Source organism: Schistocerca piceifrons, chromosome 3 (genome assembly GCF_021461385.2).
Source record: "Schistocerca piceifrons isolate TAMUIC-IGC-003096 chromosome 3, iqSchPice1.1, whole genome shotgun sequence".
NCBI classification, from domain to species: domain Eukaryota; kingdom Metazoa; phylum Arthropoda; class Insecta; order Orthoptera; family Acrididae; genus Schistocerca; species Schistocerca piceifrons.
In genome coordinates this window covers 558,890,820-558,962,908 of record NC_060140.1, presented here as the reverse complement: position 1 = coordinate 558,962,908, position 72,089 = coordinate 558,890,820, and the positions used below count along the sequence as shown (strand labels likewise).

Below are 72,089 nucleotides of genomic sequence, written 5' to 3'. Positions count from 1 at the left end.
GAATTCCTTAACTTCATCTACTTCGTGACCATCAATCCTGATGTTAAGTTTCTGGCTGTTCTCATTTCTCCTATTTCTCATTACCTTCGTCTTTCTTAGATTTACTCAAAACCCACACTCTGGACTCATTAGACTGTTCATTCTGTTCAGCATATCATGTAATTCTTCTTCACATTCACTCAAGATAGCAATCTCATCAGCGAATCGCACCATTGATATCATTTCACCTTTAATTTCCATCATTGCCTCCTCGATGTACAGATTAAACAATTGGGGCGAAAGGCTACATCCTTGTCTTACACCCATTTTAATACGAGCACTTCGTTCTTGATCGTCCACTATTATTATTCCCTCTTGGCTGTTGCACAATTTGTATATGACCCCTCTCTCCGTACAGCTTACCCCTACCTTTTTCTAGTATTTCGGACATCTTGCACCATTTTACATTGTCGAGCGCTTTTTCCAGGTCGACAAACACAATGAACGTGTCTTGATTTTTCTTTAGTCTTGCTTTCATTATTAACCGCGTCAGAACTGCCTCTCTCGTGCCTTTACCTTTCCTAAAGCCAAACTAATCGTCATTTAGCGAATCCTCATTTTTTTCCATTCTTCCGTATATTATTCTTACAAGAAACTTGGATGCATGAGCTGTTCAGTTGATTGTGCGATAATTCTCGCGCTTGTCAGCTCTTGCCGTCTTCGGAATTGTGTGGATGATGCTTTTCCGAAAGTCAGTTTGTATATCGCAAGACATATATTCTACACATAAACATTAATACTCGTTTTGTCGCCAGTCCTCCAATGATTTTTAGAAATTCTGATGGAATGTATATCTATCCCTTCTCCCTTATTGCATCTTAAGTCGTCCAAAGTGCTTATAAATACTGGATCCCCTACCTCTTCTAAATCGACTCCTGTTTTTTCTTGCATGACATCAGCCAAATTTTACCCCCTCATAGAAACTTTCAATGTATTCTTTCCACCTATCCGCTCTCTCTTCTGCATTTAACAGTGGAATTCCCGTTGCACTCTTGCTTTTAACGTTACCGAAGGTCGTTTTGAATTTTCCTGTATGCTGAGTCTGTCCTTCCGATAGTCATTTCTTTTCCGATGTTTTCACATTTTTCCTGCAGCCATTTCGACTTAGCTTCTTTGCACTTCCTATTTATTTCATTCCTCAGCGACGTTTATTTCTGTATCCCTGAGTTTCCCGGAACATTTTTGTTCTTCCTCCTTTCATCGATCAATTGAAATATTTCTTCGTTTATTCGTGGTTTCTTCGCAGTCACCTTCTTTGTACCTATGTTTTTCTTCCCATCTTCTGTGATGACCCTTTTTAGAGATGTCCAGTCCTCTTCAACTGAACTGCTTACTGAGCTATTCCTTATAGCTGTATGTATAGCCTTAGAGAACTTCAACTGTAGCTCGTCATTCCTTAGAACTTCCTTATCCCACTTCTTTGCGTATTGATTCTTCCTAACTAATGTCTTGAACTTCAGCCTACTCTTCATCACTACTGTATTGCGATCTGAGCCTATATCTGCTCCTGGGTACAACTTACACACCAGTTTCGGATTTCGTAATCTCTGTCTGACCCTGATGTAATCAACTGAAATCTTCTCTTATCACCCGGCCTTTTCCAAGTATACCTCCTCGTCTTGTGACTCTTGAATAGGGTATTCGTTATTACTAGCTGAAACTTGTTACAGAACTCAATTAGTCTTTCTCCTCTCTCATTCCTTTCGCCAAGCCCATATTCTCCTGTAACCTTTTCTTCTGCTCCTTCCCCTACAACTGCTTTCCAGTCCCCCATGACTGTTAGATTTTCATCCCCTTTAAGTTCTGTATTACCCTTTAAATATCCTCATATACTTCCTCTATCTTCAGCTTGCGACGTCGGCATGCGTACCTGAACTATCGTTATCGGTGTTAGTTTTCTGTCGATTCTGATAAGAGCGACCATGTCACTGAACTGTACACAGTAACACACCCTCTGCCCTACCTTCCTATTCATAATGAATCCTGCTCCTGTAATACCAGTTTCTGCTGCTGTTGATATTACCCTATACTCATCTGACCAGAAATCCTTGTCTTTTTTCCACTTCACTGAGTTCGACTATATCTAGTTTGATCCTTTGCATTTTCCTTTTCAGGTTTTCTAGTTTCCCTTCCAGGTTTAAACTTCTGACATTCCACTCCCCGGCTCGTAGAACGTTATCCTTCAGTTGATTATTCAATATTTTTGTCATGGTAACCTCTCCCTTGGCCGGCCGGCCGCAGTGGCCGAGCGGTTCTAGGCGCTTCAGTCCGGAACCGCGCTGCTGATACGATCGCAGGTTCGAATCCTGCCTCGGGCATGGATGTGTGTGACGCTCTTAGGTTAGTTAGGTATAAGTACTTCTAAGTCTAGGGGACTGATGACCTCAAATGTTAAGTCCAATAGTGCTTAGAGCCATTTGAACCAGTCTCCCTTGGCAGTCCCCTCCTTGAGATGTATTCCGGAATGTTACGGGCCACATGTCCTGTGGATACACATTACGTGTTTTTAATGCAGTGGTTTCCATTGCCTTCTGCACCCTCATGCCGTTGATGATTGCTGATTCTTCCGCCTTTAGGGGCAGTTTCCCACACTAGGACAAGACAGTGCCTTGAACCTCTGTCCAATCTTCCGCCCTCTTTGATAAGGCCGTTGGCAGAATGAGGGTGACTTCTTATGCCGGAAGTCTTTTGCCACCAATGCTGATTTTTAACAAAAATTTAAGCAGCGGCGGAATCCGAACACAGGATCGAAGGCGATTTGAATCAAAGACGCTACCCTTCTTTTAAATGCTAACCATTATTTTTTATATAATTTTTTACCACTACATCACTTTTTTTCGATCCACGGACCTCTGGGTTATTTTTTAACTGTTTTCTACCATTTGTTTCAAACTCTAACCACCGCACCAGTTTTTTTAATTTAATTTTGTAACGAATGGGTCATCTTTGTTCTTTTCCTTTGACCTCTTCTACTTCAGGCGTTGGCCGCTATCACCCATTCCACCCTCAAAATTTTATCTTACCTAAAAATAAAAACAAATCTAGTGCCACCGTCACTTTCACGCTAAGCAACATTTTTTTTTTTTTTTTCAAATTCGAGCCGGGATCTCTTATTTACCGGGAAAGTGCAGGTAACCATTGCGCCATCGTTTTTTATTTTTTATTTTTTATTTTATTTTATTTATTTTTTGTGACTGAAACTAAGCAAATTTTCTTTTCTTAACAAACTGTCCAATATCCGTAAAACAGTATAAAACGAAATCCAACACTTCTGATTTTTTTACGACTTCTGGCTAAATTAGTTTTCCTGAGGCACCTTGAATTAGCTAACTAAAAAAAATTCCAACTTAATTAAAATGATGCAATCTTAGTAGGGGCTCGGTGTAGTGGCGCCGGCAGTGGTGGCCGAGCGGTTCTAGGCGCTTCAGTCTGGAACCGCGCGACCACTAAGGTCGCAGGTTCGAATCCTGCCTCGGGCATGGATGTGTGTGATGTCCTTAGGTTAGTCAGGTTTAAGTAGTTCTAAGTTCTAGGGGACTGATGACCTCAGATGTTAAGTCCCATAGTGCTCAGAGCAATTTCGCTGTAGTGTTGTGCACCAACCAAAAACTACCCCTTCATAATGACAAAGTGTGAAGTAGGAAATTTTGAAACAAAGCTTTGTATTTCCAACTCTTTTTTAGATTATAGTGTTCTTCCATTATATACTGTAGGTTCTTGTCTATATTCGCACGTGTATTCGTAATTTCAAAATATGTGAATTGGCCGATAATCCAAGTGTAGCTGTTGTTTTTTGTTTCAGGTAAGAAATGTCAGTCTGGTTGAAGTACTTCTTTAATTGTTATAGCAGAGACTGTAGTTCGAGTAATTATTGCGAGTTTTTTTTTCTAGTCAAGTTCCATATGGGGTAATGGTCTTTGCAGATGTGGATGTGTGCCAAGGTATCTACAATATGGCAATGATCGCAGTACAGACTCTGCTTCAATTTGATATTGTGCAGTTTTTCACCTGTGGGGACCTTCTCGTTTAGAATGTCATACCATGTGGACACTACTTTGGAGTGGAGGGTGGGACTGTTAATATTTTTCCAGACGCTTCTCCAGTTGACCTCTGGATATTTCACTTCCATGGGGTTTTGCGTATGGTGTCTTGTGAGATGTTAATAAGTCTTTCTGGTGTTAAGCTGCAGTGGAGTATCTTGAATATAGCTCATTTCCAGGCAATAAGTACGGACTTAGTCGAGTTGAGCACTGATGCGACCAACATCGACTGGAGCCTTTTTGCTCGTTGGGGCTAACCTGTTGAATAAAGTATTTGTAACTGTCGGATGGGGTGTCTGCAGTATTTTGCGGATGCGGCCCATATATATATGGCAGTGCATTGTTTCTGGATGTCTTTGACGGCCAAACCACCAGCAGGGCGAGTTGACCCTATGGTCGGCAAGGTGACTTTAAAGATATTTCCGCTACAGATGAACCAATACGCTGCAGCCAAAAGCTTGTGCGCTACATCCTTGGGTACTGGTAACACTGCTGCGATATGATATATTTTGCTTAGGGCATAGCTGTTAATCAAGAGAGCTCTCTGTATCTGATTTAGCGTTCTAGTTTTGAGTTCACGGAGAGTAGCCCTAAATATATTTAGTTTATGGCCCCAGTTGGCAACTGTCATCTCTCGCGGGTTGGTTCGTCTTCTCTGTCCTTTGTAGCCACGTTATTTGAATGTTCTCCATATGGAGTCCGACAGGTAAAATTTTCGATTTCTATCCATTGAGCTTGGTTCCAGAAGAAGTGGCTTGAGCATGGATCATTTGTTGAACGATTTCAATTTCTGATTGCGTGTTAACTGCTACACTGATGTCATCAGCATATGTTTGAGACACTGCTTTTGTGCCCAACACCTGTAGGAGTTGTAACCTGTGATGCAGGTTTAACAGTAACGGTTCTACGGCGATTGCGCACAGCGTCATAGAAAGGGGGCAGCCTTGTCTCACTGATTGCTTGATGGGGACTGGTGAACCGAGTTGGCCTTTAATTTTGATTCGAGAGGAAGTTCCGACTATAAATTTGCGTATGATCTGAATAAAATGAGCACTGAATCCCATCCGCTGCATTATAGTTAATAGAAAGTGGTGGTTGATGCAGTCAAATGGCTTATCAAAGTCTAAAAACTTGAGAATAACGTTGCATTTACATAGCCACGACAAATATATAATATCTCGATATTCACATAATGTTTTGACATAGATCTCCCTGGGACAGCACTCATTTGATAAGGGCCAAATTCCTTCGGCAACATCGTCTTCATTCTACTATTTATGAGTCGGGTGAAGATTTTATAGTCGGAACTGAGCAGCGTTAGTGGTCGAAAATCCTTCAGCGTAGTGTTACGTGGTTTTTTGGGGATCAGGGCAATTAGTCCTACCGTAAACTGAGATGGCATCGGCTTGCTATATTTCGGTGAACTCCGGTCCTATGACGTGCCAAAAGCAAGCATAAAATTCTATGGGTAGGCCATCTAAACCAGCCGATTTCATTGTAGGCGAATCTTTGATTATGCTAAATACTTCTTCCTCAGTTATGTTGGCTACAAGGTCGGCAGTGTGAGTCGGATGGACCGTGGGTTGAATGTACGAAAAAAGCGGCTCATTTGCCATCGATCATTCGCCGACGCGGCGTAAAAATTTGTATACTGTAGCACCATGTAGTTTTTTACGGTGACTTGTTGATCGTATTCGTTCCCCTGTTCATCATTGAGAGTATGGAGTAACTTTTGTTTACCTCTCATGGCTTCCCGGATCACGTGATATACGGACTTATTCTCCTGCGTCAGTTCAATCGGAGAACGCGCTCGAACTCTTTTCCCCTCTAGAGATTGTCCTACCAACGCTGTTATTCTTGCTTTAGTGCTCTTTATTGCTTTATTATAGAGCTGTTTGCTACTAATGCCATGGGGTCATCATATCGTTCGCGGAGGCAAAGAAAGTGATAATCCAAGATGCGTTTTCGCCAATACGCTTTCATTCTACCATATCGTGCGACTCATGTTTTTATCTGCGATTTTGCAGACTGTAGCCACCACATGATGCGTGTTGGATATATGGATTGCGTCCGAAGGCATCGCTGCCATGTATCATGGATGTCCTGTTTCAGTTCTGCGTCCTCCAAATGTGACACGTTTAACTGCCATACGCCCCTTCCCAGAAATGTTTTTTGTTCAGAGTGCTTCGCGGTTATATGAAATGTGCAGTGATCTGAGAAGTTAAGAGGACTAATTTCGCAGTCAATTACATTATGGATAAAGCCTTTCGTTACATACAGCCTGTCTAGTCTGATTCTCGAATTACTGGATGCGTACGTGTATCCTCGGCTGTGCAGACGAACACGGCATCAACTTTCTATCATATCTAGTCCATTAGTTAACAACAACAGCTCCCAGCAAATGTTGAAGTTCGAGACTTGATCTTCTGGACGCAATCCGCAGTTAAAATCTCCACCCAAAATTATGTGCAAACCAGTATCTGTTTTTAATGGGACAATTTCGTCCCGAAACAGGTTGCTCCTTGCTCGTTTTCCGCTGGATCCAGAGGGAGCATAAACATTAACAAGAAGTAGATCATATATTTTGGCAGTTATGCCTCGTCCAGATTCAAGTACAGCTTGTGCTGTACATGGTATGCCGTGTTTGAACAATATTTCGGTTCCATATTCATTGTCTTTGTTTAAGATTGTCTCATATCCGTAGACATCCGCTATTTTCGTCGTAACTACCTCTTTTATCATCGCTATGTCAATGTCGGCGGCATATAAGTAGTCCATCACAGATTACGTCCGAAACTATTCTGTTTACATAGAGCGTGGCAATTTTATACGCCTGCGTCTTTCGGTAGCCCTACTAATCGCGTTCAGTGTCGTCAGACCATGCAGTCACCTTATCAGGTCCACGGTGGTCAACCGTTTCCATTTGTCCTTCAATTGGCGGGGCGAGGTTCATATATACGTCCTCATTCGTGTTTGGGATGTGTGGTTTTCCGACGTCTACCACGTCATGCTTTCCACTTGGATTTGTTTTGAGAATTTATTTGGTACGTGAGAGTTTTTGCTCCAGTTCTTCAGTGCTCTGTTTTTGTATTTGCCGTTTAGATTTCACCGGCTGTTGTCTGATGTTGTCTTTCTTAGTATTCCTAAAATCTTCTGAGAGAGTGGTGTTTCGAGCCAAAATGTCACCCGTGATCTTAGTGGATGATGGTGTCAATAGAGAATTCGGTTCACTATCAGGTTGCTTAGTCAGGGTCGGTTCTTGCATAATGTCATTCTCAACAGCGGAGGAATCGGATAATTTGCGGTGGTTGCCAAAATCTTTCGTTGTCTGCTGTGTTAAAACCGTTACAGCTGTTCGGGTGGTCTCGCTTCTGTTGTGTCAGTGGTGACAATCTGAGCTTCTTCTCGGGTGGGCTGGTTCTCCATGTTCACATTAGGGCTCTGGGTCAGGACTTGGCCGCGATCAGCCGTAGCTTAAGTCGCTGGCAACGCAGTCATAGCCGGCGGTCTCGGCGATTCGGCAGCCGGCAGCTGCGCCACTCGCCACTGTAACCACTCAGCGCGGACGTGGCCGGAAGAGTTGCACTCATCGCACGTCCTCGGCTGGCCGTCGTATGTAACGATGCCTCGGTATCCAGAGACACTGATGTACGATGGTACATGCTTGTCTAAGTCGACCTTTAATTGTCTCACTCCGTTGAGCACTTGGAATTTGCGTGCGTGATACCACCATTCGGCAACATTACTGAGAACTTTCCCGTAAGGCGCTATCACTGCGTTTATGTGTTCCGCTGGTACTTCGAATGGCAATTCGAATATCCTGATCGTCCATATTCCAAACCCTGCTTGTATTATGATGACTTCGCCTACGTTTCCACCACAATGTTTAAATTTCAAGATTCCTCCACAAGACTCAACTATCTTGTAGCGTAAGTCAGCATTCATCATTTTGACAAATACAACGCTGCTCACTATCGAAAGGAGCGTTCCAATGACATCCTCTGAATAAAGTTTCACTTCGTATTCCGACCAATCTTCGATTTCGTGTATTTTGGGTCGGGCGTACTTACGATCAAACGATAATTTCAAAGTATCTTTTCTGTTAAAGTAGTCCATCACGGTATCATATTTCAAATTTCAATAAGCGTAGAATTTCTGCAACTCTGCAAGAAGCACTGCGACTTACCACCCGAAGCACAGCAGACCGCGGCGCACGAAACTCAGCACACGTCCGCATCGCACGGCTGACGCGGCGAGACTGCCCCTAGACGAAGGGTGCACCAAGGAACAGGTCCATTAAAAAGTACATCAGCCGAGTTTTATATGTCTCAGGAGATAGCTTAAATAGCAAGAACATTGAAAAGTGAAAAAGTTTGCTTGCAACGCCATGGAAAAGGCAAGAATACCCCTTTTTGACGGAGTAAGAGGTCAATAACTTGAATGTCTTTAGAATAATGAGTTCAACAAGTTCTTCCCTGGCATGAAGGACTGTGTTCCTACCGGAAATTGAGAAACTAAAACAACTGTTGCTGAACAGTTTGAAAAAATTGTTTTTCGGCTATCGTAACAAGCATGGCCAAGAAATATTTTGAAGTCAGAACAAATTGGAGTCTCACTATTGGCTCCTCGGTGCAGTGCTGAAGACACCTTTCATTTTGTATCAATGTGAGAACTTACCATGAATAAAAGTACTTCATACACGCTTTGGTAGTCTTCACAATGACACCGGTCCTGAAGAAACTGTGGAGTGCAAATAGTGAATCGACCATATGAAACCAAACAGCAGCCAATATGTAATTTTTTTCTCAGGGATGGTATTAAAACTATTTTATCTGACCATCCATTACAGTGTTTCGAACAGTTAAACACGTTACGAGTATCTCAAAACTCGTGTTTAAAATCTCAATTCAGCAGAAAATTGAACATTTTTTGTCCAAAATGCTGTCCAAGGTTTTCTCCGGGAAAGCAGTACAATTTCTGTGTAGATTATCATTGTCAGTACGGTTGTAAGCAAATACGGTGCAGAAGGTACTCCATAATTTGAGACAGCCTAAGGCATGATCTAATGGCAGTATACACCTTTTTGGAATAACTTGTTCATTTACTGAAACAAAAAGTGAGAAACCCCCAAACTATCAAATATTTTAGTGATGTACTTGCACTCCAATACAACAAAAATGGTTCAAATGGTTCTAAGCACTATGGGACTTGACATCTGAGGTCATCAGTCTCCTAGACTTAGAACTAATTGCACTAACTAACCCAAGGACATCACACACATCCATGCCCGAGGTAGGATTCGAACCTGCGACCATAGCAACAGCGCGGCTCCGGACTGAAGCACCTAGAACCGCTCGGCCACAGCAGCCGGCCCAATACAGCAATTTCAAAAATAGTTTGCAGAGAACAGAGACAAAAATACAGAGGAAGATGAGTTTTGGAATATGTTTTGGTAAAGATTAATTTGATAAATAAAGATTTGAGATAATGTTGTTGCTGTACTGCTTGCTTGCACGTACTTATGATGTGTTTGAATAACAGAAGGTTTTAATGGAATTTTCTTGATTGGTTGCGGTTACTTAGTTTCATTGTTCAAACACTGAACGGTGACTGCTGGACATTTCGGGAAAAACTGGACCATGGGTTTACAGACTTTCATTCATCTTTTTGTTACACAGTTTTATTCACCATTAAATTTAAAAATTTACCCAGCGATTAAATATCTTTGGGAAAATGGTCACCAAACAGTTTTACAATTTTAATAACTACAGACAGAGATTTTGCATGCTGTATGTGAAGAAAAAATCAGTTAACGGGGAAGACATTTAAATCCAAATGAAAAGAACACAATAGTCAACTATAATTATAATGTTAATTTAATCTTCGATAAGCACCTGGAACAGAATTTTATCATAAAAAGCAGACCTTAAGGCCTCTACCCAAGACAGAAAAAAAGCAAGGTCTAAACTTAACATATGCAGCAAGACCGAGCTATTTCCGTTATACAAACACTCAGCAGTATATGAATATTACATTTCCATTAATGAGCAGAGTAACAAGATCACCAATACTGCTCCCACTAAGGGAATTTTAATGCACAGGAAGAACAAGGTAGACAGTGACGCCATTAAAGGTATACAAGCTAATGGCCAAGTTAATAACTGATCTCTAAATAGTTTAGGACCAGCGTACCCTTCGGATGTTTGGACTCTAGTGGCTGATGCCAAATTATCTGGGAAAGATCCGGTAAGCAACTTCTGTCCCGGCACCGCTGGACCATACGGCATGGGTTAGTCGCAAGTGCCGCGACCGAACACAGGACCACGGAAACTCTAGCGTGGGCACAACTAGTCCGCGTGGTAGTAAAATTCCGTTCGACCGGCCACGAAAGATCAAACAAGAAAGTAAATGCTCAGAGAATGTTGCTGATGCGATGCGCAACCATTAGTCCGAGATTGTTGTTGTTGTTGTGGTCTTCAGTCCTGAGACTGGTTTGATGCAGCTCTCCATGCTACAGTAAAGCTGCATGTCCTCGGGAAAAATTACGGCTGTAGTTTCCCCTTCCTTTCAGCCGTTCGCAGTACCAGCACAGCAAGGCCGTTTTGGTTAATGTTACAAGGCCAGATCAGTCATTCATCCAGACTGTTGCCCCTGCAACTACTGAAAAGGCTGGTGCCCCTCTTCAGGAACCACACGTTTGTCTGGCCTCTCAACAGATACCCCTCCGTTGTGGTTGCACCTACGGTACGGCCATCTGTATCGCTGAGGCATGCAAGCCTCCCCACCAACGGCAAGGTCCATGGTTCATCGGGGGGCAGTCCGAGATAGGACCAATGTAATGGTGAGGCTGATACCTGGCATACAAACCGTGGTGTCACCGCCAGACACCACACTTGCTTTGTGGTAGCCTTTAAATCGGCCGCGGTCCGTTACTATACGTCGGACCCGAATGTCGCCACTATCAGTGATTGCAGACCGAGCGCCGCCACACGGCAGGTCTAGTCTAGAGAGACTGCCTAGCACTCGCCCAGTTGTACAGCCGACTTTGCTAGCGATGGTTCACTGTCTACATACGCTCTCATTTGCAGAGACGACAGTTTAGCATAGCCTTCAGCTACGTCATTTGCTACGACCTAGCAAGGCGCCATATTCTTCAAGAATGTATTCTGAACTGATAATGTGAATCATGTACCGTCAAGAGCGACATTCTTCATTAATGAATTAAAGTTAAGTATCAAACTAATTACGTCCGCTTTCTGAATTCTAATTCCTTGTCATGTTCCAGACCTCACGTGAGTATAGTTCTTCCCACCTCACGCCAGCCTGCGTGAGCTAAAACGCGTGCATTTCGACCTCCTCTCGTAACACGGTGTTGGCTCTTCTGCCACCACAATACAAACCACCGGTCAGTACACTGAAATAACAAGGTTAAAGCTAGCATACAAAGATCAGATGTAACAAACGAGAAACCACTAGACAATTTATCATACGATTCAGCACTTGAGGCCATCCTGATCCACTGACTTGTAACCGATCACAATCCAAACCGACACCTGAGAAACATTAAGTATTTACACGGACACACAAGAACCACATTATACTTAATAAGAAAGGCTACTTCCACGCTAAGGCGAGCGAAATAGAACATTAAATATAACCCCAGATGAGACTACTTGGCTAATATAGTACAAATTGGCAATCATTTATCAATACAAACATAATTAAAAAGCAAACTTTAAAAACACTTAAGTGACCAGGTCTTATTATTATCCTGGCTTATTTCGGAGTCACACTAATACCAAATTTATGTATGAACTTCTGGTAATTGAATGCATACACACTTAAACCGTTATGTTGAATGTTACACACGATAACTGTCCACAAAAGGAGAGACCGTAGTCAAACATTTTAAGCTCCTGAGGAGGAACGAGAGATTAACAAATATATCACTTGCTTCTCGCCGCACAAAATAGCCTGCAACAACTAAATCAAGACTCCAGAGGAAAAAAAAACACTTAAACTAACGAATTCATAAAATATAACATATAAATGACAGCATATGACAAGCAGAAATTTAATACTGTTACAAATCACATGACGTCACTGCTCGGGAATAGACTAACTGAAAATTCACTTCGTTTTCCCGTCCCAACATACAACTATCGGTCTATTCAAAATGTTGCGATCATGTTAGAGACAAACCCGCTGCGGTTGTAATTACGCAGGTGAAAGTATATGCCACTAGAAACAGAGGCAACCACCAGCACCTAAACGCGTGGCTTCGGCTTCACATGTGACAATCTTACTGAAATCAACAGCATTCATTCAGTGGCGTAAGGTACCAACTGCACTCTGTCTGTCTGTCTCTCTCTCTCTCTCTCTCTCTCTGTGAACCACGGAGCGATCCATTTCTCTCCGTGACGATTGCCTACTCTCGTCTTCACTGCGACGGGGCCTAACTCTTAGCTTCCCTCAGCCGCCGCCAGAACGAGAGAGCATCCGTTTACCACGCCTTCGTAGAGAAACCTTGCACTTAGTGAAGAGTCGATAACGAGAGAGCCACGATGCCTGAAACGTGATTGAGCAAAGTTATCTTTTCACTTGAAATCCATTCAAGGGCTATAGTTTATCATTCCTTTACTCATTTAATAATATTTATTTCATGGCAGAGTTTCTTATAAAAAGTAACTTTTGTAAAGATCATTGTACTTCCCAAAAGATGAGTTTTAGTTTTCGCAATACAGTTTTTTTTAAATTAAATTTTTTCAATCATTTAGCAAGATGAAATTCCGCCGTCCCCGCGCGAAAGATTTTTTAAAACATTATTACGCGTGTTTCCGCATTGAACTCTGAGGAGTACATTGGCTAAAGTCAAAACATGATCTATATAAGAACAGTTGTATGTCATCGTATTTCATTGTGCAAGATCTCCTCTCCTTTCAACTAACTTGCCGCTGAACTGTATTTTATTTGTGTTCATCTCTTCGAGCAGTATCGAGTTCCTGTAGCCGCAGACAAGCCGTATAAATTTATTAGGGTAAGTTTTGCATCGCCAGCAGCCTTCCCGCTTGGTAACACTGGTCCCCTTCAGATCACTGAAGTTAAGCACTGTCGGGATGGCTAGCACTTTGATGGGTGACAGTCCAGCTCTGTCGAGCGCTGTTGGCAAGTGAGGCGCACTCAGCCCTTCTGAGGCCAATTGCGGGGCTACTTGTTTGAGAAATAGCTGCTCCGGTCACGAAAACGAGGGAGAGCGATGTGCTGACGAGATGCTCTTATACACTCATGCTCATAAATTTAGGATAATTGCAGAATGTGGTGCCACACAACGCGGCACTACACAAAACTGGCGCTAATAGCATAGGCATATAGGGAATACACACGACACAGATCTGTAAATCCACAGTATTGGTGATAAGTTGAGAAAACCGTCCCAAAACACATGTGCCACAAAACGCCACTGTTTTCTGCCCATGTTTGTACCCCGACATCAATATGGGATATGATCACCATGCACATGTACACATGCCGCACAACGGGTTGGCATACTCTGGATCAGGTGGTCAGGCAGCTGCTGGGGTATAGCCTCCCATTCTTGCACCAGTACCTGTCGAAGCTCCTGAAGTGTCATGCAGCGATACGTCGACCGAGAGCATCACAGACATGGTCGATGGGGTTTAGGTCTGGAGAACAGGCAGGCCACTCCATTCGCATGATATCTTCCGTTACAAGGTACTCCTCCACGATGGCAGCTCGGTGGGGTAGTGCGTTATCATCCATCAGGAGGAAATTGGGACCCACTGCACCCCTGAAAAGGAGGACATACTGGTGCAAAATGACGTCCCGATACACCTGCCCTGTTACAGTTCCTCTGTCAAAGACATGCAGGGGTTTACGTGCACCAATCATAATCGCACCCCACACCATCAAACCACGACCTCCATACAGGTCCCTTTCAAGGACATTAAGGGGTTGGTATCTGGTTCCTAGTTCACGCCAGATGAAAAGACGGCGAGAATCTCTGTTCAGACTGTACCTGGACTCGTCCGTGAACATAACGTGGGACCACTGTTCCAATGACCATGTACTGTGTTCTTGACGGGCCGCTGTGGCCGAGCGGTTCTAGGCGCTTCAGTCCGGAATTGTGCTGCTGCTATGGTCGCAGGTTCGAATCCTGCCTCGGCATGGATGTGTGTGACGTCCTTAGTTATGTTTAAGTAGTTCTAAGTCTAGGAGACTGATGACCTCAGACGTTAGTACCATACTGCTTAGAGGCATTTGAACCATTTTTTGAAGTATGTTCTTGACACCAGGCTTTACGGTCTCTCCTTTGACCAGGGTTCAGTGGACTGTACCTTGCACGTCTCCGGGTGAATAAACCATGCCTGCAGACAGTGTGTCTGGAGACAACTGTACCAGTGGATGCGGTAATTCCCCGAGAAAGGCTACCTGCCGTACTCCGTGGCCGTCTGCGGGCACTACTGGTAAGATATCGGTCTTCTTGTGGTGTTGTACACTGTGGCCGTCCCGTACTGTAGCATCTGGACACGTTTCCTGTCTGCTGGAATCGTTCCCATAATCTTGAGATCACACTTTGTTGCACACGGAGGACCCGTGCTACGATCTGCTGTGTTTGACCAGCCTCCAGTCGCTCTAGTATTCTGCCCGTAATAACGTCATCACTAAATGTTCTTTGAGCCATTTTCAACACTCAGTCAGCATCAGCACGTCTGAAAACGTCTGCACACTTACTCGCAGCACCATATTCTGACATGCAGCAACACACCTCTGAGTATGTTGACTGCTGCCAGCGCCACCGTGCGACTACCGCAGGTCAAATACACCTCATGGTCATACCCTGAGGTGATTTAAACCAGAAAACCGCCCACCAGAGCGTTTTTTCACCACGTATCAGCATTATCCTTAATTTGTGAGCATGAGTGCGTATCCGCGTGCAGTGACGCCATCCTGAGGATGACAAAGCGGACGGTCGTTACCGCTGGGCTTTCAGAGGCCAGTTCGGACGAAGTTTTATATTGAAATTACCTCTATAATTATTTTCTTATTTAACACTGACCTACAGAATTATCCCTGACAAAGACAATTCAAACTTAACCTATTCATTTATTACCCACAATATACAAGCCCAATGCAATCTGACTGCTGTAAATTGACGATATGACTTCCAATAATTAACACAAAAGAATGGCCCTGAACTTCAAGAAATCCTAACAATAACACAGATTCAAAAATATATGGAATTAAAGAAATATGAAACTACCTCCAACTCTGTGATTGCCTAAACTCATTTCAATTACGAATCCCGACAGTGGAAACCCTATTATTTTTCATAAGTCACTTACCTCACAGAAAATCTTCATAACACGATCTACAGCAATTACAGCAAGTAGCAACAACAGGCAGCTAAATAAAAAGATTCTAACTACTATAGACTCTAACAACTAGGAGGCATATGGTTACAAAAAAGAAAGATTTTTGTTGAATAGCAAACGATGTGTTTAGAAAACTTTACCTTATTCACTTGCCGTCCAGTTCCAAAAATTATTCAGTGGTCAATAATTCCACTACACAAACATTATCAACATCCACCATCATACATTTCCTTGCGTATTTTCTTATAAATACACCATTTCGTCTCACTTTACAACGCATGTCCTACCAACACATAGTGTCCACTAAAAGTATCAGTGCTTACACTTCCATATCCACTCGCTAACTGCTAGTCCGTCCAACCACAGAATCTCTTGCCGAGGGCGCAGCGATATTAACACAATCCAAAGCGCTACCAACATACAAACAGGTTGCTTACATCAGTTATGAAACAATGAAACCATTCAAAATTCGTTTCAAAACTTATGTCAGGGTCATATGAGGTAAAGTTCATTTCAGATCTCATTTCTTATGCAAACAGTTTTATTCTCACAGTGTCTGCCCCATTAGCTGAACGGTCAGTGCGCTGGAATGCCACGCCCGGGGGCCCGACACCCGAGCATCGTTTCACTTGCGGGAATGCCACCAACATATGGGAAGCATGCCAGCAGATGGTGGCCCACATCTACAGAACGGCGCCGGGAAGCCATCACAGTGGAAGAAATCACCGCCCGAGACTCCAACCCATTTCCACGACCCAAGCGACTGGCGACTCACTGGAGCCTCGCCATGACGGCACACGCCATCGTAGCGAGGAGGCAGACCGACCAGCTGGCCTTCCTGATGGACCCATGGGCGGAAAACAAGACGGCCCAGCAGCAGAGACGTTACCGTGGGAACTTGAAAAACTTCCTGCAAATTCCACTGCAGGCAGCAATCGGCAAAGTCCTCCCCAGCCTGTGACCCTCAGCATTGCCACCAGCCACCTCACCACACTCACCACAAGAAGAAAGTGTGCAGTGAATGTGAATAAGTGTACCATAAAAGAGAAAGTGTTTCTTCTCTCTCCTGAAATAGTCAAGTATAGTTTCTAAAGCGTTTCTTGTCAATGAAATCTGTGTTGCAAAGTGCATCCCACTAGACCTCTGTCATGCTCACACCAAAATCAGCGTAAAAAGTACGTCCAATAGTACTACCAGTGCTCCTAAAGGTGTATTTGTGAGGAAAAAAACAGCTATTTCCGTTAAGCGGCGTTTCATGGCATCCATATACACTTCATTATTTGTACTATAATGTTTAGGATACAAGCATTACTTAGTGAAAAGCACCAACTACTCATAAAAAATTAAGGTTTTCCTTTACTAAAAAAAAGAAAAAGGTTCGGTTCCCGGCTGGAGTGGGAGATTTTCTTCCCTCAGGGATTGGGTGTTGTGCTGCCCTCATCATCATTTCTTCCCCATTGTAGACGCGTAAGTCACCCAATGTGGCGTCGCACTCAATAAGACTTGCACTTGGCGGCCGAACTAGCCGCTTGGGAACTCCCGGCCATTGCCACCATATGATATTTCCATTTTATTCTCATAGTTCAGTGTTATATTTGTGTGTGTATCACGCAGCGTTTGGAAATTTGTTTAGGCAGTTCACGCTAGTAAATTGACAAGACTTTTTAATAGAAACTGTTTATTTTTTTCTCCAAAATTTGATTGGTAATTTTATGTAGCATCTTTTATTCTGTTAGTTTTGTGTGTTGAATTTGCTAGTCACATATTGCGACGTAGCACATAGTAACACTGATCACTGCACTACGTAATACAGACTCACACAGGATCGTTTCTTTAGTTTACAGTTTTAGTTCTCTAATTAATTTAATAGAAGCTAACTGCAGTACTAATATATAGTTATACAATTTCTGATAGTTTGGCCAATTACTTTACCAGGTAGTATATTCATAATTACACCACTTGCATAATTCAGGACAATAGCACAGTAACAAAGAGTTAGGAAACCAGTACAGGTTTAGATTACGACGTATCTTTTTTTTACTCGGAAAAGCTACAAAGGGTAGATTCGATCCGTCAAGTACAGGATCGATATCTGTACCCTTACATCCCGCCACATAGACATCTTGTGTACTTGCAATGTGATGATGGATACTAAACGATTAAACTACGGCTAATATATACGCGACGCATTACGCGCAACAACAAGAAGGCGCCCCTTAGAGCTACAGTCACGTGTTTTCTAGGCACGCTCTGAAAACCCGTGCGGAACCGTCAGTGCCTCCGTGCGCACGCGATAGCCGGGAGTCAATAGCGCGTGCTTCCTTCCACTAGCCAATTAACACGTTATATTTTTGGACCATTCCTCACAGAAACACAGGCATGGTGGCAGGGGGGGGGGGGGGGGGGGAAGAAGTTCGTTACGCGTGCTGGGCTTGCAGACTTCTCCCAGGCTCTGCCGCCGCCAGGGTTGGCTGCTGCTGTGTGACTGCCATAAAAGATACACGCGTCGGCCGCCGCGTCCCACAACACAGACGCAGATCCTCACAGCGAGACCCAAGCGACACCGCTTGCTGTATGTAGCTTACAAAAACACCGGCATCTTTTTTTAAAAAAACCACCAAAACACAGTTACGTTTGAATCATGCACCATAGTGTTCAGTATGTCTCGGTACTGACTGTTGTGTTGTTGCTGAAGTCTGCTAACAACTCACCGATTACCGCCTTCAGCGCGTCTGAAGTTGACGCAACGGAAAACGAGGTCGTGGATGTGCCGTGTCTCTTTGGTAGACTGAACTGTGACGACCGCTCCGGGAACAGCGATGGACTGATGGGCCGCAGTCTTCAGAAAAACAGTTCTCCGGTGTTCAGCGACAGAACAACAATATCGACGACCGAGAGAGGTGCCAGCAACGACGATGCCGAAGAAACATCCGTAGCTCGTGACGCAAGAGGTTTGTCATACAGTTGTTTCATTAAAAATTCACCTTCAGAATCTGCAGAAATCCTTGCGTCTTAGTACATTGTATTGATACCACATTACGGGCAACAGAGAAAGGATACATTTTTGCACACATGTCTTCGTTGGACGCTTAATCATTTGCAAGGGACGTCTTAAGCCCATTTGATCCCATGCAAGTATAAAAAAATTAAATTTCTAGTCACATTAAAAGCTTTTTCAGTAGCGCAGTTATTCTGATTAGACTATGTTCGCGGAACGGCTCTATATCTACATCTACATCTGCATACATACTCCGCAAGCCACCGTGCGGTGCATGGCGGGGGGTGCTCTGCACCATTACTCGTCATTTTCTTACCTGTTATACTCGCAAAGAGAGCCATGGCAAAATGATCATGTATGTGCCTCCATACAAACTGTAATTTCTCATATCTCATCCTCGTGGTCCTTACGCGAAATGAATGTTGGCGGCAGCAGAATCGTTCTGCAGTCATCTTCAAAAACCGGTTCTCTAAATTATTTCCGCCAGTATTCCTATAAAAAAACGTCGCCTTATCTCAGCGAATTCCAATTTGAGTTTCCGAAGCAGCTCTGTAATATTTGCTGGTTGTTCGAACCTACTGGTAAAAAATCCAGCAGGCTGCATCTGAAATGCTTCAATGTCTTCCTGTAATCATTCCTGCTTTGGATCCCAAACACTCGATCAGTACTCAAGAATGGGTCATACTAGTGCCTTATATGGAGTCTCCTTTGCAGATGAACCACAATTTCCTAAAATTCTCACAGTAAACCGAAGTCGATCATTCCCCTTCCCTACTACAGTCATAATATGCTCGTTACATTTCATTTCGCTTCGCGAAGTTACGTCTAAATAATTAATACACGAGTCCTTGTCAGGCAGTATACTACTAACGCTGTATTCGAACATTACGGTTTGTTGTTCCTACTGGTTTGCATAAACTTACATTTTTCTCCATTTAGAACTAGCTGCCACTCACCACACCACTTAGAGTAGTTCTAGTGATTTCTAAATGATAAGCTACAACGAGAGTTAATTTTTTCATGGACTGTAATCTAACTTCTTGCCTCCTGGTCCATCTTACAATAGCTCCCAGAACGATAACATTACTCCTCGTGTCTGCCAAAAAGTGGTCAAAGTACGCTCATGGTTTATATTGTAGATCTGTCGAACAAATCTCGTTTTTTTTATAATGGATAGTATCTGCAACAGAAATTATCTACAAATTATATGCATTAAGATCAAAAATTTCTAGCGAAATCCCATACATGTTCCATGAACGCGTTCACTTTTTATAAAATTTAATTTCTAAGAGAAAGCATCAAAGCCTCTCTTGAGGTTCTCAGCGTACAATCTTTCACAGGATTTAGTTTTTTCTATCTCTGTGAGTGAATATATTGTTGTGGTCTTCATTCCTGGGAATGGTTTGATGCGGCTCTCCATGCTACTCTATCCTGTGCAAGCTTCTTCATCTCCCAGTACCTACTGCACCCTACATCCTTTTGAATCTGCTTAGTGTATTCATCTATTGGTCTCCCTCTACGATTTTCACCCTCCACGCTGCCCTCCAGTACTAAATTGGTGATCCCTTGATGCCTCAGAACATGTCCTACCAACCGATTCCTTCTTCTAGTCAAGTTGTGCCACAAACTCCTCTTCTCCCCAATTCTATTCAATACCTCCTCATTAGTTATGTGATCTACCCATCTAATCTTCAGCATTCTTCTGTAGCACCACATTTCGAAAGCTTCTATTCTGTTCTTGTCCAAACTATTTATCGTCCATGTTTCACTTCCATACATGGCTGCACTCCATACAAACACTTTCAGAAACGACTTTCTGACAGTTAAATTTATACTCGATGTTAACAAATTTCTCTTCTTCAGAAACGCTTTCCTTGCCATTGCCAGTCTACATTTTATATCCTGTCTATTTCCACCATCATCAGTTATTTTGTTCCCCAAACAGCAAAACTCCTTTACTTCTTTAAATGAATATATTATACTTTACACTTTAAGTGAATATATTATAATAGATAATTATGTTCCTAAATTCTATTCGAACAGCCTAAGCTTTTGGACTGCTGGAATCGTTCTCAACTTTGTAGACGTAAACATTCTGAAACAAAATTTTATCAATGTGTACAAAAACCAACACAGTATTCAGTGTGACAAACATAAATATACATTGATTCTTGACATTTAATTATGTGTGAGTGTTTCCGTTTACAGTAGTCATAGATATACTTACCTAGTAGATTATAATGATATCGGGAAACAGTACACTGTCATTTTAAATTATTTTATTGATTATAAGTATTTGTAGGTAACTGACTGTCTTTTTCCCAGAATTTTGCAGTAATATCAATATCCAGCCATCTGAGGTGGTGTATTGGCTACGAAACTGAGTTTGCGTTATGGAGGAGCGTTGATAAAATCCCCGCCCACCCATCTAGTCTTAGATCTTCCATGGTTTCCGCAGATCGATCAAGATGAATTCCGGGACAAATCTTTTGCACGAACGCAGCCGATATCTTTTTCAATGATCCTACAAAGTGAGATCTAATGACTTGATTGTCGACAGGACAATAAAGCCATATCTTTATTCCTTCGATGCTCAAGACAGCGCAGTGACACATCCGTTACGTATCTGGGCTTCTTGTTGGACTATACGTTTCGAGCTTTATGTGGTACTCAGGAATCACTTGGAACGAGTTCTGGAGTGCATGATTTCTCAAGGCGTAGTTGTGACCCTGCCAATGAACTTAATCATAAAAATGTGCTATATCACACCTGAGACTGACAATGAATGCATTACTATTTCTTTGCAGTTTTCATGACTAATTTACTTTGGTGTCATTTATGCTTGCATTACCCTCAACGGTCTCTTTGAAACCCATAAACTAAGCCATAACGTTGTTATGGGCTCCATTTTGAGATCGAAGTCACATTTCAGTAATTGATGATTCACTTCATAGTGAGTTACTAGATTCATACTAACGCATTCAGTCATCTTCATGGATAATTTCGTTCGTTCGTAGTTTCTTGTTAGTGAAATACGTAAACGGCGATTTGTTTTTCATAACATATGTATCAAACTAATATGGTGCTTGGAAGAGAATACTTCATGTACCACCATTATTTCCACATTTTCTGTCGTATTTGCGAATTGTGTTTGGGAAGAAAGATTGCTCGTAAGACTTTATTTCGGCTCTAATTTCTTTCATTACAGCATCAAGGTCATTTCACGAGGTAGACATGGGAAGAAGTAATATACTGCTTAACTATTCTCCGAATGTACGTTCTCAGAATTATAAAGGAAAATGACATCTTTTTTACGACAAAGATTGTATGAACAAATATTTTCCATAAAATTTTACGTGAAGTCGCCATGTCGTTGTCCGTCGTGAGAGGTAATGCCTGAAATGTCGTATTCTCGGCACACCTTTGACACTATGGGTCTCAGAATATTGAATTCTGTAGCGATTTCTGATATGGATTGTCCCTTGCGTCTAGTTCCAACTAACATTCCTCGTTCAAAGCCAGTTAATTCCCATCGTGCCCCCATAATTACGTCTCATACTCTTCACATGAATCATCTGAGTTCAAATGACAGCTCCGCCAGTGCACTGCCCTTTTATATATTGGGTACGAGATACTACCGTCATCTGTGTCTGTGCATGTCGCTATCAAAAAAAAAAAAAGAAAAAAAAAGTGTTCAAATGGCTCCGAGCACTATGGGACTTAACTTCTGAGGTCATCAGTCCCCCAGAACTTAGATAGACTTAAACCTAACTAACCTAAGGACATCACACATAACCATGCCCGAGGCAGGATTCGAATCTGCGACCGTAGCGGTCGCGCGGTTCCAGACTACAGCGTCTAGAACCGCTCGGCCACCCCGGCCGGCTCATGTCGCTATCCCATGACTTCTGCCGCCTCGTGTAGAGTCTCTGCATTTTTACACCAAATATAACGTGGTAAATTTATCACTCACTTCTTAACTACCGTGCAAACGTCATTGGCTTAAACGAGGTAAACCGGTCGTGAGCATAAGAAATATGAACACTGCCTCTCCTCACTAATAACACCATAGTTATCATTCAATAACTTTATATTGTCCAAACATTTTTACAGCTGATGCTGTACACACCAATATTTATCTTTTGCCGAAACAAGGATACTTTTAGAAAAGACAGTGTCATGGCATGTAGCGTCGTCAGTCGCGACGCCTCATCTTCTTTCTGTGAGATTTAGTTCGTAATCTCAGAAGACTGAACAGTGAGTACTGACGTATATATGTAGAAACGAACAGTTTAATCACTTAAAATATGTACCTAATATATTTTCTAAATTGTTATCTTGATAATAATTTCCATAGCAAAACACTGTAATTGTAAGCTTGACCGCCGTTCGTATTTACACGTGGAGACTGCGAAAGACAGAGTTATGAAGGACGGCACGAGTAGGGCCAATGATCTAGGAAGAGATGTTTGTTATGTTGGACGTCTGAATGTTCGCTAAAAATGTAAGGTCTGAAGTGAAAGATGATAAAAAGGGGAACATTTTAAGGCCAGGAATTTTCTCTGATACTTCGAAGTTGATCAACAGCAGCCTAGAAAGACGTAACAACTGTCGGTACTCTTAATATCAGAATGCTAAGTAACAGATGGAGGTACTATGAGTGGAAGCACGATGGAGTTATTCTCCTAGGGCGAGAAAGGAAGCCAACATGCTGCGGATTTCCATACGAGTGAACACGCTGATGAAGGAACAGATAACACTTTTTTTTTAATTGAAGGACTTATCAGATGTGTGATTGACGATAAGCATTTGATAATCTTAAGTACCTGTAAAGCTGAAGAGAGGAATGATATGGAAAAGTTAGATACGGGTTCAGGGAAAGAAATAAAGTGGGTAGAAAAGCGTCTAGAGTTCTGCAGTGTTTCTTCTGGTCGCAGGGAACATTCTATGCCTATAATAAGAGAGAAGAAAAGACAAAGACATAGAGATGCATGCAGATGAGAACACAGATCCAGATCGTAGCGTAGCAGTGATTACTAGCATGCTGAACACTTCAAATAAACGATTAAGTGAGATACAGAAAATTTATACGAAAATGAAACACGTCGAAATTCTTGGAGTTTGTAACGCAGACCACAAAAAAATGTGTCAAGAGTAAACGATGGAATTTAATTGTAATAAAGAAGAAATAATGGTTCAAATGGCTCTGAGCATTATGGGACTTAACATCTGAGGTCATCAGTCCCCTAGAACTTAGAAGTACTTAAACCTAACTAAGTTAAGGACATCACACACATCCATGCCCGAGGCAGGATTCGAACCTACGACCGTAGCGGTCGCGCGGTTCCAGACTGAAGAGCCTAGAACCGCTCGGCCACGCCGGCCGGCAAGAAATAATGAAGACGGACAACTGGTCCTGAGCACTGTGACATAAAGCGAAAACTAGTTGACATGGGTAACGTAGGAAAGACTCTAACTTATCGATAAAACAGTAAAAACGTAAGATATGAGAGCAGAAGGTGGCGGAATATGTTTCTCAGAGATGGTACCAAGAGGTTGTGTAATGAGGATTAATCACAATGGATGGCAAAGAAATATAAAATTTTTTCGAAATATATGATAATAGACAAAATCAGTGTCAAAGAACAGAGGTAAGTATGGGCTGAAATTGCTATACTTCTGTTCAGTGTAGAAGAAGAGATGTTACGTAGCGGGACAACATAAAACTAATCTAAGATGGGAGGACCTTTGCCTTCCAGGGGCTCGTGCTCTGCCGACATAACTACCCAAGTAAGATTGACTACCAATCCTCATAGCCCCGCTTCCACCATAACCTTATCTCAAACCTTCCAAACTTCACAGAAGTTCCTCTGTGACATTTGCAGGACTAACACTCCTGGAAGAAACGATATTGCGGAGATACGGTTTAGCCACAGGCTGGGGGATTTCAAAGAACGGAATTTCACTTTGCATCGAATTTTGCGCTGATAGAAAACTTACTGGCTTATTAAAACTGTGTGGAAGTCTGAGTGTCTAGTCGGAGACTCTTGCCTTTAGTGCTCCTCCTACTTTGTTAATTCAGTCGGTGGAACACACACCCACAAAAATCAAAGATCCTGGTTCGAGTTCCGGGCCGGCACATAGTTTTAATCAGGTAGTATGTTCCATATCAGCTCACATACCTCTGCAGAGTGAAATATTCGTTCTTGGAATTATTTTATCTGAAATGAAAAGTCAAAGAAGCCAGAGACTTCTGTCGGATTTCCAGGTAAGCGTTATCTTAACACTAACGAAGGAAGTACCAATGGATAATCAAATACTCAGTCTTCGAAAATTTCAGATCTAGTAACAATACTTGTAGTCGTGGGATAAAAGTACAGGGACAAATGGACAACAAACAAAAACTGAGAGGAAGTAAGAAAAGTGAATGATCAAGGAAAACAAGTCTGTGAGGGTGGAAGGTAGGGTTGCAATATATTCTTACTGTTGGACAAGCTGGACGTCGAAGGAACAGCAATGAAAGTTTGAGTGAACAGACACCAAATCTATACTTTGTGGGCAACACATTGCTGTGTGCGAGCATGGTGACGGGTCTCTACAGTGGAAGACAGAGTGTGACATCGTTCTCGAGAGACATATTAAGATCACGGAGCAGGGAGGCGTCAATTTGGACTTCAGATTACCACTGCGATCACTTATTCTGAGAGATCAGAAACGTGTTTCTCCTTATTTTAAATGTCATGATATTGGTTCTTCGTATCCATGCATGACTTTTGTCGCACACCCTTTCAGCTGCAGTGAAGATGTTATGGTACTCTTGCTGAAAGCAGGGCATCCAGTCGTCTACGAGAGAACGATCTATCGCCCAACAAAGCAGTTATTGTTTCAGTCGCTGAACTGTACTACGAGCTTTAGTGTCTTTTTGATTCGTTGAATCACTTAACACACGTAATTTTATTTCATTTGCACTATTTCTTTGGATTGTTTGACGTTTTTATCGATGTGCATGAAGTGCCCAACTAGTCATTTTCAGCTTCCTCTTTATACTTTTCTGTGGTAATTCTGAGGCCACGGTAGAGACCATAAAATTCTATCAATCTGATGACCGCGTTTTGTGCTTGTCATAAGTTTCCCTAAGGTTTGATAACTTCGACATCATTTCACATATTAGACATACAGTAACACAGACTCCATAGAACGAATGCCTGTAATAGAAAAGCTTCTCTCAGTGCTCTGTGTTTGTTGGTAAACACAAGCGGGGAATGCATCCTATCGCTATCAAGATACTAACAATACAGAAATTTCTTTTCCTACAACTAGTTTGAGATTTTACATTTTTGGCACCATTTATACGAGTATAAACAGATAGGATGTCAGTACCGGAATAGCAAGGGGTACGAAACTGTACACCCTGCTTTCGGTTACACCCTCTACTACACATTCATAAATGTAGTTATTTAAGGTTTGCAAAGTTCTACAGTACCAAAGGAACGAATGTTATTGTGTAGTGAATTCTGTAGTGTGGTATCGTATCGTACATATAGAATTTTCCAAGGAAAGTGGTAACGTTATTGAATTATGTGTGTGTTTGGGACAGAACTTCATTTCAAACAACTTTCATGAAAAGGAAAAAAACTCAAAATCCAAAAGCAAAAATTCAATTAGACACGTTATGTTACAATCACACTTCCTCATGCCTTTAGTAGTCGCAGTCTGGCGTGTTGAGTGAAAACCCATGACGGTCAGCGCTGGTACATTGAAAAATGCTTCAATTCTGGCTGTTGTTATCAATTTGTCGTAACTTATACCCTTCCTTAGTACATGTGCAATTGTTTTTCTTGTGTAATGGTGCTTCGTTACAACTAATGATTTCTTGTAGTTTCCATCAACAGTCGACGTCGTAGCTCCAAATTACTGGTAGATGCTTCATCGAAGTATTTCAGTTTCAGTGACGTCTTCGATGTAAAACGAAATTTAAGAACGCACATCAAAAGTTCCTGTTGAGTTCTTCAACTGTCATAAAATGTATTGTCTTATTAAGTGAAGGAATGGGGGAATTGTTATACCATGGAATCAAAATAACACATGATGGACAATTCAGAGGAAGTAAGTGCGCAGCTCGTGGTCTAGTGGCTAGCGTTGCTGCCTCTGGATCACGGAGCCCTGGGTTCGATTCCCGACCGGGATGGGGATTTTCCCTGCCCGATTACTGGGTGTTTGTGCTGTCCTCATCATTTCATCATCATCATCGTGATTCGTGACGGTGGCAAAATTGGACTGTGAAAATATTGGAACTTTGTAAAGGCGCTGATGACCGCGTAGTTACGCGCCCCACAAACCAAATATCATCATCAGGGAACATAAATAACAGAATACCACTTACACAAAGAAATATGCTGATATTATAAACGGAACTCAATTTAAAAAGATGTTTCTGAGAATGTGCAACTGAATCAGTGCATTGTGTGGAAGTGGATCATGGACTGTACAAAACCCGAAAAGTACCGAGGCGTTTGAGAAATGGTTAACTGAAATATGTTGAAAATTAAGAAATATTGGGTCTCTAAGTAGGTTCGGCGAGTAAAAGAATATGTGAAAAACACTAAGAAGAGAACAGATGATCGAACATGTGTTTAGACATAATAGCAAAAGTTGCAAGGTATTACAAGCACCACAGACAGCAAAAAGTCTATGGGGAAACAGAGACTGGAATATATACAACAGGTTACCTGGAACATATTGTGTAAATTAAGGAACATTAAATAATAGGGTCTTACTAGATGAGGCATTACAGGTGGTTGGACACGGACTCATATTTGGAAGGATGGAATTTCTCTATATGCCCATCTTGATTTGGGTTTCCGAATCACTAAGGCCAGTGAGGCAAGTATCGAGGTGGTTCGCCAATCAAAGCCACGGCCGACCACCTGTCCTTTTCTCATAGACTACTTGTTCTACGCTCATAAAGCACGTTGTGTATGCTGGGTGTTGTACATCCTGACCTATTCATCTGCGTTACCTTGACAAATCCTATATCATTGTCAGTTGATCGTTGGATGAGTAAAGAAAAATAAATTATTATTTATTTCTTATGGCTGTGCACCACAGTATGATGGGTATTATAGAATGAATAAATAATGGCACTGCATGTTTGAGGCTGTTCTGGGGTGAACTGACTGACATAGCACAGTGCTCATTTAAGTTTTGAGTTTGTTATAACGTAGAATAGGCAACTGTAATTTTGATTAATATAAAAACATCAGTAACAAGTTGTAGTGTATTCATCGACAAAGAATTGTATCTCTGAGCAGTTAGACAACGAAGCATAGTCACAATATTAAATATTTAATTTTAGATGTGTGGACTCAAACATATTGTATTATCCATGATTGTTGGAGAACAAGTGGCTGATTTCGTAAATATCACTGAACTTATAACTGCAGTCCGACATACTTTTTGAATGAGTGATTTATTTTGCACTGCACACTATAACAAACCAAGATTTACTGCTAATTCCGAGTTCAACTAAAGTTTGCGAGCCCACCGTCTTATCAATGATGGTTTTGTTTCTATGTGATAATGTCGTCCTGCAGAAGTTAGTTATCTACAAATTTCACTTTGTAATGATCAAAATTCGAAGAGCAGTATGTACCTAAGCAAAATGTAGTCTGGTTTTTATTCTTTTACATCATTAGTAACTAATGACACAAAGACACGATTACTTTCCAAATATTTATTTACATAATGACAAACGGGACTTTATTGTTTAGCTAACTCAGAATCATCATTACATTTCAGAAACACATTCAACATCTTCAGAAATAAATTATCTTAATGTAAAAACTAAATGTAAGCAAACTTTAAGAAATGGCATACTTTCAAAATTATAAAATTTATTTTGTAACTGTATAAATTCAGGAATGCAGAAATACAAGTCACTTAGGGATGACATAAATGGGAAGTGAAGGAAAGCTAAGGCTAAATGGCTACGTGAAAAATGCGCAGAAATCGAAAAGAAATTATTGTCAGAAGGACTGACTCAGCATGTAGAAAAGTCAAAACAACCCTTGGTGAAATTATAAGCAAAGTGCTGTAACATTAAGACTGCAATCGGAATTCTAATGTTAAATGCAGACAGAGCAGATAGGTGGGACGAGTACATTGAGGGACTCTATGAAGGGAAGGACTCATCTCACGCGACAGAAAAAGGAACGGGACTCGATAGGGAAGAGGTATGGGATGCCCTATTAGAACCACAATTTAGAAGAGCTTTGGAAGGCTTAAAATCAAATAAGACAGAAGGGATAGATAACATTCTACCAGAATTTCTAAAATCATTAAGGGGAGGGGAAACAAACTACAATTCACTTCGGTGTGTAGAATCTTTAATACTGGCGATATGCAATCTGATTTTGGAGAAACATCGTCCACACAATTCCCAAGAGTGCAAGAACCTACAAGTGTGAGAACTGTCGCACAATCAGCTTAACAGTACATGCATACAACTTGCTGATACAAATAATAAATAGGAAAATGGGAAAGAAAATTGAAGATATGTTATATGACGATCAGTGTGCTGTTAGGAAAGGTAAAGGCACCACAAAAGCATTTCTTACGTTGTGGTAGATAATGAAAGCAAGCCTGAAGAAAAATCAAGACACATTCATAGGATTTGTCGACCTGCAAAAGTTTTCGACAATGTAAAATGGAGCAAGATGTTCGAAATACTAAGAAAAATGGGGATAAACTATAAGGAAAGACAGGTAAGATGCAATATGTACAACAATACCAGGAAAAGAGTAGGTTGATAGTTACTGTAAAAATGAGACATTAATTTTCAGAGAGACACAACGAAAAGACTGTTACATGTTTAGCCTTTGACCAAAGCCTTCTTCAGAAAGAAAACACACACACATCTACGCAAACAAGCACACTTCACAAACACATGACTGCTATTTCCAGCAGCCCCAGTCAGAATGTTTTCTAGTCAGAGCCGCAAGACAGAATGGTCACGTGATGTCAACTGCGCTGACTTGTGTGAACGTGTGTATGTTTTCTTTTCGGATGAAGGCTTTGGCCAAAAGCTAACTGTATAAGAATCTTTTAGTTATGCCAGTCTACAGTTTAATATGTCATCATTATGGTGAGTAGTAAACTATCCTTTTCTGAACAGTGTTGATATTTTAACCTGGACTTTCCATTGTTTAAGGATACAGGGTACTTATAAATGGTGGCAAAAACGAATTTTTGTGACTTTTTTAAAATTCTATAGTCTTTCCTGATTACATTGATATGTACGTTATAGGGTTCCAAATGCAAAGTGACCTATATATACCAAATTTTTAAGTTACGGTTATGTAAGCCGCCATGCTCCCTTTATTTCTGTTACATAAACTAGTCTTTTTTTCGAAAATAACTGTGAACTTTCCGTTTTCAGCGATTATACGTACGATACATTGTATATGTTGGTAACAGTGCACGTTTATAGTGTCTGTAAATGATTATTTTTGCTAGTATTTACTTATGCTTCGCTTAAGCAGTTTGTTCATGTATTGCTGAATGTTTGTTGCCCAATTGCTACATATAGTTGTGGAAGTACATATCCTTCAGTGTTCAATAAATACGAACTCTGCCATGCATCAAGAAATTCAATTAAAGGAAATTCTGTGGTAACCAGATCACAAACAAAGCAAGCCACGCTGTTGAAAGTAACCTATGTATCAGTTCTTCATGGAAGAAACCCACATGGGACGCCTTCAGGTGATTCAATTTTTTTTTTGTTAACAATGACGCTGTCTGTAGTGGATTTGTTGTTGTTGATGTGGGCATCTTATCTACTTTGATAAAGGAAGTGGCGAAATGTAAACGATGTGATGGTGTAGGCTGTCTGGAAATAACCGAACAACAAAGCAGCAGGAAGGATTTAGCGTCAAAATTAGTTTCACTGTGTAGATCCTGCAATAAATCTACCTCGAAAATGTCTTCGAACATTGTGCATAATTCATATGATGTGAATTTGAAGTTAGTGTATGCAATGCGTCCAATAGGAAAAGGAAAAAAGGCTGCTCATACGTTTTGTGGTTTGATCGACCATCCTCCTCCTACAAGTAGGTTCAGCAAGTACATAAAAATACTTTTAGGTGCCTTGACGCTTGTGTCTAAAGCATCTATGAAACATGCAGTAGAAGAAACTGTAAATATTAGTGGAACCAGGGACATTGCTGTTGCACTTGATGGGACATGGCAACGTCGAGGACATTGTTCCTTAAATTGTGTTATAAGTGCTACTTCTCTGGAGAATGAAAAAGTTGTTGATGCTGAGTGCTTATCTATGTACTCCCACACCTGCCATGGTAACACTGAATGACATGTTGAACATAAGTGTTTTAAGAATTAGAATTAAAAGGAGGTATGAAGTATGATGGAGATCTACAAATATTTCAGAGGTCGGTGCCTGTTTACAACTTTAGATATACGAAGTACCTAGGCGATGAGGACTCAAGCTTTCAATAAAAAGTAATGTGTTCAATGTTTGTGGTGATACTTTGGTAACAAAAGTGGAGTGTTGTGGACGTGTGCAAAAGAGGATGGGTGCTACATTGAGGAAGCTAAGAAGAGAAATGAAAGGAAAGTTTCTATCTGGTGGAAAATCTCTGTCTGGCCGAGGCAGATTGACAGAAACTGAAATAGACGTTCTTCAGAGTTATTAAGGACTGGCCAGTAGAAGTACTGCACCTCTGAATGATGTTACGGCAATGAGAAAAGCTGTATGGGCCACCTACTTTCATAAGATGTCCACAGATGACCAACCTGTTCACAGACTTTGCCTAAAGGAGCAGATCCTTGGTGTGACTACCAAAAAGCAAAAGAAAGTGGTCAAATATACTATCATAAGCATTCTCGTCCTGAGCCTGTTATGAATGAAGTAAAACCAATTTTTAGAGGCATGAGTGACCCTGTTCTGCTTAGTAAACGTCTTTATGGGGGCACTCAGAATACAAATGAAAGTTTAAACCATTGCATATGGGAAAGATTACCAAGAACGTTTTTGAAGGACTAAATCAGTTGCAAGTTGCTGTAATAAATGCAGTGATATGTTTCGATGATGGAGTGATAGGAAGGTTGGAAGTCCTGAGAAATTTACGCATAAAATGTGTCTCTAATATGGAAGATATATTGCTTGCATGTGACAGACAACAGGTGCATGAAGCTGAAAGATTCGATTTTCAAGTTACCAAAGAAGCAAGAAGTGCTAAAAGCAATGCCAAGAGGAAGCCTGAAGATAAAGAAATGCTGCAGGATGAAGACTATGCTTCAGGAATGTTCTGAGGCACAGTTTAATTGTACTTATTCACAATTTCTACATATACATCTACATTTATACTCCGCTAGTCACTAAGCAGTGTGTGGCGGAGGGCACAATTCGCGCCAAAGTCATATTCCCCCCCCCCCCCCCCCCCCCTGTTACACTCGCGGATCGCGCGAGCGAAAAATGACTGTCTGAACGCCTCAGTACTAGCTCTTATTTCCGTTGTCTTTGAATGATGATCATTACCCGATTTGAAAGTTGGTGGTAATAATATATGCTCTATATCCTCGGTGGAGATTGGATTTCGGAATTTAGTGAGCAGCCCCTTCTGTTTAGCGCGTCGTCTATCTGCAATTGTGTCCCACTTCAAACTTTCTATGAGATATGTAACGCTCTGGCGATGGCTAAATGTACGTCACGAATCTTGCCGCTCTTATTTGGACCTTCTCAATCTCTTGAATCAGACCCAATTGGTAAGGGTCCCATATAGACGAACAATACTCCAAGACTGGACGAGCTAACGTATTGTAAGCTATCTCCTTTGTTGAAGGACTGCATCGCTTCAGGATTCTACCAATAAACCGCAATCTAGAGTTCGCCTTACCCATTACTTGTGTAATCTGATCATTCCATTTGAGATCATTTCGAATAGTCACACCCAGATACTTGACTGATGTTACCGCTTCCAAAGACTGATCATTTATTTTGTACTCATACATGAATGGGGATTTTTGCCTTGTTATACGCAGTAGGTTACACTTACTAATATTGAGAGATAACTGCCAGTCGTTACACCACGCATTTATTTTCAGCAAATCTCATTGATTTGTTCACAACTTTCGTGTGATACCACTTTCCTGTAGATTACAGCATCATCGGCAAACAGTCTAAGGCCGCCGTCAATACCATCAGCCAGATCGTTTATGTAAATCGTAAAAAGCAGAGGACCTATTACGCTGCCCTGGGGCACACCTGAAGTTACTCTTCTTTCTGTTGAAGTTACCCCGTTCAGGACGACATACTTCTCCCTGTCTTAGAAAACTTTCTATCCAACCGCATATGTCATTGGATAGACCGCAAGCGCGCACTTTTTGTAGCGAGCGACAGTGCGGAACTGACTCGAACGCCTTTCGAAAGTCGAGAAATATGGCATCAACCTGGGAGCCGGTATCTAAAGCCTGTTGTATATCATGCACAAAGAGGGCCAGCTGTGTCTTGCATGACCGCTGTTTCCTAAAACCGTGCTGGTTTCTGCAGATGAGCTTCTCAGAGTCTAGAGAGGTCATTACGTCTGAACACAAATAATGTTCCATGATTCTACAAGTTGTATTTTTCAGAAGTCAGCTACAAATATTTCCTAAAGTTTATAAAGCATTGCTGTAATTCCTTTCTGTAACTTGCAGTAGTACATACTTATGTAGCAGACCTAAGCTTTATTGCAGAATCAAGTAAATTTTACAAAAAATAACATTTTTATTAGGAAGAAATTATAAAATTAAAATGTAAGACGTGATATTTTTTATCCTTGTAATATATATAATAGGTGGAATTAGATAGGTGTAGTACGTCAGCCATCATGTCAAGTATATCTCGTAAATATTTAGTGTCCTTCAAATGCATAACATTGGATTAAATGGTATTTCAATTTGAGGAAGCATTTTAGAAAAAAAAAAATCATCAATTTCTTTGTAATATTTTAATAACACTAAGCAGGTTCAAATATATTCAAAATACTTATAATTTATTTAAAAAGTGTGCTGCATTACCTGATATCAACAAAAAATCTGTAAAACATGTACATTATAAACGGTGCCTGAAAGAAATAGGTGTTGGTTTTTACATAATATCGAGCCAAAAAAGTACTCTGAACCTTTAAAGAATGATTACACATGTGAGCTACATTTTATATGCAGCAATGGATGACTTAACATGCACCAAATGCAAATGTGTAGTGACGCCTATTTTTCAACGCAAACTTTCCGAATTTCTTGCAGTAACTATGCCCACTAGCGGAATGATAAGTGGTTCATCATACAAGTGACAAAATAAGCTTTGAGATATGTGATAATCATTTTTTTCAAACAGTTTCTATAAAATTTCTTGAGAAAGATCGAAGATCGAGTGGGAGGGCCGTGACATATTGTTTCGTCTTGAGGGTTAACTGGCGTTATCTGAGAATTTATGCCCTGTAATTATTCTTTTAACTTGGAAGTATTTACTATCTATTACCAATCTAAGGAAAATGGATTGTACGTGTTTTACTTTGTTCTGGTCACAAGCCCCAATGAAATAGCCACCATGAAATATTAACAACACACTCGTATCTCATAAACGGTTTGAAAAATCGAAATAAGATTTTGCAGATGATAACATGCAAAAAGAATAGTATTTTCCTACATGATTAATTTGAAAAAATACCTTATCCAGCGCGATATGCAAGCAAATGTAGAGTTTCTCAACGAAATAATGTGATTTTGAAGGGCTACTAATAACTGGTGAAATGAAACTTGCTTTGAGTTTGAACAATATACATGAAGAAACTGACATTTATTTTTATGACCATTTTCATAAACTACTGATTTGTTTTACCCTCAGTTGCTAATTTAATAATGTACTATTGTAGGATTTTCACCGTCAAAAGAAATAGATTTTGTCATTGCGAGGGGATAAGTTACACATTATTTAAAACTCATCAATGATGACGTTTCTTTCAAGAAAAAAAAAGAGAATAAGAAATCTCGGCAACATAAATCGCAGCTCCTGTTGAAGTTCTGTATGTAAAACACTGAGAATTCCGTATCCCGGTGCATTTTAAATAATAAATGATTGGGACTGACCCTGACCAGGGGATTTTTTTTCTGTATCTCAATGCTATGAGAAATATGAAAATGTTTCAGTTTGCAGAATCCTCTACACTACTCAATAATGTGTAATCAGCTTCAGTATCTTTGTCGATGTAAGAGATTTTTGTGGTGGAAAGGTACAGTCCTTCACTTTGGATGTGGATGGGAACTGAAAGATGGCTTACTATAGGCTGCTGATTGTTTTCAGATTTCTCGGGTGATTGAGATACGGAAATAAAATCCTTTGGCCAGACTCATCAACGGTCATTCATTATGAAAAATGGAGTTCTTATGCCTTTTTCTTCAGTGATGAACTTTAGTAACACCTGACTTCTCTTGTTGCCATGTTAAAATCTGCTTCTTTTGCCAAAACTTAGTATACTTCCAACTATTCATCTCATCAACAATCTAATAAAGTTGAAATTGCTTAAGAATCCTGAAACAGTTTATTATTAAACTATAAACAGAGGATAAGAAACATTGATAGTTTATGAATAAGCTGAATCTGAAATTAAAAATAATCATATAACTTCTTCACTTACACTGCTGCAAACTCCGCAGTAATTCTGGTTACACCAGCTATCGATGTCCATTAAAAGCTATAGTCTTTCCCTGAAAATATATATAGTTGCTTGAATATCGTTGTGGATATGAAATTTTGCATATTAATCATATGGTAAAATACTCCACTCTTTGCATGTTATCGTTTGAGAAAGTCTAGTTTCAATTTCTCAAACCGTTTATGAGATACAATGGATGTTAGAGAATAATTAGTTGTGGCTTTTACTCTGGCACCTCTGACTGGAACTCTGTGCTATACACACGTACCAGTTTCTTTAGATCAGAGGCAGATAATGATATCCTCCTTAACTTCAATGAATAATTTAATGTGTTAACTACAGTTCATATGCAGCAATACATCTCACAACATGCACCAAACCCAAATTCGTAGTGACCCATATTTTTCAATGGGAACTTTGTTAAATTCTTGCACTGCTTTATTTATACTCAAAATATTACAATATCTGTGACCTTCAACGAAATAATAGGCAGTTCATCAAGAAACTCACAAATGAAGCGTTCAAATGTGTTAGAACCAATATTTTTACTAAGCAGTTTCTGTAAAGTCGTTTGAGAAAGCTTGGAGATTGACCAGCAGGCATGTGACGCTCGTTTCGTCTCGAGGGTTAACCAGCGTTGTCCGTGAGTTGCCACGCTGTAGGCTGAGGCGTCAGACGCTAAGCAGGATTCCTGACTGGGCAGCAAAGGTAGCATTTAGAGAACCTTATAAGGAAAGCAGCAACGGAGCTATCACAGAAAACATGCACAGCTTCTTGTAATATAGCAGGCTAGCAGACGGCAAAGCCTGCTAGGGAGCTCTCGCATCAGCGAACAAATAAGTTTACGCTGAATCTTAATGAGATTGGGTTTTCAGTGTGCTCCTGTTGGATGAGTAGCGTTTGGCGACTAACAACATAATCGAGCTGCCCCGTATGCAAGGAGCAGGGGCCAACAGGTGTGAAGAGCAGTGGTTCTGTAGACTAGGAGTGTGTGGCTGCGGTGACAGGTGGTGATTGGCTCCTGGCAAATTATAGTAGCATAACAGTGTACCAGGAGGACAGAGTAGCCCCTGTAATCTGGGAGCAAAGGTGCAGCCTAGTTTGAAAACATACACTTGCGGATCTGAGTGGCAGCTGATGGCTGACGATATCGAGAGAGCTCTGCTGGATACAGGAATAGTGGATCGGATGGTGTTTTGCTCAATCCCGGGATGATTGTGCTGGAGTGCACAGACATGACTGTGATTAAAATATCGAAACATAACACCTGCAGCTGGCTGAAGATGTTTTGATTCGACGTTTTACACATATCAAAAAAAGTTTTGCATCACCCCAGTTACCAGAACTCCTGTAGATATACGTTGACTGTGAATACTGAATCACAGACACAGTCCCTTTGAGTGTTCAGAGATATCACTGAACCGGTCCAAAGATGTAAACAACCATGCATGAGCATATTAGACGGAAGTGTTCCGACTGCCGACCATTTCCAGTCATTCCCCCAGGAATGTCTGTAGTTCAACCATGCCTAGACGGTCAGTACCGCGGTTAGATCGCATCCGCATTGTTACTTTGTGCCAGGAAGGGCTGTCAACAAGTGAAGTGTCCAGGCGTCTCGGAGTGAAACAAAGTGATGTTGTTCGGAAATGGAGGAGATACACAGAGAGACAAGAACTGTCGATGACATGCCTTGCTCATGCCAACTGTACGCAGTAGGCTGCATGATGCGCAACTTCCTCCCGACGTCCGTGGTGAGGTCTATCATTGCAACCACGACACTATGCAGCGCAGTACAGATGGGCCCAACAACATGCCGAAAGGGCCGCTCAGGATTGGCATCACGTTCTCTTCACCGATGAGTGTCGCATATGCCTTCAACCAGACAATCGTCGGAAACGTGTTTGGAGGCAACCCGGTCAGGCTGAACGCCTTAGACACACTGTCCAGCGAGTGCAAGAAGGTGGAGGCTCCCTGCTGTTTTGGGGTGGCATTATGAGGGGTTGACGTACGCCGCTGGTGGTCATGGAAGGCGCCGTAAGGGCTGTACGATACGTGAATGCCATCCTCCGACCTACAGTGCAATCATATCGGCAGCATATGGTTTGGCATTCGTCCTCATTGACGACAATTCGTGCCCCCATCGTGCACATCTTGTGAATGAGTTCTTCAGGATAGTGAAATTGCTCTACTCGTGGTCAGCATGTTCTCCAGACATGAACCCTATCGAACATGCCTGGGATAAATTGAAAAGGGAGGTTTAAGAACGACGTGACCCACCAACCATTCTGAGGGATCTACGGCGAATCGCGGTTGAAGAGTGGGACAATCTGGACCAACAGTGCCTTGATGAAGTTGTGGACAGTATGCCACAACGAATACAGGCATGCATCAGTCCAAGAGCACGTGCTACTGCGTATTAGAGGTAGCGGTGTGTACAGCAATCTGGACTACCACCTCTGAAAATCTCGCTGTATGATGATACAATATGTCATGTGTGGTTTTCATGAGCAGTAAAAATTTCGAAAATTATGTTTTTGTTGATCTCTATTCAAGTTTTCTGTACAGATGCAAAATTCTTATTGATGTGTGTATACAGAACAGCCGAGGTCTCTTAACCATCTCTATAAAGATAGACTTACAGAGATTTGACGTGTTTAATGCTGAGTTCTCTGTACATAATATTGCTCAAGAGATCATTGCAGTGTGTGGTTAGCAACTTTTGATACTTGTTACGTATATCGTGGTTTACCACAGTTAATTGACTTAGTTGTGTGCTCGTTGTGTTCAGATGCAACATCAATGACACAGTGACCTTAATTACTTTATTTAGTTTCATTGTTACCGTTTGTGGGAAGGCTTTACGGAAAATTAGTTTTTACATCGTAGAAACGTTGTTCTTAAATTATGAAGTTTTGATGTTGGTATTATGATACCTTCCAGAACTGAGATTTAGCTATATTAAGGTCTAGCGAAATTCTTATGACCTGATATTATTCATATTGCCATATAACATGTGTGTTTGCGAGGAAGGTTTAGAATTTGTGTAATTTTTAGCTTAAGACTGCGTCCCAATGTAACACATCAGTTATGTTAACGTATTTATTCTGTGTAATTTTGCTTTCACTTGTAATACCTTTTTTTTTAGTTTAGTGTTTTAGTGCTGGCTTGTTCATTAGTCTCTGATCATGGATTTTGAGTATTACTGAGCTAGAAATCCTTATGAATTGTGAAACTTGTAATATGATAGTGAACTATTGATACTAGTATTCCTCTCACAGAACATTTTATATTGTTTTTAGGGATTATTATTATTTACTTTGAACTATTAATAATAAAGTTATATTATTGTTTTCTTGTTTGATTGTTTTAGGACAAATTACTTAATAGTTTAGTGACTGTGTTGAATACCTGTGTTGTTAATAAACGGTATTACTACTAAATCATCATTACATCTTAACAACTTCCAGCCACATGCGCTCCACAGCCTTTGTCCTGCTAATGCTAATTTTTCACACAATTCACCAAACCATCTGCGAAGATTAATTACCTTTTCAGAGATGCTTTTACCATAAAATGACGTTAGAAAACAAAGTAATGTGGAGTGAGGTACTTGCCCATGACTGTTTGACTCAAACATTTGTTGTGACAACCAGTCTGCAGACAATACCGCTTAAAAAGGAGTCTTGGCCTTGGACATTCAGGAGCAGTGGACATGCAAGATCTCATCATCGACACTCATGAGCTGGCAGAGAGATGCATTGCAACGATGAGATGTTGTGTATCATCTACCATGTTCCATTGTCGTTGGTTTTTCCCTGTCCAGAAACAGTTCATTGCCTCGCCGCTTTAGTGTAGATAGAAAATGAAATGAAATGATCGTATGACATTGTGGAGCGGGAGGCCCCATGTGGGGAAGTTCTGCCGCCGTATTGCAGGTCCTTTTCTTTTTGACGCCACTTCGGCGACTTGCGAGGCAATAATGATGAAAAACACACAACACCCAGTCATCACGAGGCAGAGAAAACCCCTGGTGCCGCCGGGAGTCGAACCCGGGACCCCGTGCGCTGGAAGCGAGAACGCTACCGCAAGACCACGAGCTGCTGACGGTGTAAATAATTAGCATAAGACGTAAATAGTGCTTCCAAAAAGGAGACGACTAACTCGTTGAGATTAGGGTGTGACTACGTTAACATGCTGACTTAGCTCTTTTTATTCTGGCTTTGAAACTCAAGGGTGTTCTTGGCATTTTTACTAGTTCCTGTCGATTTCGTTGCACGTCCTGTATTTTAATGTAGGGACAGTGCATTGTGTAACAGGGCACAGAGGTCAAGGTATAGCTGGAAGACATTATGACATGACCGATGAAAATCAGGTGTCAGTCCACTGGAGAAACTGCAAATACAAGCATGATACAGAAACAACTTTTTAAAACGTCTCAAGCAACAGGCATCTTACAGCATCGGAAACACACCAGAATGTAGTATATAAATAAATAATAATAAAGTAGAGAGTAAATTATGGGGAGTCACATCAAACTAGGCAGAAGACAGATGAAGCAAAAGAAATAGAAAGGAAGCATTAATGTCTCCCCACACATTTCTCAAACAATCCCTGTGATTTGTAAATTGTATTGACACTTGGACATATCTTCTATATTTTTTGTCTCTGTTATTTGCTCTTATAGCCTATTTCTTCTTTCAGCAAGTTGTGTGTTAACTTCCATTGTTGCCTCGATGCTGATGCTGTGTGACTGCTTCCAGGATACATGCGGCGCGCAAGTAAGGTGATCGCGCCGCTGGTGCTGGGTTTCGTGCTCGCCAGTGTGGTGATGGGCGGCGTGACGGCGGTGAAGCTGTTCCTGGTGAAGGCTCTGCTGCTAAGCCAGCTGGCGCTGGGCGCGGCGCTGCTGCTGGCCGCCAAGTCGCTGCTCTCCGCCGTGGGCGGGGGTGGCTACCCCTCCCACCAGCCCTACCTGCACCACGTGCAGCCGATACACCCGCCGCTGGTGGAGCCCTCGCCCTACCACCACAACCCCTATGCAGCTGAACATCACTTCGCTCCCTCTATGGAGGGATATCCCGACTATGGCTACCAAGCAGTTGGAAGATCACCAGAGGCAGTTCCAGTGGAGCAAGAAGATCTTCAAGCGCACTATTCCAATCAAGTGGCGGCAACGGCGCCAGCTGCCGCTGGAGCGCGGAATGCCACCTCCAGGATGGACGGTGAGTGAGCTATAAACCATCCCCACATTTCTTTGCTTGCTCCAACCTCTCTGCCACCGCTATGAGTTCCTCATCGTGTGTTCTTTATTTCTTAACCACAAAAAGAGAAGCCACTACTACGTCAATTAAAAACTGAAGCTGTCACTGGGCCTGAGGTTGACTTGAACATATCAGTGCTTTATTGGTTCTCTTTGTGGTATGTGGACGCCTTCCTGCAACCTATGAATTCATTAAACCGACCAAGTAAAGGGAGACCTATAGTTTTTTTAAACTTCTTACTGGTGACTGTTCTCGTTTATCTGCATAAATGTTGCTAAAACTGCGACGCAACATTATCTCTGAATCCTCGCTATTCCATCATTAAGGTATAGACATTTTCAGCGAAACGGTCTACTTCGTAATGGAGTCTGTTTTTCAGGATATTAGTGAAAGAACGAAGAAGGGCCTCTGGGAGAATCAGTTTCGGTTCCAGAGAAATGTTGGAACATGTGAGGCAACACTGAACCTAGGACTTATCTTAGAAGACAGGTTGAAGAAACACAGCTTACTTTTGCAGCAGTTACAGATTTAGAAAAAGCATTAGGCAGTGTTTGCCTAGTCTACTTCCTTTGAAAATTTTAAGGTAACGAAGATAGCATTAAGAGCCACAACTTCAAGTCAACATTTGCATAACAATAAATCAAGAAGGATAACTGCCCTGAGACATCCACTAATACGATAATTTTCTTAAATTATTTTAAGATCTTTAAAGTTTAAAAACATCAAAAAAATTGTACAAGAATATTAAAATGCCTTTATTCACATTATCAAAACATTAGAGCTAAAAAGCCTGGAGCTTTGCACCTAACATTCGCTGTCCGTCAAAATAAACACCGCTAAAAGACCATATGTCAATGAATAAAACAGGCTGATGCATGGATTCCACTCGAATACTGTGGATATGGTCCAAACAAGTTGTACCATACTGATCCAGCGTTAAGGAGAAAACATGTGAAAAACTACTTTAAAAGATTTAATAGTGCTTACAGCAAAATGGAGAGATATTCTAAGTAATCTCGATAAACTGTGTCAAGCAAACAGCTTTTGATGGGAAATAGAACCTCAAAGTATTTGAGTATATTTTAACATTCTTATGCAAACGTTTTCTAAAGCTTTTGAAATTTTAAAAATCTTTAAAAAAATGTAGAAAATTATCATATCGGAAGATGTCTCAGTGTAGTTATTCCTTCTTGACTTATTATTACGCAGATTTTCACCTGAAGATGTGATTCTTAGAGCCACGAAACCGTTATTTATCTGAAACTAAAGGACTAAATACAGCGGAAAATGTTTAGTAATACCCAAGATGTGAGACCTTAACTTTTCCCGGTGAATCGAATGTTCAAATAACTTATGGGCTTGCTGCCGGGTGACGCCGTCGACCACCACCGATATTTCGACAGGAGCACACCCTGCCATTCTCAGAGCACAACTGCAAGGAGGAAGCAATGTGCAAGGGAATTTCATACCTCGATTCACAGAGAAGAAACAAGGAAGATACCACACACAGAACAAGTAACTGCAGAGTCAACACACAACCCAAGATAACCAACATCAGAAATGTCGATAGTGACTATTATTCAACAGGTGAGGTAGGACTAATTCTGTCCCTCTGTTTTTTGATGAGAGACAGAGCCGGATTCCACGCAGCATTTAAACTAATTAAATTCCCTTGCACATTGCTTCCTCCTTACAGTTGTGCCTTGAGAATGGCAGGGTGCGCTCCTGTCGAAATATCGGCCGTGGTCGACGACGTCACCCTGCAGCTAACCCGTATGTTATTTGAATACCAAAGATGATTATGCATAACTGTGGTTGCCCTATCTAAAGGTTGTCTGCGTACCCCAGAGATGTCTTTGGTGTAATGTCAACTAGTCATAACATTGTTAGTTCACTGGGCAGTTTACAGATTGAATAGCCTTTAGATTATTGTGAACATGCTGTTCTCTCACTAAATTATTACGTGTGTTTCTCCGTTTCAGTGAGGCCGTTACCAACAGGTGGCATCACCCTGGTCAAGAGCCAGTCACACCACGCGCCTGTGGTGGTCTACCGCAAGGTGGTGTCCACGGGACGTGCTGCCGCCAGTTAAGAACACGTCCGCGAGATGCGGGCCATCAGCCCTCTGAGTCTTTCATTTATACCCTTATTTATTAATATATTTATTTATTTAATCATCGAATAAACTATTCCTTTCCTCACATTTCAGCAAGTTGCCCTGAGATAACATTTAATTCCAGGGAATTAAAGCAACGAAACATCTGCTTCAAAGAGTCGTTATGTTGTACGGGCGGGCTGCCATCAGTTAAGACCAGCACTCTTGTGTCTTTCGATTAAACACTTATTTATTTACTTATTTAATCATCGAGTAATTTTCTCTCAGCTCACATTTGAGCAAGCTGGCCTGAGATAACATTTAATTTCAGGAAACTGAAGCAACTAAACAGCTACTTCAAAGATTCATTACGTTGTATGGACCTTCGTCTGGATGCAGCATATATAGTCTCTGTCTTATACTGAATTTTGTTTATTACTTGTAATATGTTTGAAAGAATCAAAAACAGTGCCGTTGACTAATTACTGTAACATAATTTTCAATAAACAAGCAGTTTTCTTAATGTGTGTTTGGGGAAAATAATGTACAATAAATTTTCCAAATCCATGGTAAATACTAATAACACCCGTGTTTCTTTAAATAGTGCGTGTTGAGAATATATAAAAAGAATTGTGGCGTTGTTTTACTTAGTATACACAATTACAGATGGAAAGAACTAAACTTTTATTTTGTTTTACTTTTTAGTGCTGTAAAATCAAAGAATTTATTGGTTTTGTAACTATGAAAGTGAGCATATGCAGTGTCTAACAACGTAGTAATAGATACAACGGTGATCATTACTGTATTCCGTAAAGACTCTATTTTAAATTTGATGTCTGCATGTATTGTGTGTTGATTTCGGAACTTCAATGTACGCTGCTAAATAGTTTGACATATTAAGACATGTTGGCACCCATAACATTTTATAATGGCTTGTATGGTCCAAACTGGCTATTCATGTGAAATTAAACGAAGTGAATACGTGTAAACAACAGCTGAGGACAGACCATTGCAATGTCCTTCAACAAATAGTGATGCCTTTCACAAAAGCAGACAAAGTTATCATTTCCACAAGAATGTTTCGTTAAAATAAGCATTATATTTTGCACTACTAGCCAATGACAAGATTTAACTCGTATTCAATTGCAGAAGGAGGTTCAGGATTTGCTTTCGATTTCTTCTGTCGTAGTAAATTTCATAGGAAGCATCGCTGCCTTTAAAAAGTAATGTTAACTTATGCTATGATTCCTTGTGGTTTGTAACAAATAGCTTTTCATGTAATATGCTCTCCGTTGCGCTAATAATAGTCATTCGTATTTATCTAAAAACGTATCAGCTAATATATATTGTAGCTGGCAATATGGTGCAGTATTCTCTGTTAAAATATACCAGCGACGTAAATGTTTACAGTATGATTAGGCATTTTATGCTTAAATTCCAACATTCTCCAGTGGTATTCTTTCTTAGACGTTACAGATTTCAAGAGTACATAATTGTAGCTGTCAAAATGCGACGTATAATGAATAATTACTTCTTTCAAAAGAACTAAAATGCTTCGTATTTTTCAGTTTAATATAAAACTGTTTCATAACAAATAAATAAATAAATAACGATGTCAATGGAAATATGACGATGAGTGATACATTTCAGTGTCAACTAACATATGAGCGTATGGAACAAACACTCACACATTACAACTGAAGAGCAATATACCTCTGCATACAGTGTCGCTTCTTCACAGCTCCCATTCTGATGGTCACTTCACACTTTCCTGTAGGTATGCTTCGAATGTGCATAGAGAATTGAGAGTCTAGTTCAACAGCCAATCTTTCCATTGGGCTTCCACCATTGTCCATATGGAGCTGTATTAATGCTGACAGTCACTTGTAAATATGTTTCGACGCTCATTTGTTTCTCAACAAAAAAGGTGTACTGGTGGAAAACACTGTGCTATCTGTTGTTACGTTGTGAACAAGTCCATGTTTCTGTCACTGGAATGAGATCTTCGGTCAGTAAACGGCATCCATTACTCTTTGAGGAATGGTCGACGATTTAACCTGGAAGAACCAGAAGTAGGCGAATTATTTACTTTGCAATTACATCCTAGCTAAGAACGTCTGGAATAAAAGGCTAAAGATGTGTTCGTCTTTCATTTAACGATGAATAATTACCTCTATTTCGCACAGTATTCTCGTAACTTCTTTGTTTTTTCAATATTTCTTAAGTTTTGTAAGTCACACTTAGATGAAAACAATTTCTTTCTATGAGGCTACATTAGACATATAACCTTATCTTTATCTGGATTCACAATTGATGACCCAATGACGTCGTCTTTATTTGTGTCTGAGCTTTGCCGTCATATACCTATTTAATTCCAATTCCCAAACGATTATTGTAATTTTCGCACTCGAGTGTCTAATTTCATGTCAGACAGCGATGGATTAAAACTGTAGTAAATGTTTTAATCATTGCCAGAGTACACACTAAATGTATGAAAACGCCACACTGAAAACAAGGTTCCAGGAAATTTTCTGCCAATGTGATAATTACCTGAGGATGTGTTTTCAGTCGAACTGTTTCCAGAAATTATATTTTCTGTAGTCAGTTCCCAGCTGACTATGTGTTATAATGTCAGTGTTAAAAACTAATTATGTAGCGAAAGCACTTGCTTGTGTAATGCTTATAACAGATATATGTTGCTGTTTGTGTTTTAAGAAATTCTCGCGCCCCCAATACGTGTTATTGCTATCTTTATTCTGTACCAGCGCCCTGTAGATGTCAATATGAAACTCTTGTAGAATTTCATACTTGCTACTGCTTACTTTTTCCGCTTCCGTCAATAACTGAATTGACTTAATTGTGGCACCGAACGATTTTTAACAGAATATCGTTATGAATCTTCACCCATTGCTAAATTTGCACACTTTCATGGTAGGTCAGCAAGGGTAATCCAGTGTGACTAGTCTGAACGATGACACAGACCGTTTCGTGGCCGAATGCGCGTAATATTTTGCTAATTCGTAACGAAGTGGGGTACTTCGTCTTACTAAAACCGTTATGTTATCTCGATAAGCTGGAATTCATTTTTATTAGTACAGTTCATGCTAATTAGAGTTCTTCTGTCATTTATATCTTATACTTACGTGTTGTGTTTAACACACTAATCAACGTTAATATAGTCTTACACATGATGGAAAACAGTCTGACAAAGTTCGGATGGTTTTCAATTTCACGCCTGTGCATAGTATGTTGATAGCAGTTCGTCGCCTTGCCTGTTATGCTGTGTAGCAGACTTCAAAGCTGTGCGGACCAGCATAACGAAAAGGCGAGGGGTCTCGGTCGTTTTGTCCACGACTGTACCTGTGTACAGATGCAAAAGTAGTGTCAGGTGGCTGCTGTCGTTGCGCGTACAGCTCGGCAGAATGTGTTTGAGCCGTTCTTCTATTGCATTCAGATAACCTACAGAGAGGGGGGGGGGGGGGGGGAAATCAACCAATTCTTCATCACTAAAGCTACCCATACAGCTGTGTATCACTTTACTACCCAACGACGATATTAATGCACTTGGCCTCCCGCGGACGTTAGCAAAAATCACGGTGACCTTATAATAAACAGAAACTATTCCCATTTTTTCGACTGTCGTACACAGGAGCATCTCAGAATAGTTTCGTAAGCAAGTAGTCTGGTCGATAGAACAGCAGGACACTTTCTGACGGGATTCAAGAGTACAGGCGAGCGACCGATGCCCCCTCAGTTCCAAGTACAACAATACTGTGATGAATTAATAACGTACAATTACTATTGCCGGAAAAACGAATCTAAGACCGAATCTAGCAGTAGTGAATGCAAGCTTGAGGGAGAAGAGTAAAGTGGGCATCACAGTAGACAATATTAAGTACTGTGAGTGAAAGGAGAAAGTTTGTTACCGAACAGGAGAGACGGAGAGATGGCGCACATCTTCCGAGTTTTCACTGGTGTGCAGATATTTTCAATGCAATACAGAAACGAAGATAATTGGGTGCGAGAAATCAAAAGAAATGTAATTATTCTGTAAAGAACTACCGGAGACCACGGTTCTCCGATACCAAAACGTTCTTGAAGTATCCCTGAATTAGTTTCGAAATTTTGTCGGTTCAGTTCAGGTTCACCGCATACTTTCTACGATTTTCACTCGAAACAAATACGTGAACGCAATATGTATATTCCATCGAATAAGGAAAAAGATTCCTTAACTCAAGAAAAAAATTAAAAATAAACTTTTTCATAGAAAGTGAAGCAATGTACGGAGTTCGACTTGCTGCTGTCGAAAGGATGGTGGACATTACGTATGACGTAATGTAATGGGAAACAAAACAATGTTCAGATCAAATGAAAAATGTAGCTCACGTTGCTTAAATACAAGATTAAGTATCACCAAAGATTAAGAATATGATTGTGTGGAAGCTTCAAGGCACGCAGAAAAATTGCACGAACCAGTGGACAAAGTACGAGTATCTGTCCAAGTTTCGATTCATAATACGCCCCGTGGCGTGGTTGCGGGATGTGCCACAAGGGGACAGGCGAGGTAGAACCTGTAAACAAATCATCTACTCCATATTGTCCCATCGAATTAGTTCGCGCTTGCATGTGGGCAACCTAATCAACATTTTTCGAAACCGTGCTGCTGTCATTGCACCTTTCTCTTACGACTTTCCGCCCGTATTTCCGTCTGTACGCCACAAACAGTAGCCACATTGAACTGGGGATCTAGAAACGACCGAGAAGCTTCGTCCCCGCCGTAGCCCTCAGGGGTTGACAACAGGCTACAGCAGTCCACTCACTCCACTGCCGCGCCACACCGAAACCAGGGTTATTGCGCGGTTCGGCCCGCAGTGGACACCCCCCCCCCCCACACACACCACCCGCCCCAGGACCCCGGGAACGTCTCACAACAGTAGTGTATGCGTACGTGGAGACAGTGTTTGTGCATCAATCACCGACATAGTGTAGCTGAGGCGGAATAAGGGGAACCAGCCCGCGTTGGCCGAGGCAGATGGAAAACCGGCTTAAAAACCATCCTCAACCTGGCTGGCATACCGGACCTCGACACTAATCCGCTGGGCGGATTCGTGCCGGGGACCGGTACGCCTTCCCGCCCAGAAAGCAGTGCGTTAGACCGCAGGGCTAACCGAACGGGCTAACAGTAGCCATACTGAGAGCCTATAATGTGCGGACATTAAGTGACGCATTTTTCCACTGCTATGTGTCTGTTGTCTGTATGTCTTATAGTTTCCATGAGGTCGTTTTCATAAACTCTGGGGATACTTAATGAATAACCCCTGTACAGAGCTACACTAGCAAAACGAACAAGCAATACCGGAAAGTGAGGGAAGAAGATTCAGTTAGTGTAAGATGTAAAGCTCGGGATTTGTCTTGGGTTGGCAACATTGTAGCTAATGGCAGACATCTTGAGTAGCCATTGATCATTTTTCGAGGATAAACCAGCTGAACAAATTTGACACTGTGAGTAAAAATAAGTTATTTTAAGTCAAAAACTCATAGACCCAACAATACAAAAATCAGTGGTAAGAGGTAACAACAAGACACTACAGAAGAAGTGACACATAGTGAACGACATGCAAATGAGGTAACGTATCAGTATTGTGAAGGGAACCTGGAAAACATTTCTTAAAGCTGCAGAGCAGCATCTAGTACACCGACAGCGTGATGCTAGTTGCCAGTCTATCACTCACCGTTCTGTTTGCGGCGCTGAGCCCTATAGGCCATGTTGTGTGCTGCTCCGTTGCGTCCCCAGTCGCCGCCACCGCCGCCACCGCCACCGCCGCCGCCGCCGCCGCCGCCACCACCATAGCCACCACCGTAACCACCACCGCCGCCACCACCGATGTTGGAGTACGAATCACCACCGTACTCTTCCTGATGGGAGTGCGGGTCGGGTTCATAAGAGTCCGGCTTATTCTGCTGAGTCACCACCTGTACAGAGGAATAATAGCGGCTTAGTCCCTCGAAGGTTCAGGATCAGAAAAAGAAACCTATATACTCGTACTTATCAAATGCATTGCATGTACGTAAATCACTGGATCGATATCAACCAAACTTGATACATACAGTATGTCACTTGCTATGTGGATAGAAATACTGTGGTGATAGAAACGCTCTACCTCTCATAGTGGTGGAAGTGGGAGTTAAAAGGAAGTGACAGAGAAGAAAAACTAAGGAACATCAACGAAATTTTGGATAGACCTCACACATTTTTCATATAAAAAGACTATAGAGTAATGTACGTCCACCATAATATTGGATAACGGTCGATATAAGGAAGTATCAAATTCATAGTTTTTGGGGTTAATATGTTCATTGGTGACAGTCCCCAAGATGTTTCACACCTAGAAGACGGGAGGGGGTTGTATAAAAATACTGTTTAAGTTAGATTTCCCTACTACCTCTAGGAGTGGAGGCACGGAATAGATAGAGTGACGCTTACCTAGGTGTACTTACAAATCTCTTGAGGATTCACATGAAACTTAATTCGCTACAGATACAGAGGAAATATGTGTACAATTACGTGTGAAATATGCATACATGTATTAAATACGAATATGTATGAAATTTGTGGTTGCTACAGATGCGTAACAGGTGAAGCTGCGGACAAAAGCTAGTTTGTTATATTTAGGACGCAGAATTTTAAGTAAAATTGACCGTTTAAGACAGAAGTGTAGGTATTAGCTACGCGTTCATTAACAACTGCACGAGGGCGTGCTGGAAAGTAATGCCTCCGAATTTTTTATGTGAAAAATCTTAAAGGTTTTTAAATAAAACAAACGTTATTGACTGTCTAAACCTTGACTCTTCATATCTACATATTTATGTCTCAACATTGACTCCCTGAAGACGAACAAATTTCTCTCAGCGAGAGAGCAGTTTGTGGATATTGTTACTATAGAATGCTTGACTTTGTTGACGGACCACTAACCTCACCTTTGCTTGCAAACCTTCATCACTAGCAAAGTGAAGTCGTCGAAGATATTCATTAAGTTTTGGAAACAGCTGAAAATCAAATGGGGTAAAATCGGCACTGTATGGAAGATGATCGATGACAATGAACACAGTGAATGTTTAACGACAAATGAGTCACGTGTAATGTGTAACGAGTAATGTGTTAGTTGCTTATGATATTTTTTTTTTACTGTAAGTACAGTATTTGATGAAATGAGGCTGTGACAAGTTAACATTTAACGTCGCTCGGTGGGGAGAACTATTTTTTTTCTGAGTCATCAGTCTTCTGACTGGTTTGATGCGGCCCACAACGAATTCCTCTTCTGTGGAAACCTCTTCATCTCAAAGTATCACTTGCAACCTACGTCTTCAACTATTTGCTGAATGTATTCCAATCTCTGTCTTCCTCTACAGTTTTCGCCCTTTACAGCACCCTCTACTACCATGGAAGTCATTTCATGATATCTTAAAGTATGTCCTATCATCCTGGCCCTTCTCTTTGTCACTGTTTTCCATATATCCTTTCCTCTCCGATTCTGTACAGAACCTCCTCGTTCCTTACTTTAACACTTCACCTAATTTTCAACATTCGTCTGAAGCACTAGATCTCGAAAGCTTCGATTCGCTTCTGTTTCGTTTTTCCTGCAGTCCATGTTTCATAAGCGTACAATGATTGTACGAATTATATTCTATTAACCTCCCTCACCATAGCTTAGCCTATTTTTCTCAAAATTTCGAACATCTTGCACCATCTTACATTGTCGAATGCTTTTTCCAGGACGACAAATCTTGTGAATGTGTCTTGATTTTTCTTTGGTTTTGCAACCATTATCAACCGCAACATCAGAATTGCCTCTCTGGTGCCTTTAACGTTCCTAAAGCTAAACTGATTTTCACCCAAAACATCTTCAATTTTCTTTCCTACTTTTCTGTATATTAGTCTTCTCAGCAACTTGGATGAATGAGGTGCTAAGTTGATTGTGCGATAATTGTGGCACTTGTCAGCTCTTGCAGTCTTCGGAATTGTGTAGATGATACTTTTTCGACACACAGATGGTATGTCGCCAGACTCAAACATTCAACACACCAACGAGAGTAGTCGTTTTGTTGCCACTTCCCCCAATGATTTTAGAAATTCTGGTGGAATGTTATCTATCCCATCTGCCTTATTTGATCTTAAGTCCTCCAAAGCTCCTTAAATTCTGATTCTAATACTGAATCTCCTATCTCTTCTAAATCGACTCCAGTTACTTCTCTATCACATGAGATAAATATTCCCTCTCACAGAGCCCTTCAATGTACTCTTTCCACCTATCCGCTCTCTTCTCTGCATTTCACAGCGGAATTCCCGTTGAACTATCAATGTTACCACCCTCACTTTTAATTTCATCGAAAGTTGTTTAGACTTTCCTATATGCTGAGTCAGTCCATCCGACAATCATTTCTTTTCCGATTTCTTCACATTTCTCACGTAGCCATATTGTCTCAGCTTTACTGCACTTCCTATTTATTTCATACCTCAGAGACTTGCATTTCTGTATTCCTCAATTTCCCTGAACGCTTTTGAACTTCCTCCTTTCATCGATCAAGTGAAGTACTTCTTCTGTTACCCACTGTTTCTTCGCTGTTGACTTCTTAGAAACTATGCTTTTCTTTCCAACTTCCGTGAGTGCTCTTTTTTGAAATGTCGATTCCCCTTCAACTGCACTGCCTACTGAGATTTTCCTTTTGCTGTATTTATAGCCTTAGAGAACTTCAAGCGTATCTCGTCATTCCTTAGTCCTTCCGTATTCCACTTCTTTGCGTATTGATTCTTCCTGACTATTGTCTTGAACTACAACCTACTGTCCATAACTAATACATTGTGATCTGAATCCTTATCTGTTCATGGGTACAGATCATAATCCGGTATCTGATTCCGGAATTTCTATCTGATCATGATGTAATCTAACTGAAATCTTCCGTATCACCCGGCCTTTCCAAGTATACCTACACCTCTTGTGGTTCGTGAACGGAATATTCGCTGTTACCAGCTGAAATTTATTAGAGATCCCAGTTAGCCTTTCTACTGTCCCATTCCTTATCCCAAGCCCAGATCCTCCTGTAACTTTTTCTTCTTCTCCTTCCCCAAAACTGCATTCCAGTCCCCCAAGATTATTAGATTTTCTTCTCCCTTTATGTACTGTATTACCCTTTCAATAATGTCATATACTTTCTCTATCTGTTCAGCTTGTGAAGTTGACATGTAAACCTGGACTATCGTCGTCTGTGTTGCTTTACTGCCGATTATGGTAAGGATAACCATATCACTGAACTGTTCACTGTACATACTCTCTGCCCTGCCTTCCTATACATAACGAATACCACTCCGTTTTATAGCACTTTCTGCTGCTGTTGATATTACCCTATACTCATCTGACCAGAAATCCTTGTCTTCTTTGCATTTCACTTCACAGACCCCTACTTTATATAGAGGGAGCGCTTGCATTACCACGTTCAGGCTTCTGACATTCCACATATAACCATTTTGTTGGTTATCCAATCTTTTTCTCATCGTCACCACCCCCTTGGCAGTCCTCTCCCTGAGATGCGAATGGGGTCCATTCCGAAATCTTTTCCCAATGGAGAGATCATCATGACACTTTTTCATTTAGAGACCAAATGTCCTGTGGATGCACGTTATTTGTCTTTAATGCAGTGGTTTCCATTGCCCTCTTCATCGTCATGGAGTTGATCATTTCTGATTCTTCCGCCTGTCCCAAGGACAAAGAGTGTTCTGAACCTTCGTCCTTCCTCCACTCTCTTTGACAATGCCGTTGCCAGAATGAGGGTGACTTCTTATGCCGGAAGTCTTCGTTCGCCAATCCTGATTATTAGTCAGAATTTACCCAGGGCCGATGATGTTTCTGTTAGTAACTAAAGATGCTAGCCCTAGACCACGAGTAAGTTTATGCGCTTATTATCATTTCGTAATTGGTAGCCTACGGCTTACCAGAGACAGGGATCCAGGATCAAATTTTGTTTTAGCTCCTATAGGGGTTTGTGTCCTTAGTGGAAAACATCTGATCGCTCTATAGAGTGGTGTTCTGAATGAGTATAAATTCGTAGAAAGGACGATATTGCTGAAATTCATCTACAGCCACATATAAATGATTACTTTGCAATTCACAATTAAGTGTCTGGCAGTAGCGCCTTTAAACTACTCCCCTACGGCTCAGTCTCGAACTGTGCGTGGGGAAAACGAACACTTAAATTTTTCGTGCGAGTTTTTATTCGCTTATTTTGTTATGGTGATCATTTCTCTCTATGCAGATGGGCGCAGCGAAACATTTTCACACTCTGAGGAGAAAGTGAGGAGATAGTTAGTGACTGAAATTTCACGAGAAGATCCTGCCAAGGCGGAAAGCTCCTTTGTTTTAATGACAGCTGTGAGATAAGGGTTACCAACTCGGCCAACATCTCGGCATGAAATACAGGAGTTGAAGCTAAAGCTACTAAGTTCCTTCCCTTGAGAAGCTGTGTCAAGTCACGGTACTCTGATACACTGCAGCTGTTGCTATGGGAGCTACCACCATTGCTTCAGTACATTCAAGGGAATTTGGATGTCATCACCGCAACACCAAATCGACGATGGTTAGAAGAATTTTGGTACGGAGTATGCATTTGCGATCAAAAAGAAGGTCGCCAAAGCGACCTGTTGTAAATGATTATCTACGTGACAGTTCGTACGATGATCACAAAAACCAATGTGAAGAATCAGACAACAGTTACAGCTGTCAGCACAGCTTCTCCTACTAACTGCAAGAGTCTTAGGGATTCGGCCTGTTGTCTCCTTGAGGCTTTTTTAATAATCATAACTGTTGCCGAACACGATGATGGTTTGTAACAATGAAGCATCATGAGGGAAGAAGCAGTATTATTCCATCTGTCTAGAAACACAGACAGCTACAGTTCCTGGGTGAACTGAGCCCAGAAACCCCATGTCGTCTCTGATACTGCATGTGACATCCAAAGTGTTTTGTACTGCTTGCAAACGACCTGAGTTCAGCCAGTACTTTTTTCTTACAAACTGCAATGGGACTAAAGTATCTGAACATAGAACGTTAATGCCACACGATCCAACAGAAGGAACAGAGACGCTCGTTTTCTTTCACTTATTAGAGTGGTCAAATATCGACCAAAGGGGACATCTACTGCTGATACTCACAGTGCTTCCTGTACCTCCCACAGAGATTTCTTCCTGCACCAGTTTGTTAGGGACAGAGTTTACATCTGCCCACTTTGAGCGACGTTCCCAGAATTTAGAGATATCCTTCGTGTACACAAAGAAAATTGCACCATATTTACCTGTAAATGGTTGACGAGAATTAGATAACCTCGGGCCATTTCTAGCGTCATGGCGACACTGTCTCGGTAATGCCTTCCACAGAGCACGTTGTATTCGTGATACAACAGCATAGGACCACTTATTTTGCCTGAAGGAAGCTAAGTAGACAGCAGTCTTTGATTGGATTGTTGAGGCCGCATGTTGTCTATAATTTCATAGTGAATTAGAATATGACAAGTAACACACATCGATGAACCGAAACATTGCGACCACTGGCCGCAGCGAGACTGAATATAGTGTGGAGGTGTGGCGAGCACGCGACGTGGTGGATAAATTATGAAGGCGGTACAAAATCGACGTCTACAAAATTTTAGAGTGTTTAGAGGAGATACAAGAAAACACTTTTATTATAGAAGCAGATGGAAAGGGAATTTGTGGTAAGATCTTATGGGACCAAACTACTGAGGTCATTGGTCCTTAAGCTTACTCACTGCTTAATCTAACTTAAACTAACTTACTCTAAAGACGACACACACACCCATGCTCGAGGGAGGAACCAAACCTCCGGCGGGGGGAGCCGCGGGGACCGTGACATGACGCCCTAGACCGCGCGGCCAACCCGCGCGGCAGATAGGGTGGGAGCTGCATTTCGCCGTTCATTTTGTGTATATGAAGAAGACTTTTTGGGAGTGGAAACAATCGTCACCGTATAACATGACAAATCAACAACTTACTACGACCAAGCGTTAGATGTGCAACCAGCACAGAATCCACTTTGGCTCTAACTCTCGGAGCCTACGCTACGTCACACATCACTTATCAAACAGTGTATCTTCGGCCTCAAAAGGTTTGTGCTTATGGTGGGCAATGCGCCAAATGTATTCCCTAACACAAAGGTGCCACATGGGTCAGCGAATGTGCTGCATTGCTCTCATAGAGACGATCTAATACAAGTACGACAGAATGTTGCGCACAGGTAAGTTGTGGGTTAGTTAACATAAGTTCCTATAGACTAAGTTGCCTGCAAGTTTCATAAATGCAAAGAAGTCTGATATATATAAGGAAAAATATTTTTGGTGAAAACTTTCTATAGTGAACCTCGTGATTGAAAGTTTTCTTCGTAGAAATGCTATAGCGTGTATGATCGGCTATAAGGGGACGAGAAAACAAAATCTCATATCTTCTGCTGCTGCTATACAACTCTTTCGTGCGTTACACAACTACATACAACTGTACATTGCATTTTCAATCAAGTGGGTCTGTTATGTCACTGAACGAAAAGGTACGATAATTATTTCCGCTCGTGGTTCACCATGATTTTCAGAATCATCAAGACTAAACATACCTTAATTTTAAACGAACATTGCAATTCAGATTGTCAACTAGCAAACATGTTTGGCCAAAACCGGTAGACCATCGCGTAGAGTGAATTTTTCTACTCGAGTCTGCGGTCTTAGTTTTCTTCACAGCATACATTGTTCCATTTTGCGGGTGGTGCCCATTCTACATGACGCATGTCGCCGTCTATTGCAGTCCACATTTTTCCTTACTGCATAGTTTGAATGATAAGTCTAGAGCTCATCCTGTAAATGGGATCGATGGTGACGTAACGCAATGAGAACTATTTTACAGTTTCCATATATGAGTTAATGATGACAACTCCAAGGAAGTGTGTGTTGACTTGAAGTCAACCAAGCGAAGAACACTGTTTGAAGCTACTTTCGGCTTCTTGCGAGATTCTCTCTACTGTGAGCCCCGAATTTGGAGTAATAACGAAAGTAGAGGGCTTTTAGATCTATAATTGTTAAATATAGTAACAGTTCTTCACGGATGCTAACCAATAAGGCCAAGCAGCTGTAGTATAAAAATCTTTAGCTCTTTTGTCTACTCAGGATATAGTGCTATAAAAGGCAAAAACAGAAACACACACACACACACACACATCACACTCTGCTGTCAAGACACTGTTCGAAATACTACCAAAAAATGGCTCTGAGCACTATGGGACTTCAGAGGTCATCAGTCCCCTAGAACTTAAAACTACTTAAACCTAGCTAACCTAAGGACATCACACACATCCATGCCCGAGGCAGGATTCGAACCTGCGACCGTAGCGGTCGCGTGGTTCCAGACTGTAGCGCCTGGAACCGCTCGGCCTCTCTGGCCGGCTAGGAGACCTGTACTCGAATCTTGGCCTTGGTACAAATTTTAGTTCACAGCTTCATTCTGCATACACATCATATCACTAACTTTGATTAATAGAGTAGCTGTAAAATAGGTTTCTTACTACTAAGTTTTCTACAGGTGAGTACGATTGGGGAGCAAACAAGGAGAAAGTTACGTAATAAAGTGATACAGTTCTAAGTGGCTGACGGCTTTGCTGGTACGCTGAGGCTGCCGCGGCCCACCTGGTAGGAGATGTCCTTCTGGAAGCCGTGGAAGAAGAGCAGCGCGAGCACGGCGGCGGCCGCTGTCACCTTCATGATGACGGCCACCTTGGCGATGAGCACGGCCATCACCTTGAGCGCCAGCACGCCCAGCACCACCGTCTTCAGCACGATCGCCGTCATCGTCGTCCTCGTGCTGTTGTCCTTGTCGTTGTCGTCGTCGTCGTCGTCATCGTCATCGCTCCCGCTGTCACTGCTGCCGATTGGTAAGTCGATACCGCCGACGGTGAGCTTCTCGCTGCGACCTGGTAACGTAAAACGTATTCGGTGTATTATTGCTTGTATAATGAGACGTACGAACTCCACAGCGTATAGCATCTGATCACAGACTGTAAACGGAGAGTCGATGAAGACCAGAAGTGGTGCTGTAGGAACTATGTTTACGTTAATGTACTGGGTGGAAGTTGATGCTCTTTTTTAGTTAAACTGCAGCACATTACTGTTTGCTCAAGGGTACGTGCAATAATACGCGTAAATGTGAGTGCCAGGAAAACCGTTCCGAGTATTACGCACACACCCCCCTGGAATACACCCGATGTGTGAAGAGACACTCCAAAAGTTCTAATTATCATCTCAAAAAGATAAAGTTAGATAATTAATTTTTTTTTTTTCCGCAGTCTTGGTTAAAGACTGACAACCTCGCGCCACAGTACCGCCTCACGCCGCCATAACAGCCAAAACAAAATTGGAGCAACAGAAGTGCAGTTATTCAGGGGAAATTTTGCAGGTGTACTGGTGCCACTCCAGATAAAATCCTTACCAATCTGGATGAACCTGACTCACCTGCATGATTTCTGCCGAAACAGAACTACCACACAAAGGAAGGAAGATTACGGTTTAACGTCCCGTCCACAGCCAGCTCTTTAGAGACGGAGCACAAGATCGGTTTGCATCAAGGATGGGGATCCAAATCGGCCGTTTTCTTTTAATGGAATTATCATGGAATATGTCTGGAGCGATTTAGGTAAATCAGAGAAAATCTAAACCTGGATAGTCGGACGCAGATGCGAGACCAGTATGCTAACCACTGCGCCGCCTCGATTGGTATCATTGCATGACACTGCATATCGTCAGTGGGTTGCGTCGTTACGTTTTGGTTCGTCTGACGGCATGCATCAAAAACAGAGGTAGGAGTAGTTGCCTACGTTCTAGCACTGATGACATGAACGTTCAGACAAAAAACAATATTTCCATAACTTTATTTTCTCGAGGTAATCGTAAATACTTTACGAGTATCCCTTATACATTTAGTTTCGTTGTTGTAGCTCTACGAATACACTTTACGAATACATGCTCCTCCCGTCAGTATCGCAATGCTGTCTTCCCATCCCCCATTAGAACACCATCCCGAACAATTACGTCATGAAACCTAACAATGTGATTACCTGGCATGTCTCCAGGTTGTTTGAATAGCAGTGCCAGATTCATACCAATTGTACTTTCACAATAATTAGGCCTATAATGCGACGGGAAAGTACAAGGGGTACGCCTCTACAGGCCAGCAAAGACAGTAATATAGATGGAGTAGGACCGACATGCTGAGAATTAAAACACTGAGCCCAGTTCAACTTTAACTGATTTGCTGGAAAAGTGCAGTCTCACCGTACAAGGTCATTAAACAAGTACCTTACGACACTCCCAAGATGACCTACAACACCCCTGTGATGGTTTCTATGCACAATTCACAGGACCACTTTGACGCTATAGAAGCTGCACGACATACTAAAATTGTTTGCCTGACCAATCTACCCACTGACATTTATGACGGTTACTGTGATTAGTTACAGTTGACAACAGGTAGGCTATCTCGAGCGAATAATCATGTAGCTGTCATTACTTGAGAGAGCTCCTTTTTCCTATTTCACTACTGTATTATGGTCCATAGCCCACATTATCTCCATGAAATATTGGTTCAGCTGATTATTCCTTTCAGTCGTAGTTTACGGTTATTCTAAATGTAGGAATTCTTCAGTATGACGCAATATACCTCAGCAAATTTTAAATGTGTCACCGGAAGCACCTAGTCCATGATGCTGTACTTACTCCCGGAACCGAGAGCATATCTTCAAACATTCAATTTTGGCCGTTTGTGGTTTTTCAAAAACCTATTCGTTTTCACGTGTACATTACAAACTTCATGTTTTGTGAGATAAAAGTAAGCCGAATTTTTTATGCCTTATTAGACCATAAAATAGCACCAACCTCAATGACTTTTCATGTGAAGCTGAAATTCGTTACATGTAGTTTACAGCAGCGGTTGTCAGCCTGGTCCCTACTACCCACTAGTGGGCGTTCCAGCCTTTGTAATGGGAGGTAGGTGGTATGGGTTTTGAGAACATTTTCATAACGTTCTCATGAAATTTTGACATAGTAGTTATCAAGTAATTATTACGAGATACTTTCACTTATTGCAACTCTGCTTTATACTCGTAAATTTTATGAAGTAAGGTTACTCCTCGACTTTATAACTCACCACTGCTGTGGAACTTGTGGACTGTTATATAACTGTACTACGTACAGAAATACAACAGTTAGCGGAGACAAAGAAGTTGACCAACCCTGGTTTAAAGTAATGTAAATGAACGACTCAGGTTTTAGTTACAGCCACAATGTCTGCAAAAATGTTACGAAAATTTCCAGCAAAGGAATTTCTACGGTTATTAGTCCCGCTGTTCGTATGAGACATTAACAGACAACTGTCAACTGAATTTATAGAAAATTAGCGACCCGTCCCGCCTTCGCAAAATAACTACGGCGGACAGATAGTGTAATGACGGGACAATTTTATTTACCACTGCCTAAAGTTATGATTAAAATTCAGGGAACTACTTTAGGTAACTGAATTTTAACTAGAAATTCTATGACGATGTAAATTATTTAAACAGCGTACGTCAGGAAAGTTCTCAGTAAGCACGACATAATCGACGAACATGATCATAGTTCGAACAATTTGGACCGAATATTTGTAAATTATACATAAAAACCTTCCTCTTGAATGAGTCTATCTGTCGGTGAAAATCGTATCAAAATTCTTACTCTAGTTCATGAGATTGGTCTTGAAATACAGACAGAAAAAGGCAGCGAGGGACTTTACGAAACGTAGTGATGAGTCCAACTCGCTGTATGTCTCGGAGACCAAGAAAAATACATTTTGTCTAATTCTGTAAAATTTGCTTACATATTTAGAGTTCCATACCCTTATTGTCATTTTATTGCTATATTATTTCTTGGTGTGTTTTCGTTAATTCTGACATTGTTGGGGCTATTAACTGTTTTTTCGCCAATCCGCAATACACTGCACAGATCATCATTCAATATTCAGTTGCAAAATGTTTATTGGATCTTGTTAATTGTACTGTATGTCTGGCGTAAAAAATACCGTATGTACTTTCGACAGCCATTGTCACGCCGGACACATGATGAGCTACTATAATGGAGCAATATCAAGACATGATGCAGCACTGTGCCTTGGGCACAGTCATCAATTTGTCTATTAAAAATAGAGAACCGTCCATTCAAATTACGGTTTCCCGTGAATTTCCTAAGTCACGTAAGGGCACTCTCAGTCTTCGATCATTAAAGAAGAAACGACTGATTTCCTTCACCGTCAGACCTAATGCCCCATCTCTATTGCTTTCGTCGTCGACGGGACATTAAAATATATGCTCCCTTCATCGTGGGTCCTTAGATGCATTTTACAGTATTTCCAGAAATTCAGCCCTCGTTGTTTTAGTTTTTCTACAAATTCACAAGAAGTTAATAATGAAGTCAAAGAAAAAGAAGAAAAGAAGAGACAGATGAGGAAACCGGAAGCATTTGGAACGCGGTACAATAGAAGAATATTATAAAGTAAGTCGACAAATAAGATAAGGAATGAAGAGATATCAAGAAGAAAAGACGAGTAAAGAAATTAAGAAAAAAAATGATTGAAGAAGACACAGGAGCTGGGATACCCACTGCGGCATGTAGTAACACTAAACTTATCCATGGAAAACAGCAGTTGAGGAGAAAAACAGCGGAGACAAACTGTAATAAATACATTATGGAAGAGTCTGACTATGGTAGTTATGTCAGGATGAAAAAATTAGCATAAAATAGGAAAAGATGAAGGATAGTATCAAACCAGTCTGAGACTGAGACTGATCAGACTGAGAAGTAAAAAACAAAAAGTGTATGACTGATATGTAAATGGGAAAAGAAGAAATGACTTTGCCATTCCGTGAAGAGCGTTACTTGTTGACCAGCTCCTCGCACTCGGAAATTCAAAAACATCGTATTCCACATGGTCCGTCTGAGAAACAGAGAAATTTTTGAAAAATCGAGATTTGCATAGTAGCTGTATGCCACTTTATTACAAATGATCAGATTCGGTCATCGGGTGTAAAACATCAATTACAGGACATAAGTCAGATTATTATAACATGTATCTACATCAGTTCTAAAAACAACATGTAGCAAAGAGAAAGTATGCGGGAAAGCAGCCAACACTTAAAGTAATATGTTATCCTACAACCTTAGGTGTGTGTTGGCCACTTCCCCATTTGCCATCGGTTTGATGCAGGTCCCACGATGTGACAGTCCCATAATAGATGTCATTTCAAACCTAAAGAAGATCCGTTGTTTGACCGAAGCTGTTTGTTTATAGTAAAATGACTCTCAGTTAACGTGCAAATAATGTTTCTTCAAAAATACTTAGAAGTTGCAAATCGTCACCTACTTAAAACAACGTAAAAGGCTTTGTTTATAAAATACTTTCCTACTGCGAGCCACTATTATCTTTTTATGTCTTTCACGACTCGTTTCGCGAAATGATGCCTATTTTCAAGAACGTTTTTCGTGTGTTATATCATTTTATTCCTGACATTACCGTCACGTGAGGTACTGCAATGGTCTGTTGTATATTACAGAACAGTGCATTTGTTTGTTATATTTAAAGAACAATGAAGCACCTCACACACTGAAATCATCATGAATAAAATGTCAGAACATATCACAGACTCACTTGAAAATGGAAATTATTTCCCGAAATGCTTCGTGCAAAATGTAAATAGAAAGATAATCGTCAATAGAAGTAGAAAAGTTATTTTATATACAAATCGACTGGTTTAAAGCCACAGACTATCGCTAATATTTCTAGCGGATAAAATAAAATAATATAAGCTGAAAAATATTCTCCCCTAGACTATGAATAATTTTCGATGCGGAGTGTCCTTTAGAAAAATGTGTTTTCCTTTATTTACGTATTTTTCATTTAGATGCAATAGTTTACCAGAGGTGGACTGACTGTTTGAGGCAATCCTGCTTTCTTGCACCTCTGAGTAGACAACTAAACTGAACCTGCTCCAATAAGTTACTTTCATGTTGACTGTCTGACTGTCGTGTACATTATATCAGGGCACGACAAAAACGATGACAACGCAGTTGCAGACGTGTTGTGACCGGAACCTACCTGCCCCGATTGCCTTCTCTAGGCTCCGAAGGAAGCCGCGCGTACGCGCTTCCTGCACGAAGTCCGCCACGGGCCGCAAGTCGAGGCTGATTACGTGGCTGCGTGCGAACGCCCACACCTTCCGGCCGATCAGCTGCAGCAGCGACGGGCCGGAGTCGCCGTCAGACCGCGAGGTCGCGGCCGGCTCTTCTTCGCTGGAGTTGAGCGGCTGCTGTGGCCACACCTGTGGAACGGGTACCCGTGTAACAACGTGTACGCGAAACAACACCAAGCACTAGTTGCTAGTGCTGAGACTGTTGCGGTGACCCAGGAACGGTGGCAGGTCTCCTGTAGTCATAACCGGCACGAAAAGTTTTCTTGGAAGTACAAAAATTAACGATCGAGTGCTAAAACTAAGTACTGCTCTATTTCCCACAAGTAGTCTAGCTACTGCCCTTGACAATGAAATGCATATCATTGTTTAACTCACCCATTTTTACTCGACCACCATATCAGTGGGCAACACTGCGTATTCACGAGGTAATTGGCAAAAATAATCAATACTTATGTATTAAGTATATTATACCGTGTGACTGAATGACTGGGGGCCAGTCTGGAGAGAGAGGACTTACAGGTTAACGTGTAATAGGAATTATATGTCTTGTGTGGCGACTCCTAACACTTTTGAGAAGTGGATGTTAGGTTAAACACAGACAGAGTTTCCTGGGTCTGAGCGGAATTCGATTCTGGGACCTCTCGGTTTCTGCGCATGCGCTTTACTGCTAGACCACCATGCCTGACATCGAGCGTTACTGTTGAACTGAAAGTTCCTGGCAGATTGAAAATGTGTGCCGGAACAGGATTCGAAGCAAGGGCCTTTGCCTTTCGCAGGCAAGTGCTCTTTCGATTGACCTATCCAAGAGCACTTTAGTTTTTGTTCTGCCAGTAACTCCAAATTTCACAGAAAATCTCCTATATACCTCGGGAGACTAACAGTCCTCGAAGAAAGGATATTACCGAGACATGGCTTGTCTACAGCTGGAGATATAGTTTCCTTTCTTCTCGAAGTCCTAAGCCCACAAGATTTCCAGGAGAGCTGTGAAATTTCGAAGTTACGAGATTAGGTACTGGCAGAAATAAAGCTGAGAGAGATCTACTGAATCTAATCGCTAGAGCATTTGCGCGCGAAATTCTGTATACTACGGAACAGGTTGTCGTGGCATCTTAGTGAACTGTAAGGTTATGTCGGTACAAGTTTCTTCAAAATCGACCAGTCAGCTGCAGTGTAGGAGCAGTTTGCTACACACGTGATCTTGCGTTGCACAAGAGGGCAGAAACGACTGGGCACCAGTGTCTCCTCACGGAAGTGACACGTAATAAAAATATTTTGAGGAATAGAAGTAACGAATGCCGAGGTGTGTGGACTATCGTGCAGGTGAGCACCACTAAATGAATATACTACAGCATCACTGTAGCTACTTTTGTGTCATTTCTCGGACTCAACATGTTCCGGCGGCGTGTAGAAATTCGTGTGTAATAAATTGCACGTCCAGTGCAGATGAGTTGATCAATTTGAATAAACTTGGAACGGTGTAAGGATAATACATTTCGAGATCGCACAAACAGCGGAACACCAAAACGCAACAATGAACAATTTCCTGGTAATGACAGCAGTTTCTCACTCATGCTCTGTTTATACATCTAACTACCTATTCCTTTCTTACCTCTGAAACCAGCATGATCTTAGCTCTTAAACGGATGATCAGAACAATCTGAGGTATTATTTTGTAAATTTTGTGCGTTTCACTGTTCAGGTATTTCATCAGTATACACTCCCTCGTGGGATTTGTGCTTAATGGAATGAACGTTTTAAAAAGAAACTGCAGCATAAACTCAGTGAACACTAAACATATATTTGCCGGTGGGTAACACTTCCCATGCCATCGCACAGAAATGTCTGCTCCACACTAATGGGCAATGGTAATGGGCAACAAAATACGAGGGTTGTCGATAGGAGCTGCTGGAGCCTATGTGATGTATTTTCTTCGTACAATCGTAGTAGAAACCTGTCCTTGACGCCCCACATTCAGATTGCCGACATTCTGACTCACTGTTTAGCAGACCGTCGATCCACGCCGTATGGCTATGTGGAAGCGATGTGACACCGGTTCGTCAAACACTTGTGGTAGTCCCGTACGGCGATTTACGCAAATGGAAATATTGTCTCTGCGATGTTTAACATGCAGCCTAGGTATCTGTGATCCCAATTCACGTGTAATCTCAGATACGCTACGACCCATTCGTCCCAAGCCGGTTCCCTATCCGCACAGCTGACTGTAACTGACGGCTCAGATAGCGCTTTTGCACTCGCGCCATACGCCGCATCTAGCCGCCAGAAATTCGGGCGACATATACGACACATGGGACAACTCTTTCTAAGAACTTCAGAATTTTGCAGTAGCAGTATTAATAACTATACCTAATAGACCCCAGATTTTAAAATCTGAATGTTGAAAGGCCTTTAGAGCAACGGCCTTTAGAGCAACGGCCTTTTATTCTTAAACCAGTGCTCGCAATAATTTAGAACTTTTAGTTGTAATGTGTTAACAGACTTTTTCTAATTTTTTCATGTGTGATCAGTGTTCTGGGAACTCCTTCCATGCCCAGGTAATTTTGGCTCACATCGATCCATGGAACCTGAGAAAAAAATAAACACAGAAATTAAAAATATAAATGAAATTTAAAAGTGTAGAGTTTTTCAAGGGTGATATAAAAATATCCTGATATTTACGTTCTTGTACATGACTAAACACTCTTATGCAAATAGTTAACCCTGAAATTTTGGTTTTGGTTTCAGTAGTCTATTGAAATAAAAACGACGTTACAGACAAATGTCTTAGCAATTGAAACATAAAGTATGTCCTATACGCAAGTCGACAAATGGAATCGTGACCTTTCTGAAACAGTTAATATTGAGTACTACTAACAATATACTTAATCACCAGTTTTCGACAAGAACTAACAAAGAACTTGACTCGGTTCATACATAAACATTCATGCAATAATGTCTTGTGCGACGTAGTGTTGAAATGAAAAGGGAACTTTTCTTTGGATGAAGAAAGTATTGGCGGTCATTAGTTATGATGTATGATCCTCGTGTCGTGAAACTTTTTATTACGAGCGCATCAAATAGTAAGATAATCTCAATAGATATCTTGTCAAGCCATGTTTGGATTAAATGAATTCTTCTCCCCTTATACACTTTTACACATTCCATCGATTCGGAAATAACAAGGGTGAGTGATAAAATTATTCATCCTAAACAACTTGACACTAAAAAAGGAAAATCGTAGATGATTTTCAACCAATAATCAGAAATATTCGTCAATAGTTGTTAGTTAAGTGAAAATAGTTGCGCATCCAATGTGTATAGTGCGCACGTAGAATGAAAAGTGATAAAGGATCACACCACTGGGTTCCTATAGTGAATCAGTAAATGTTGAAGGACCAACATCTAGAGAAAGTAGAAAAGGGCAGCAGTGGTTACGTCGCTGATAACGCATACTATTTACAGTATCGCACATCGATTATCAGGTTTCATGGGGTGAAGATACTGATTAGCCGTCATACAGCCACACGACATGTGTACCTATTAGCGGTTTTCCAATATCATTCTCTAAGTTAATAAGAAGGATTGTAAACGCAAAGCCATATCGTTCGGTAAGCACTACTGATAACCTAAAGTAAGACCGGTGACGACGCACATAAAGGTTTTGTGAGTATATTACGGTGTCATACTAGGTCACCAGCAAACCCAGGAGAAGCCCCTGTAACCGTGCCCGAATGTCGACTGAATCTGGCCGCAGAAGCCTACGCAGTTATATAAAATCACTGAGTTACAGACACGTGCAAACCAGTTTGAAATATAATCAAACACTTCACTTGTAAGTAAAGAGCATAATCTAAAGGTGAACCACGTCGTAGTACGTTTAACAATAGTTAAAAATTAAAGACAATAGTTAACACACCGAAAGAATCGCGTTAAAATCCCTGTGCATGTCAGTTCTGAGAAGTAAATACACTACTAAAACGTGATCCATTCGCATAAAACACCCGGATTCTGCGTTCGCTTTCTACCAAAACTGCCTTGGTCTCTCCTCTGTCCACAGGTATTCGCCCAATCGACGAGTGAAGAATCCTCACCTGGGTGAGATTGAAGCCAGGCAGCAGGTTCACATTACTCCTGGCCATGAAGCCGTCAAAGTAGTCGGTGAGCTCCACCATGAAGCAGGAGAGGGTGTCTCCGCCGGAGCACCTGACGCCCAGTCTCTGCATAACCAGACGCTCCCGAGTGGTCGGCTCTATCCTGTTTTCCTCCGCCGATTCCGCGCCATTTCGTCGTCTCACTCCATTAGAGGACACACCGTCTTCACTCACTGGCAGACCCACCTCTCCATCCGCACCGGGCTGTCCAAAACTGTGACCGGGTTCCGTTATGGCTGCCGCGGCGGTCGTCTGCTCCACGGGCACACACTGGACGGCGCTGGCGCACAGGAAGGCAGCGGCTACGAGGGGCCAGCCGGCCATGGTGTCGAGGACAGGCGCCGTGTCGCTTCGGTCAGCGGGCGCCGGTGCCACTGTGGTAGTGGCGGCGTTGTGCGTCCCGTTGTTCTTATACCGCACTTGCCAATCGCGTTCATGGAGGGGCACGCCGCCAAGTCAGTATTCAGTGCGGCCGCTAAGCGACGGAATCACGCCAAATCAGACGCTATTGTCTTTCTTTGGCACCTGCGACCGATGTCTGCTGCGTGCAGCGAGACGTTAGTGTTACACTACAACTGTGAGAGGGGCGCTGGGATATAGGTTCGAATAAATTTTCAGTAATTGACGTATCTGAATCAGACGGCCGTATGCTAGTGCAGGCAACAAACTACCATGGGCCAGCCTTCGTGCTGAGACCACGTATAGTGCAGACCGTTTTCGAGTGACAATCACAGATTCTCATTGGCAACTAATACACACGCACTCTCGTTGGGGCTTTCTCTCATAATGTCGGTATCAATGCGGAATGGTACAGCGGAATAGAGTAATGTTGCAGGGGACGAAAGCGAAGGTCTTTCGCAGAAAATACTTTCACAAGTATTCGTCATAAACGCCTTTACAATTTCAGTATCATTTTGAAATGATTTTCTTTCGTTAATTATTTTACATGTGAGTTCTTACTAATGCTAGGTGTTTCAGAAAGAATGACGTGATTTTAAAACTCCATTTCTGTTGATAAACACTTCCTACAAACGACATCCCTAGTCAAAATCAAAGAGGTCATACTTCAACAAGTAGTCACGGACACCTCAACAATTTTGTATGTTATGCATTGGGTATAACATAAAATCTCTGCACTAAAGTCTACGGTTTTTGGATGATATTCAGTCTGAACAAAATTAGCACTTAATAACAGACCCATCGGGCAATACTTTGGCTGTGACACGACGTATGACATTGAGCTTGATATCGATAACAAACTGAACTACAAGCCGCGTGTGGAACAATCCGAAGAACATTATGAAGGAAAACGACGGAAAAAGAAAGAAGTTTTGAAACGTGATGACTGTACCAGTTTTGCCTTAGGTTCAGTGATGTGTGTGATGATGACACAACAGTAAGATACAGGAACCTGAAATAAGATTCCTGAGGTTCGCAAAAGGCAGCACGAGGCCAGACGGTCTTGAAAATGATAATGGATGGGGAAAACAGAAGATAGAATCGACGAAAGTAGTGAACGATAGCTTTCACAGTTCGAGGGAATGTATAAAGAAAAATACTAAAAGAAGCTTTATCACACAGACAGAATGATAAAAGTGACACTGGGTAACGAAGGGAATGTTGACAACAACTTCCTCTGTGAACGGAACAGGCGAATCAACAACTCCGTGAAAGAAGAAGAACAAGTTGATGTTATCTATCAGGTTAGAGATCAACTGCTTACTGGGGTAACAGTGCCTATGTTACAACCCAGCGTTTGATCTCGCTTAACTATGCTTTTTTTCTTCATAAGTCTTCATTCAACCACACAAATTCTAAGTGGTCAGATCAGCTGTTACCACTAGCAATCCACAGATTAGGGGAATTACAAATATTTTACACATAAAGTAGAATACTGGAAGTTCGGCGCATTCCGTCTAGCCGACGGAACGCTCTCTAATTATTCAGTTAAGGTATTTTCCAGAAAAAATGTGTTATTTGGGTGTAATCATTCATTCCTCCAAATAAAGAACACCAATACTGAAGAAAAACAGTTTACACTCCCCAATCATTAAAAGGAAACGTATGTCTATACGACCCTTCATGATTAAAATTACTCATTTCTCTCGCCCCCAGGAATGCAAACTTTTTCTCCTGCGGCACTCTCTTTAGTCTTACAGGTATGAAAGTATATAATCCCTTATCGGTAATCTAACCTAGGAGATGAATAAACAGCCCACAGCCAATTTATTAATATCATGTTTACTTAATAGCGAAACGTTTTATTAATCGCTTTCCCTTCGCTATTGAGCCAATCGACATTATGGACGAAGGATTTGAGTTTCAAGCATAGACAAGTATTGACAAGCATTGACAAGCATAGAAGCACCAAAGTAAAAAACTTGAATTTTGTACATGTTAAGATTTAACGCCTTTCGCTGCGAGCCTCTGTTCGCTTTATGATACCAAGCGGTTGGCGCCTTTATGTGGGCGCATCTTACGAGCTGAAGGTATATTTAATGAAAGACATATTATCGTGTGTTCGTCACTGGTTGCTCTTTTAGGGTTTTTGCTGATAAGTTGTCAGTCTTCTGATTGGTTTTCTACGGACCACCAAGGAGTTCTCTCCAGAGTAAATCTTTTCATCATAGAGTAGCACTTTCACCCTAAGTTGTCATTTCTGCCTTTGTTTCTGTCTACAGGCCACCACCTACCAGACCTACGTACAGAACAAACTGTAATCAAAGGTAATCAGTTCGACACTAAGCAAGACGTTACTGCGCAGAAAGAATCATACATAGAAATAACTGAAAACAATAAATGCCTATTTGAAGGTTTTCGAATATGTCGTTATAGTTAGACCTTGATGACATGAAATAGTTATCTTACCCGCTTTGAAATAACCACAATTTAACATGCTGTTGGTTATTACGATATATGCCATATTTTTGTAGAAAAGAGAAACTACCAATATGTTAGCATTTCACAAATTCTATATCTCGTTTTGAAGTGGTGCTGAACGTGTCTCATGTTGTCAACGGTATACAGTGAAAGTCAGAACGTACTAACACCAGTTGCAATCTGCTAAGTCCACTGGACTACCAGATATAAAGTGGGTCCACAGGACCTTCGTTCTCAAGTTTATAAGGCTGGACTAAGGAACTTCTATACTTTAGGTCGGTGTCTAGAGACACTTATCACTTGCCGAGGTTATTTAAACCTTGAAGTTCAAAATACAGTCTCTGATCGAACTTAGAATTTGTACCGCAGCTCATGTTAAGTCCATTTCACCTATCTCCTCCCAACCTCAACCGTACCCCCTCCCCAGAAAAAATATCAACCACACCGCCAAACTGATGAGATAATCTGGTTCACAGGATGCCGGAAAAGAAAATCGTGCCAGTTTCAAAATGAGCGTACATGAGATGGCTGATGAGGTTATCAAAATGCTAATTTTATGGGTGATTGTTTGTCTTATTTACGAAATAACGTTAGAAAAAGAGTCAAAATTCAGTAGCTCGGAAAATATTGGCGGTAAAATATTGGCTGTGGTAGGGCGTATTTATCACAGAACTGCATAGAAAGACAAGGCCTTTTTAACTATTTTTTACTATTTATTGCCACCATAGTTACCTTTTTACTGCCAAGTGGTGCAACATATTAGTTAATAATCTGTTAAGAGATGATGAACATTTTACTGTCGTACGCATTTATACAACACTAGGTCAAAACGACGTTTAAGTAATGATGGCTAGCAACCATGAGATTGTTTCAACATATGCCTTCTGTGGAAAATATAGCTATCTAACGTCACATTCATTTATTATTAAAACAAATCCCATCTCCTTCTGTATATTTATTCAGAAAACGTGGAGCTCCAGTGGCAATTTACGAATTCACCCAGCTTTCAGACAACAATGTATGAACTAGCCGCATAAATCAGATGACTCCATCGTTAAGGTTACACGTTTCGTTCGTACAGAAGTTGTCAGGAAGCTCCCGGAAACGGTGTTTACAGTGTTTTCTACACGAACCTGTTCATTTACCTGCTGATATAAATTCATGTTCCCATAGCTACAAGAGCATGAATGAGCCTATAGGAATAGAACAGGTGAACAGGATATGCAAAGCAGGACAGGATATGCATGTGATTAGAAATGCAGGGTCGACGCGCATGCTGGAACTGTGCGCTGCTCTCGAAACAGACGTGTGAGGCGTACTAACAGGAACCGCCGCAGCGTGAGGCAGGGAGCGTACCATCCTGACGTCAGCCAGCTATACAGGGTCTAAAGGATAACAATTTATAACGTCCCATCATACCACATTGTTGTTCAGGGAGTCGAGATGAGGATTTTGATATAGCACACTTCCGGTCTATTAAACCGGGAAACAATCTCAAACTGGACTACAAAAACCACCTAAGCCCCAGCGCATATTCGCCGCATGAGATTTTTAATAACCTCTTGCTCTGTTACGCCACCAGCTTCCTTGTGCAGTTAAAGATTTTGAAACTGATGTTTGTGTAAAATTTACCGCATAATTTTGTAAATTTGGCAGCGTAAACTCGACAGTTAAGTCGTTTTGATTCCTTGGCTTTTTACCTAAGTAACCATGCCTGTAAGGGTACAGTTTAGATGAAACTAGAAACGTAGCTAGTTTCTTTGTAATTTGTTCAAAGGCCTTTGCCTTTCATTACTCTCACAAGAAAGGTTAGCTTACTAATGTTAACGCCGACCGGGGACGCCGAGCGGTTCTAGGCGGTACAGTCTGGAACCGCGCGACCGCTACGCTCGCAGGTTCGAATCCTGCCTCGGGCATGGATGTGTGTGACGTCATTAGGTTAGTTAGGTTTAAGTAGTTCTAAGTACTAGGGGACTGATGACCTCAGATGTTAAGTCCCATAGTGCTCAAAGCCATTTGAACCACTTCTGAACTAATTTTAACGAAAGCCGCTGGCATAAGAGGGCGAGAAGACACTTCAAATCTCTGGCGGCGCGCATGCGCTGTTAACTTAGTGACTTTTGTAGGTCAATTTGAGTGTGTTTTCCGGCTTCATAGGACGCAGATGTATATTAAATTGTTCGTCTCGACATTCTCTATACCACGGTGGTACGTTGCAGACAACTGTCGCTTATATTCTGTAAGGAATGTTGCGGAACCCAGTCATACCAGGGAACACGTGACTGAGCTGTGTGTGAAAAAAACAAACATAAATACTACTTTTGCATCGTGCTCAAACACTGGGCAATAAAAGTAATGAATGGAAGTGCCATTCTGTGGAAATAGCAGGCACTACCCACGGATATCAAAACATTCAGCTCATGGCAAGTATCTCTGATGCGCCGCAAGATTGGGAAGAATAGGAGACCAAGAGAAAGTTGTTCGGATTAAAAAGGATGTATGTCAAGCATGTAGCCTGTCGCTCCTGCTGCTCAATCGAAACATCGAAGAAGCAATGATGGAAATAAAGGAAAGGTTGAGGAGTGAGATTAAAATTCAGAGTGAAAGAATATCAATGATCAGATTCCCTGATGGCTTTGCTATCCTCAGTGAAAGTGAAGGAGAACTGCAGCAACTTTTGAATGGAGTGAACGGTCGTTTGCTCTCAGAACAGGGACTGAGAGTAAACCGAAGAATGGCAAAAGTAATGAGAAGCATAAAGGAGAGCAGCGATAAACTCAAATCACGTAAGAGACGAAGTGAAAAATTCTGCAGTCTAGCAAAGTGAAAGAGGACATTCCTCGCAAAAATAAGTCTACTGTCACCAAACATAGGCCTTGAATTAAGCAAAAAGGCTCTGAGATTGTATGTTTGGAGCACAGTATTATACGGTTATTAAAAATAGTTTTAATGTAATATACATGATGTTAATTATTACATAAAGTGGGTTAAAAGCAAATACTTAACGTACACACTTTGCTTTAGAGGGGGGAGGTTTTGGGTCTGAACCCGAGGCCGAGATACAGTCGGCACCAGGTAGTTTAGTTGATCAGTTTGCTCGTTAGCCTAACCCGATATTGTTGCTTATTAAGGATATTACGGAACTGTCCTTGGATTCTGTGACTAAAATTCAGCAGGCGTTGTGGTTGCTTGTACGCCTTCAGGTTCATG

At 41.3% G+C, this 72,089-nt stretch overlaps 2 protein-coding genes across 2 annotated transcripts; one reads left to right on the top strand and one right to left on the bottom strand.

The window, feature by feature from the left end:
* Positions 1–18,012: 18,012 nt before the first annotated feature.
* Positions 18,013–42,999, top strand: LOC124789935. Its single transcript, XM_047257462.1, has 3 exons — positions 18,013–18,423; positions 39,943–40,404; positions 42,426–42,999. Exons 1-3 carry the CDS (start codon positions 18,114–18,116, stop codon positions 42,533–42,535), a joined length of 882 nt encoding a protein of 293 aa, XP_047113418.1. The 5' UTR covers positions 18,013–18,113; the 3' UTR covers positions 42,536–42,999.
* Positions 43,000–48,000: 5,001 nt separating this feature from the next.
* Positions 48,001–56,436, bottom strand: LOC124788836. Its single transcript, XM_047256118.1, has 3 exons — positions 56,270–56,436; positions 48,397–48,511; positions 48,001–48,038 (listed from the first exon to the last, which is right to left on the bottom strand). Exons 1-3 carry the CDS (start codon positions 56,429–56,431, stop codon positions 48,001–48,003), a joined length of 315 nt encoding a protein of 104 aa, XP_047112074.1. The 5' UTR covers positions 56,432–56,436.
* Between the last annotated feature and the right edge of the window lie 15,653 nt (positions 56,437–72,089).

Coding starts and splice junctions, on each gene's coding strand:
- LOC124789935 (XM_047257462.1), top strand. CDS start 18,114: ATGCACCATAGTGTTCAGTATGTCTCGGTACTGACTGTTGTGTTGTTG. Junction 18,424..39,942: donor CGTAGCTCGTGACGCAAGAG/GTTTGTCATACA, acceptor GACTGCTTCCAG/GATACATGCGGCGCGCAAGT. Junction 40,405..42,425: donor TGCCACCTCCAGGATGGACG/GTGAGTGAGCTA, acceptor TCTCCGTTTCAG/TGAGGCCGTTACCAACAGGT.
- LOC124788836 (XM_047256118.1), bottom strand. CDS start 56,431: ATGACGGCGATCGTGCTGAAGACGGTGGTGCTGGGCGTGCTGGCGCTC. Junction 48,512..56,269: donor AGAAGGACATCTCCTACCAG/GTGGGCCGCGGC, acceptor TCCTCTGTACAG/GTGGTGACTCAGCAGAATAA. Junction 48,039..48,396: donor TGGCGGCGGTGGTGGTTACG/GTGGTGGCTATG, acceptor TTTTACTCACAG/TGTCAAATTTGTTCAGCTGG.